Genomic DNA, 72,089 nt, shown 5'->3' with positions numbered 1-72,089 from the left:
AGTGAACCCATCACCCAACAAAGTAATGAACGTAGTACCCAATAAGTAGTTTTTTAATCCTCGCTCCCTCCCACTCTCCCCTGTTTTGGAGGCCCCAGTGCCTATCATTTCCATCTTTATAACCATATGTACCCACTGCTTAGCTCTCATTTGTATGAGAGAACATGTAGTGTTTGAATTTCTGAGTCATTTTACTTCAGATAATGGCTAAGTCCATCTACGTTGCTGTGAAACATATGATTTCATTCTTTATATGGCAGTGTAGCATTCCATGGTGTAAAAAAAAATCCCATGTTCATGGATAGGAAGAATCAATATTGGTAAAATGACCATACTGCCCAAAGCAATCTACATAGTCAACACAACTCCTATCAAATTACCAACATCATTCTTCACATAATTAGAAAAAACAATTCTAAAATTCATATGGAACCAAAAAGGAGGTTGAATAACCAAAGCAATTGTAAGCAAAAAGGACAAAGCTGGAGGAACCATATTACCCAACTTCAAATTATACTACAAGGCTATAGTAACCAAAACAGAATGATCCTGGGAGAAAAATAGACACACAGATAAATGGAATAGAGACCCAAGATATAAAACCACACACCTACAATCCGCTGATCTTTTGCAATGACAACAAAAGTAAACGGGGAAAGGACACCCTATTCAATAACTGGTGCTGACAAAACTGGCTAGTGATATACAGAAGAATGAAACCAGATCCCTATATATATATATATATTTTACCATATTCAGGAACTTTTAAAAAGTAACACAGAGACGTTTGAGAGGAAGAGACTGATGGAGGGACATCTCAGTTGCAAATGTCTATGAATGAGGCAAAGGAAAACTGTTCAAAGGCAGAAGCAGTAAGAATGTAGAAGAGAGGCTCAGTCTGTGAAACCCATGAAAGGAACTAAACAGTCTCCTAGGAATGCCAGATATCTTTCATTCAGGTGCAAAACCAAGACTGGAGTCTTAGGGGAGAGCCTGATCCTGCACAGAAGAATAGACATTGTAGAGCCAAGAGTAACTGTCTAAGCTGTCCCTTTGCTGAAATCTCTGCTTATTGATTCAACTCCTTCCCAACACAAAGCCACCTCCAACCTGTTAGACGCCAACAGGTGTCTAAATTTCAACATGCAGCTTCAGAAAAGCATAAACATGCCTGTCTCACTCCTTGTAAAGGCTGATGAAAATATTTGCAAGCTATCCAAAAATTGAGAGAAGCCAACTCAAAAAGCCAACTCTATTTTTCCCTCTATTATTACAAAATAGAGGAAAAACGTTTATGTGGACACTTGTGTTTTTTAAAATATATTTTTATTGGTATATGGTAGTTATATGTATTTTGGGGGTAAATGTGAGATTTTGATACCTGTATACAATGTGCAATGATCAAATCAGGGTGATCGGTGTTTCTATCACTTTAAATGCTTATTTTGTGTGTCAGGAACATTTTAATCCTTCTCTTCTAGCAATTTAAAAATATACAATAAATTTTTGTTAATTATACTTTCCCTATCTGGTATCAAATACTAGAACTTACTCCTTCCATCTAACTGTATTTTTGTATCCATTAACCGACTTCTGTTTGTTCCCTCCTCCCCACTACCTTTCCCAGCCTCTGGTATCTATCATTCTGTTCTCTACCTCCATGAGATCCACTTCCTCAGCTCTCACATGTGATTGTGAACATGCGATATTTGTCTTTCTGTGCCTGGCTTATTTCCCTTAACATAATGACCTCCAGTTCCATGTTGCTGCCAATGACAGGATTTCATTTTTTTATGGTAAAATAATATTTCATTTTATATATATCTATCTCACATTTTCTTTATCCATTCATTCATTGATGGACATTTAGGTTGATTTTACACATGGTCTATTGTGAACCCTGCTGCACAAAACATGGTAGTACAGATATTCCTTTAATACACTGATTTCCTTTCCTTAGGGTAAATACCTAACATTGGGATTGCTAGATCATATGGTAGTCCTAATTATAGCTTTTTGAGGAACCTCCATATGGTTCTCCATAGCAGCTGTACTATTTTACATTCCCACCAACAGAGCATAAGAGCTCCCTTTTCCACATCCTTTCTAGGATCTATTATTTCTTGTCTTTTTGATAATAGACATTTTAACTGGGGTGAGGTGATATCTCACTGTGGTTTTGATGACGCTTGTCTTATTGTCACAGACAAACTTCTCGAAAGTGTTGTCTTTAGTCAGTGTGCGAATTTCTCAAATTGCCAATCACATTCACAACCATGATCCTGTTCCCTGTCTTTAGCTCAACATTTTATTGAAAATGATTTCTAACTTGGCTTTAGCCACACTGGCTTTTTAATGTCTCAGAACACACTCACCTTTTCTGATGCACTGGGCTTTTGTTTGCCATCTTGGATCCCTCTCTTTTCCTTTTCCATCTGATATTCTCTGATCCCTCAAGGCCCACACCCAATGCACCACCTCTATGAAGGTACCAAGGCTCCCCTAGGAGAAGTAAATCCTTGTCCTGGCTTCCTAGAGGCTGGAGTTGCCCCATGATTAAATCGTACAGTATTGTAGTGTGTATGATGGGATTGTTTGTTTTCACTTGTGTTGAGTTAACTGGGCTATAGGTTGCCAAGGTTGAACGTTATTTCCGGGTGTGTCTGTGAGGGTGTATTAGTCAGGGTACTCCAAAGAAATAGAGCCAATAAGAGATAGATAAATAGATAGGTAGCTAGATAGACAGATAAATAAATAGATAGATGTAGAGATAGGTATATGTAGAGATAGATAGAAAGATACATATAAATAGATATAGAAATAGATACAGAGAGAGGCGTAGACAAATAGTGTATTAGTCCAATTCACTGAGAGCCTGAATAGAACAAAAGGAGGAGGAACTAGGAATCATCTCTTTTTTTCTGACTTACTGCTTCAGGTAGGACATCCCATCTCACCTTCTCTTGCTCTTGGGCTGCCATTGACTCCCCTGGTTCTCAGACCTTCAAACTCAGGCTGAATTACAAGACTAGCTTTCCTGAGTCTCCAGCTTGTAGATGGCAGGCCATGGGAATTCTCAGCCTTCATAATTGCATCAGCCAATTTATCATAAATCTAACATTTACCTATCCGTCTACATATCTATATCTATCTATCCATCTATCTATAGCTATCTCTATCTGTATCTCTATATATCTCTATGTGTATCTATGCCTCTATATCTATTTGGATTTATCTATCTCTATGTCTATGTCTTTATATCTATCTGATATGGTTTGACTCTGCGTCCCCACCCAAATCCCATCTTGAATTGTAATCCCCATGTGTTGAGGGAGGGTCCTGGTGGGAGGTGATTAGATTATGAGGGCACTTTCTCCCACGCTGTCCTTATGATTGTGAGTGAGTTCTCATGAGAGCTGATGGTTTTAAAGTGTAGCACTTCCCCGTTGCTTGCTCTCTCTCTCCTGTCACCATGTAAGACATGCCTTGCTTCCCCTTTGCCTTCTGCCATGATTGTAAGTTTCCTGAGGCCTCCCCCGCCATACAGAACTGTGAGCCAATTACACCTCTTTTCTCTATAAATTGCCCAGTCTCAGGTAGTATCTTTATAGCAGTGTGATACACAGACTAATACACTATCTATACTTATTTCTATATCTATTTATATTTATCTATCTCAACATCTACTTATCTCCACTTCTATCTATCTATCTATCTATCTATCTATCTATCTATCTATCTATCTATCTACCTTTTATTGGCTCTGTTTCTCCAGAATATCCTGACTAATACATGTGGTTACACATCTACGTTCTCTGCTGAACTTCAGTGTTGCATGAGCATTTTACTTTGCTTTTCATCCCCAGGCCCTATCATAGAATTGAAGCTCTTTAAAGGTTTATTCAAACAAAACAAATTAAAAACCCCAAAAATTTAAAAAAGTGAATTAATATGTGCAAGATGTGATGAACCTCCAATTCATATTAAACTTATTACAAGCATTATACTAGTTAAGGTTTTCAGGTTTTCATTAATTTTATTGTACTGTTTCCTCCACTGTGAGTCAGAATTGTCAAAACTGAAGTGCAGCAGAGTTTCTCAAGATCAACACTATTGACACTTGAGGTTTTGGAGGTCTGTTATGAGCATTGTAGGATGTTTAGCACCATCCCTGGCTTTTACCCAGTAGTTCCTTTTCTCCTCAGTTGTGACAATCAAAAATATTGTCTCCAGACATTGCTAAGCATCTCCGGGAGAAGTGGTACAAGATCACCCCCAAGTTGAGAACTACTAAGTACCACTAAGTATCTTGTAGCACTTATCCTTCTTCTCTTCCAGAGGAATGAGAAAGGAATAGAATTAAACAGAGACAAATATAATAAACACATTTCCAACCAACGGGCCTTGTTTGGGATTCAGGCCCAGAACATGGGCACATATCATACAAAAGCTTGGTTTGGGGTTAGCAACTGAGGAGTAGGATGGTTTAGGTGCTCTTTAGTCTTGACAGTATGGCCCATTGTGCACACATCTCCCTCCTGAATGGTCCTAAATGTTCTGGGGTCTGAATTCTGTCTTCTTCATATCTATATTTTAGTACATTTCATAGAACAATGCTTTGAACATGAATTGGATTAACAACCTTGTCAGTCTTAAAGGTCAGAGTTACTCTCATTTGAATTAGAGGTATTATTGGCAAGCAACAATAAAACATTTTTCTTAGAAATCACATAATTTCTTAGAAGTGGTACATCATATATTTACCATTCTTGATTTAATGGCCGATGAGAGAGATTTACTGTAAAGAATTGGTTTATAGGATTGTGGAGGCCGTGAAGTCCCAAGATCTGCAGTGGGAAAGCTGGAAAGCCAGGGGAGCCCATGATCTGAGTTCTGGTCTGAAGGCCTGAAACCCAGGAGAGCTAAGGGTATGAGTTCCAGTCTAAGTCTGAAGGCCTGAGACCCAGGAGAGTTGTTGGTGTGAGTTCTGGTCTGAGTCTGCAGGCTTGAGACCCAGAAGAGCTGAGAGTGTGAGTTCCTGTCTGACTCTAAAGGCCAAAGACCCAGGAGAGCCAAGGATGTGAGTTTCAGTCTGGGTTTGAAGGCCTGAGACCCAGGAGATCTGAGGGTGTTAGTTCCAGTCTATGTCTGAAGGTCTGAGACCCAGAAGAGCTGAGGGTGTGAGTGCCAGTCTGAAGGCCTCATACCCAAAAGAGTCAATGGTGTGAGTTCCAGCTGAGTCTGAAGGCCTGAGACCCAGGAGAGCAGAGGGTGTGAGTTTCAGTCTGAGTCTAAAGGCCTGAGGCTCAGGAAAGCCTATGGTATGAGTTCCAGCCTGAAGGCATGAGACTCAAGAGAGCCAATGGTGTGAATCCCAGTCTTTCGGCTAGAGACCCTGGAGAGCTGAGGGTGCAAGGTCCAGTGTGAATCCAAAGGTCTAAGGATCAGTAGAGTCAGCAATGTTATTTTTAGTCCAAGATCAAGTCTGAAGGCAGGAGAAAACCAGTGCCTTAGCTCTAAGACAGTCAGGCAGAGAGAAATAATTCTATCTTACTCAGTCTTTTACTGTATTCAGGTCTTCCATGGGTCAGATGATGTGCACCCACAGCAGGGAAGATAATATGCTTTACCCAATGTATCAGTTCAAGTGCTAATTTCAGCCAGAAACACCCTCGAAGACACACCCAGAATAATGTTTAATCAAATATCTGAACACTCTATGTCCTCGTCAAATTATTGTACAAAAGTAACCATTGCAGACATTATATACCCTTTTAATACTTCCACATTTTTATAGTGAGAAAACGTACATTATTTGTGCCAATAAAAGAGAAATCACTGGGGTATGAAATCTTTAAACAATTTTAAATCCTCAAATTATTCTCTTTGAAACTTGTTCCTTAAATTTGCAAAATGACAAATTCTGACTATGATTTTGCAGACATCTTGCTGTTGTTCTCATGCACATTTAAAGGTATTATTAATTAGAAGGATAAGCAAAGATCATAGTGTGGCTGTAGAAGCTGTACGACTATATACTGTAAAAGAAATCTCATCCCTCATCCCCCATCCTGTACCCATGAATATCTATATAATATGTACATAGATGCAGACATATATATCGTCATATAGACTTCACACAGGCAAACACATACATATATCTGAAAAATGGAATAATTGAAATTAAAAAGGTTTTGACCGGGTGCTCATGCCTGTAATCCTAGCACTTTGGGAGGCCGAGGTGGGCGGATCACTTGAGGTCAGAAGTTTGAGACCAGCCTGGCCAACATGGTGAAACCGCATGTCTGCTAAAAATACAAGGAATTAGCTGGGCATAGTGGTAGGCACTTGTAATCCCAGCTACTTAGGAAGCAGAGGCAGCAGAATTCCTTGAACCCAGGAGGTGGAGGTTGCAGTGAGCTGAGATCCCGCCACTGCACTCCAGCCTGGGTGACAGAGAGAAACTCCATCTCAAAAAAAAAAAAAAGCAAAAACAAAATTTAAAGAGTTTTATAGAAGTTCCTTGAAAATAAATGCAATGTGCTAACCCAATATAAATTTTTAAAATAAAAATATGATTAATGTAAATTTGCCTAACAAAATTCAAAAACCCTAATTATTTCCCATTTATGAGATGAGAAATGTTTGTTTCAAAAGTGTAACTCTCCTTTTCCTTGAACTCTTCAAACATATTTTCAATTAACAGAGGATTTTATGCCAGTTCCATTAAATATTGCAAATTTGTCAGATGAAATGATAGACTTGTCTTGATATTTTATTGTAATTTTACAAAACATTCAGACCAATTCACTTGACATCGTGAAACAAAACATAGGCACACATACCCATATATACACACATCTAGGTATTTGAAATATTCCTATTTGAGAACCATCAGTATATGTAGAAGTCAAAATTTGTTATAACTCAGTATTCCTATAAACTACCACTTTTATTCTTGGACTAGAAACAATTCTATTTTAATGGAGTCTTCAATATGTGATTTTTTTTTTCCTTTGGAGAAATCATTTCTACTGGTGATAAATACTGTGCTGTTATGTGGTACCTTAAATAACTTAGAACTATCAAGTTTGAAAACCTGACTTTTAAAAGATCATTTCAGGCCATCAGATAGCAATGAATATTCTATGAAAATGTTTGTTGGGAGACTATCAATCAGGCCAGTGTGCAGAGTGTATCAGGAATGGTGACGTGCTTTCTATTACTGGACTCCTCATTTGTGTGCATTCGTCCTTCACACTCTCCTTATTCTAAAAAGCCTTTTATAAGTCTTGAAGTTCTTCACCTTTTTCAGCCCAGAGCTGTTTCTCCAGATTTGCAGCACAAGTGATGCAGCAGAAGGTCAAGGGAGACACCCAGCGATGCTTGAGTAGATCTTCTGCCCTGAACTCTACCCTGTTACCACTTGGGTGAATTAAGTTACCTACAACGATGGTACCCCTAGAACTAGTGATTCAGGGATCTCAATCACAAGGAGTATAATTAGCTTCAGCTTGGATGGTGATTCTGACGTGCGGCCAAGCTAAGGGACCTACCACCATGGAGGAAGAGCCATTAAACAATGGCTAGTGGACCAAATCTGTCTGGCCATCTGTTCCTTTAGGGCCCACTGGCTAAGAATACATTTTCATGTTTTTTAAATGATTAGGAAAAGAATCAAAAGGAGGCTCATGTTTCATGATGATAAAAATTATACGATATCCAAATTTCTGTGTGCACAAATGGGAACACTACTATATTCATTCATTTTCATATTGCCTGTAGCTGCCTTCTCCATATGACAGCAAGGTTGAGTAGCTGCAGCAGAGACTGTGGGGTCCATAAAGCTGAACACATTATCTGGCTCTTTCCTCCAAACATCTGCCAACCCCTGTACTAGAGGAAACCTTAACTTAACCCTTTGACTCTTAACCCTTTGACTAAACACTTTGACTCTCTCCTTAATGCACAGAATAAACACAAAATTCCCAGCATCAAATGATAAAATAATAAACAGATGTGTTCTAGTCATAAGAGTTATTGAAATCCAAGCATACAGGAAACTGGAGATAGCATCCATACTCAAAAGTAAACTCCCCAAGCTTGAAGGTTCCAAGCTTTGCAAACAGCCCTATGGTGAGACTTCATCCATGCTCAAGGTCTTCTCACCTCTCACTCTCAAGGTTTTGTGCATAGTGTAGGGGGCATTTGCTCATGCCTTCTCCTGCTTTTCTAAACATTTTGGTTGCTACCTGGTTCTGAAGAAGATCACCGTGGCCCTGGATTTCCAGGTTAAGTATAGGCAACGTAGATTAATTGTATCATAACATTATCTCCCCCTGAGCTCTCTGATTGGCCGGGAATGTTGGGGTAAGTGAACTCATGCATCTTTTCTGGACATGTATCAAGAAGCAGTGAAATTGGAAGTGACCTTGGGCCATCAAGGGAGTCAGCTTTAAGACGAATGAGACAACAACAGGCAGGCCAGTGTGAGGAGAAAAACCAAGTGCTTGGTTCATAAAGGAGTTGCTGGATGAAGTTTCCCCGAAGTATACCCAAACTCTGAACTCTCCATTTAGAGTCGTCAGAACTAGTAAATGATACAGGATGACCAGTTATATTCAAATTTTAGATAAACAACAAAAAACTCTTTAGTATAAGTATTGTAAAAATAAGTAACTCAAAATTAAAGCTATTGGAACTTTAATTTTTTTCAGACGTAAAGGAATGTAATTATGAGGCCTGAGTCACCTGACAGACAGCTATAACCTACGCAGCTGCAACCTTGCTTCCGCTGATTATAAAATAGCCTTTGCTTTACCCACATTGTTTTGTAAAATGTTGTGAAAGACTAAAGGGCACCAGGGAAGGCCCCCTTCCCACTGCATGGTTGATTTTCATTATGGATTAACTTCTCTCTTACTTCTCATACACAAAGACCTCACAATTACCACATTGTCTAAGATGAAATATTAAATATATTTTTAATTAGAAAAGGAAAAGAAGACAGCCGTAATTAATCAAATTGCTGAAACTCATAAATCAGCCTTGTAGAAAAAATATTGTAATCCTGTTAAATTTTTTTTTTCTCGCCATATAAGCAAGACCTTAGCTTTCCCGTTTTGAAGCAATGATCCCATTTCTTCAGAATTTGTGTTACCTGAATGGCTGTTCTTAGCTTTCTAACTGAATAAACTCTTTTATACTGGATTCTGATCCTTTTGATGATTTTAGGTTGACAGTATGTTGTATGATAGTGTGTATGTACATGTGTATATATGTATATGCACATATATGTATGTATATGTGTGTGTGTACACTAAACTCTTTTTTTCCCTACTGCCAGTTCTCATTTATTTGGATAACATCTTGAACATCGTGTTACTATCTGTTATTACTGTTCAGAAGTTTGGCAGCAAAAGCAGATATTGAACCCAATTAAAAATTCTAAACTTGCATAAATGCTAAACTTGCATTAGATAAACTTACACTCATTCTGTATTTTTTAGAAAAAAAAAATCATATGCCAAAATGAGCTCCAAATACCTAGAGGTGTTAACTTCTCAGGGAAACCTCATCGGAATCACTTATCAAAGAAAATAGGTGGCACAACTCTCTGGACTTGCCATTTTAAAACGTATGCTCTTTATCTGTGAATTAAATGTAAGGTGTTTCAGTACTAGACTTTGTTTTCGACAGTGAACCACTCTTCTTGGTATCAAGGCATGTCCTGGAGCCTGACTTCCAGATCCCACCACTTTTGAATGGGTAATTGGTAATTGTGACTGATGGTAACTCACTGTGCTGTCTTCTGGAGGCTGTCGCTTTTTAAACATTTTATCCAATAAATATTTGCATTAGAAGAGTAGATAAAATACCCGCATTTTGCTTAAAAATGCATACAGAATTCAAGAGGTGAAGAGTCACAAGAATAAGAAGCCCACTTAATCTATGAAAATCAATAATTTGGTTGAAGGAAGAGGGGATGAGTGTATAAATGCAATCTAACTCTGTTTTGGGAATAATTCTCATACATAAATCAATAGTCGGGCCCAATTTCAGCCCAAGAACCATGGCTCTCTGAGCCACGCTTCAAAACCGCTTGCCATGAGGAATACATGCACTAAACATCTACTCTTTTCAGCTGCGTCTTCATCTATTTCCATTAGGGACTCTGCAATCTATTTCTTAAAATAATGGTGTCCATATGAAGTGGCTACGTTTCCTGGGGTGTATACCCTGAGATGTGTCATCGCATGCTGGGAAAATTTAGAACATGGACACACATGAGGAGTTTAGGATGGAGGTTTAACAGACAGAAGAGAAGAGAAAGAGAACCAGCTCTCTCTGTAGAGAAAGGGGTCTCCAAGCAGAAAGGACTGGCTGGCAGCGAATGTGCCAGATTTTATAGACAGGTTTGAGGAGGCAGTGTCTGATTTACATATGTCTTACAGATTGGTTCGATCAGGTATGACGTTTACTAGTGTGGGTTCGGGGGAAGACTGGTTGCCCCACCCTAATCTTGTTATGCAAATGGGCTTTCCAGTTGATCAGTGCCATCTTCTCTGCTCCTTACAGCACATGTGGCTGACAGAAAAGGGAAGATGGAACTGCCATCTTGAACATGTCTGTTCTTTAGTTCCTGCCAGCATTCACTCGTGCAAGCTCCCAGCTTGCTTGTCTATGTCTGCAGCTCGACTTTACAGCCTGCTGTTTCTTAGAAAGTGATTTGGGGCTGCTTTTCATTAAAAAGGAAAGCCTTACTGAGGACTCCCATAACCTTACTATCTGCCTAAGTGATTTCTTCTTAACTCCTGTGTCACATATAGCAATGAGGTAAGTCTCTGCAGAATATTGGGTATACACACACTTTAAAAAAATCACTTGTTGTTCATCAAAAATTCAAATTTCACTGGGAATCCTAAAATTTATCCCTCAACCCCAATTAAGTCAGGGGAGCCAATGCATCCATTCCCTTTTGTTCAGACCATGCTTCTATGATTCTTTCTTGTATGCAAGGAAAGAATTGGTTAAAAAAGTAAAAAGAAAAAATATGAAGGGGAGTATTTTTCCATGTTCCCTGCTCCTGCTTGGAAGAATCTTTTATCTGTGCTCATTAATTTTTCATCTTTCATAAATTTATTTAATGTCGATGGCTGTCTTAGTGTCCTATGGTTGCCACAACAAGTTACCACAAATCCAGTGCCTTAAAACAACATAAAAATATGTTGTTGTATTAGTCAGGGTTCTCTAGAGGGACAGAACTGATAGGATAGATGTGTATATAAAGGGAAGTTTATTAAGGAGTATTGACTCACATGATCACATAGTGAGGTCCCACAATGGGGCATCTGCAAGCTGAGGATCAAGGAAACCAGTTCAAGTCCCAAAGGTGAAGAACCTGAAGTCTGATGTTCAACGGCAGGAAGCATCCACACGGGAGAAAGATGGAGGCCAGAAGACTAAATGAGTCTGTCTTTCCATGTTCTTCTGCCTGCATTTATTCTGACCACGCTGATAGCTGATTAGATGGTGTCCACCCAGTTGAGGGTGGGTCTGCCTTTTCCAGTCCACAGACTGAAATGTTACTCACCTTTGGCAACATCCTCAGAGACACACCAGGAAAAATACTTTGCATCCTTCAATCAATCCAATCAAATTAACACTCAATATTAACAATCAGAGTTGTCTTACAGTCCTATAGGTCAGAAGTCCAAAATAGGTCAGCAGGGTTGCATTTGTTCTGGAGGCTCTAAAGGAAAGTCTGCTGCCTTGCCTATCCCATCTCCCACAGCCCGCCTGCATTCCTTGGCTCATGGCCCTGCATCACTCTGACATCTCTTTCTATCCTTATGTCTCTGTCTCTAAATCTGACCCTCCTACCTCTCTCTTATGAAGACCTACCTGGCTAGCCCAAGATGATCTCCCCATTTTAAGATCCTTACTCGTTTCCTTTTTTCCAGGTATAGTGACATTTTCACAGCTTCTGGGATTAGGATGTGAACAACTTTGGGGACTGTGATTCAACCTCCCACCATTACACAATAAGAATTTTGATTTTATCCTTTTTTTTTTTTCCATAGTGTGTCCTAAATATTGTGTGGACAGACTTCCTTGATCACATAAAAAGAAAGGTGAAGAATAGGGGTCATATATTTTGGTCCCATTTGTGATAGAACTGGAGAGATCTATCCAGCATTAATTATTGATGTATTCTTACTGAGAGGTTGTGTGGTGTCTTGGGAGAAAAATCATGGTTTCCAAGCCACACAACAAATATTTAATTCTTTTACTAACCTGTTAAGCAAAATTGCTTAATCACTGTGATCTTCCTTTTCCTCATATATACTGGAGGCATAATCAATACTTTACAGAATTGTTGTGAGCTGAATGAGATAATATATATGACGTTCAGCTCGAAGCACATTGAAAAACACCCTTACCAAACAGAGAGGCAACCTGATTTTGGGTGCATTGCAACTCTTTTGGCAGGTGACAGGGTGCTGAATGTGCAGAAGCTTCTGGATGAACAAGAAATCATCTTAGACTTCAAACAGGTGTCAGGTAAGTGAGGCAGATGTATGGCCTGGTCCCCAAATAAGGTAACAATTCAAATGTTGACTGAGAAATGCAGCTAATATTAAGGAAAATGTAGTTTCTTTCAAAGATATTTAATAGGGCTGGGCTGATTGTGGTTTAAAGAAAACAATGAGATGGAAGAAGTGAGAAACCAGAGAAAAATCAGGGAGGTGCAAATACAACAGGGTGGGCAAGTGCTTGATGAATGCAAGGAAAAATCAAGAGAAGAATTCAGAAGAGATGTTTGAAAGCTATAAATAACAGATTTTGACAACCAATTGTATTGGTGAGTGGGTGGATGGGAAGGAGACCATGATAAAACGAAGTGAAATGTTGAGTCTGCAGGCAAGGAAGGTGGTTTTTGTCTGTTTGTTTGTTTGTTTTCTTGAGACCGAGTTTCACTCTTATTGCCCAGGCTGGAGTGCAATGGCACAATCTTGGCTCACTGCAAACTCTGCTTCCCGGGTTCAAGCGATTCTCCTGCCTCAGCCTCCTGATTAGCTGGGATTATAGGCATGCGCCACCACGCCTGGCTACTTTTTGTATTTTTAGTAGAGATGGGGTTTCGCCATGTTGGCCAGGCTGGTCTTGAACTTCTGACCTCAGGTGATCTGCCCACCTCGGCTTCCCAACGTGCTGGGATTACAGGTGTGAGCCACCGCGCCCAGCCCTTTTTTTTTTTTTTTTTTTTTTTTTACATTTTTCAACTTTTATTTTAGATCCAGGTTTGTTACATGAGTATATTGCATCATCCTGAGGTTTTGTGTATGATTAAACCCGTCAGCCAGGTAGTAAGCAGAGTCCCCAGTAGGTAGTTTTTCAACACTTGCACCTCCCTCTCTCCCTGTTCTAGGAGTCCCCAGTATTTATTATTCTCTTCTTTGTGTTCATGAGTACCTTATGTTTAGCTCTTGTTTATAAGTATAAACTTGTATTTGGTTTTCTGTTTCTGCATTAGTTCACTTAGGACGATGGCCTCCAGCTGCATCCGTATTGCATCAAAGGACATGATTTCATTATTTTTTATGGCTGCATAGTATTCCATGGTTTTATTATTAAATTAGAGAACACAAATAAACAATCAAGACTGCAAGAAGAGAGTAGGCAATCATGAATTTAATTTTAGAAGTGCTGAGTTCCAGGTGTAGGTGTTTGGCATTTAGAAATGAGAGAAGAGAATCACAGATTAGGGACTTAGAAGCAGAGAACTCATGGTGGAAGCTATAGGGATGGTTAAGAGCCCATAGAAAGCAGAGTTTGGAGACACAGGCTGAACTCAGGCATAGCTTTGGGAAATTCTGACTTATAAGAAGTGTTGTTGAAACAGAAGTCAATGAAGAAGGCAAACAGACTCAAAACCACAGAGCTGTGCCTTGAAACTGAGATGTAGGTGAACAGAGTCAAATACTGTAATGTCAATAATGGGCTAAGAGGAGTTAACGGGATCTGACTGCATTTTCTGAAGTCATTGGTAACCTTGGAGAAAAAAAGTAGATTCAAAGGGGTGGTGTGGATGTGCACTGGGAGATTGGTGGGAAAATCAGACAGCAAGAGGTTACAGGTATCAATCAATAGGGACAAAGATGGATGCTGAGAGAGTCCTGGATGATCCCACCAGAATCTGGTGGAATTACTGTACAAAGCAGGAAAGAAATCCCAAATCAACAAAAACCTCAAGACAAGGCATGGGAACTGAGAGAATCCACAGATGACCGATGGAGCTCTGTGTCTGTAACGCTTTGGGGAAAGTCCTAAATCCCACTGAGTGCACTTTTGCTGTTCCTAGATCGATAGATGTATGGCTTGGAGAAAGGCTATGTCAAGCTTCTTCTGACCCCGAACCAGGGCTAGTCCACCCCAGAAGTCCCCTGAGCCCAACCGACCATTGCTCATTTGCTTAGGTCCAGGTGCAGTGTGTCACTCTGAACTTACCCTGGGAATTGCCTCAGTGTCTAAAGTCGTCGTTATTCTCTCTCTCCAGGCATTTTATCTCATTGTGCCTTGAAATCACATCCTGGGATAGGAATTCAGGCATTCTATTCTATTTATTGTGTTTCAATATGCATTCTAAAATGCTCCTTCACCTTTCACATTACACGGAGTTTTACGATTTTTAGTCTCACTGGGCATACTTTCATTCCAATTGCCTATTTGAAGAGTGTGTATGGATGCCTAAACGTAATTTATTTCCAAGTTATATCCTTTTTCACAATAAGAATGTCAAACACAGTCGAAATCACGTGTACCACATTGTAAATACCCGACTCAGAGCAATACTACCTGTTACCTATATCTATATCTATCTGTATCTGTCTATCTATCTATCTTAAATGGAGAGGTGTGTGTGAAAGAGAGAGAGAGAGAGAGAGACAGAAAGAGAGACAGAAAGAAACAGAGAGAGGCAGGCATAGAGAGAGAGAGACAAAGACAGAGCAAATGCTATTTCTATGTTATTTACAGATTTCTGGAAAATATTTTATTGCTTAAACTGATGTGAATATTCAAGATTTCTAAGATTCTCTTTATTTTGTCTTCTATCATAATTAAGTTAAAAAAAAAGGATTCACTTTTGCATTTCAATTACCTTGAAATATCCTGTTTCTATTATATCTTCCCTTCACTCTCACTTTACTCAGAAGACTAACTTTCACATCCACTTTCCTGCTGTTCTATGATTCTCCTGTGTCAAAGCACTCCCTAAACACACTCACACAAATATTCTATACGATTTTCACTTCTGCAAAATGGAGAGATGGCTCATCTCAATGTAGCCTTTTGGATATAACCAGATGAGAAAACAAATTTTATTCTCTGATTGCAATCCTGTCATTATCGAGGAGATAATTTAATTTCATGTTGCATTCTTTTTTAGGAAAGCTAGGACTGTCATCAGTAATAAACCCAACAGGCTTTATGCAACACATACGGCTGGGTCTGCGAAGCCGTTTCAAAATCTAAATAAGCATTGGAAAATGGGGACATGGAGCCTACTGGTCTCACTCTTTTCTGGAAATCAAGAGAGACGGGAGAGTAAACTTTTCAGTTTTTCTCTGGAGTTCACCCGCACCCCTTCTCCAGGTCACCTGTATATTCAACAGAGATGCATGTCTTTGCATCTTCCAGGGTGGGGCTCTTAATGAAGGTTGATGTCATCCTCTGGGAACGTATTAACTTTTCCTAGAGAGCAGCTTGGGCAGCCAATTTAAGGACGAGGCTGTTACCGACTGCTTCAGGAAGGGAAAACTCAGCACTGATTCCAGGTTTTTCCCTGGGGCGTGATCAGAAATGGGCTCTCCTGCAACCATTTTCCCCAGCCAGGTTTTGTCCAAATTTAATTTATTAGCTGAAAACCTACTATCACTAAGGTTTAATAATAAAATGCAGATTTCCCAATAGCCAGTCTCTTTAAGAAACCATTGGAAGGTTACAGGTTCTATTCTCCAAAGAAGTAAAAACTGTATTCTTTTTATACAATTGCCACATTCTCTGTGAAACTACTCACAGAGCTAGAAGAGTAAATGGTTTCATGTTAGTCATATTCTAGCAGAGGTTTTGCATCTGCATCTTTGGGAGGACTTGTTGAAATGCAGATTTCTGGTCCCCACTCTAGAGTGTTTGATTTAGCAAGTCTGCCTGGAGTAAGACCTGAGAATGTGCATTTATAAGCAGGTCCCAGATGAGCCTGTTTCTGCTAATGTGGACACCGCTTTGAGAACCTTTTCTCTAACACTTGTTTCTCATAATTTATCTAAAACAATGTGTAATCAAATGATTCTTTATTTTGGTCCACTGCTTCCTAATGATTAGCTCCGTTATAGATACTCACCTTCTCAAAACTTCATAGTTCAACTATCCTCATCTTGGCACTTTAAGATATTTTAATTCTAGCTTGTAAAACAATCAATTTACGCAAATCAATATAGGCATCTTCTGAGGTACCCATCACAGACATAATGTCTTCTTAGAATTACCATTAGAGGTTATTTCTCCCTTTATTAAAATTAATTTTTAAACTCTTTATCTGTTTGAAAATGAACTAGGAACATCTACCTACCCACCAATATCGGAGGCACCTATACAGCCTACTCATTCATGGAAGGCCTGTGTTAGCTGAGGCAAACCTATAGTTCACCTTTAACATATGCTTATTAACCCAGGGGTCTGGGAGAGCTGTCTGGGTGGCTTGTTACGTCACCTAAGCAGTGGAATTTCAAGTGGCTCACTCCTCTAAACAAAATCTCCCTCATCTGCAGAACAGTATCTGAATTTACATCTTTTATTTGATTACCAAGTCTTTTATTCAATAATTGGAACAAAAAGTCAAAATGTAAGTGTTCATTAAAGAGATGAGCTATTGAGTAAAATTCATAATTATACTATAGGACTGTATTCATTTTCTAGGGATGCCAGAACAATTTACCAAAGGTTGTGTGGTTTAAACAACAGACATTTATTCTCCCATTTCTGGAGGAAAAAAGTCAGAGATCAAGGTGTGGAGAAGGCCATGCTCCCTCTCGAGGCTCTAAGGAAAGAATCTTTCCTATGGATTCCAGCTCCTGGTGACTCCAGCTGTCCCTGGGCTTGTGGCCCCATCACTCCAGTCTCTGCCTTCATCACCACGTGGCCTTCCCCTCTGTGTGTCTTCTCTTCTCTTATAAACTCATGGCATTGAGGGCTCACCCTAATCCAGAGTGACCTCATCTCAAAGTCCTTAACTCAATTACATCTGTAAAGACCCCTTTTCCAAATAAGTTTCCACCCACAGGTTCTGGGTGGACATGTCTGCATGGGGATACTATTCAACCCATTACAAGGACAAATTACAGAAATGACTAGACTGTATGCCCTGCCTCGTGGGGGATATGGAACAGGCAGGCTTTACAAGCAGATATTCTGTGAATACAGGCTACACAGAGAGGAAATGGTGCTCCTGTTGGAAGGGAAAGTGGGACTTGAAGGTTGATTTTCTATCTCTGCTGTCTGTCATGATCTATAGAAGCCCAACAGACACACAGGATGCCAGAGATGTCATTTGTGAGTGACACTAAGAACACGGAACTGTATTAACTATATTATCTTTTGACTTATAGGTAAATGGAAGAGACGATGGCATATTGCTTTTGCATAGTTCATGCTAAAAGACTCATATGGATCTGTGTATTCAAAACAACCACCGAGGCTGGGTGTGGTGGCTCACACCTGTAATCCCAGCACTTTGGAAGGCTGAGGCAGGCAGATCACCTGAGGTCAGTAGTTCGAGACCAGCTTGGCCAACATGGTAAAATTCCATCTCTACTAAAAAATACAAAAATTATCCAGTCTAAATTAGCTGGAGTTTTAGCAGAAAAATGCCCAAGAAAGCTTCACCTGAGAGTCCTTCTCCACCACTTTAGTCCCAGCTACTTGGGAGGCTGAGGCAGGAGAATCACTTGAACCTGGGAGGCGGATGTTGCAGTGAGCTGAGATCGCACCACTGCACTCCAGCCTGGGCGACAGAGTGAAAATCCGTCTCAAAACAAAACAAAACAAAACAGCCACCGAAAATATAAAAATGAGAGATTGTGAGCAATGTTTGCATACCTAAGCCCTCCCTTTCCTGAATCATATCACGAACTACATTTGGAGACTGAGTTAAAAAGTAGAAGTGGTAAGTTAGCAGGACTTTATCAACAATTTCTTTTCGGGAACCCACATGGAGAAGCCGTGTGAGAAATTGTCTAGCTTGTCCTTCAGTCACTTATTTTGTGGTTATGAGGATGTCTTTTCTTAATTGCACCATCAGTGTGAAAGAGGATCTCTTCTTTGCTACTGTTTACTCACACAGGCAGCTTTTGAAGGTAGCAATGGGAAAAATAAACAAAAAACACTCTTCTGAATGAGACGTAGAAAAGAAAAATAGTTCTGGATGCTGGGTAATGGGGAGATTTGAGACTTGGCTAGAGGAAAACCAGAAGAGACAGCGCCTGAGAAATATTCCATGCCCAAGTCTGATCATATGCGAGACAAGGGCTGGACTTAGGCAAGAGATTTCTCTCTCCTGATGAAAGGTACAGCCAGGGAAAAGGCCTGGCTGTGGGAAATGGCTTATTCTTTTGAATGCATATAAAGAACTCCTCTGCAGTTAGAAATGAGGGGACTTCAAAAAGTTCATGGACAAATGGAATTAAAAGATAAAAATTAAAAAATATATAAACTATATTTCTCAACTTAATCTCCATCAAGTTCAAGTTCTGTAAGCGATAATACCAGTCATTTTAGTCCATCCCTAAATAACTGAGACTCCTGGGAATTTAACCATGTCAATACCAACTTTTCTACATTATTAACTAAAGAAAAATGGGTGCCCTTTAAGTAGGTTTAAAAAATAGAGGTGCCCTTTAATTTTTTTTTAAGATTAGGAAACAAAAAGAAGTCAAAAGGAGCCAAATCAGGACTTTAAGATGGATGCCTAATGATTTTCCATTGAAACTCTTGTAGAATGGCCCTTGTTTGAAGAGAGGAATGAGTAGAAGCATTGTAGTGGTGGAGAAGGACTCTCTGGTGAAGATTTCTTGGGCATTTTTCTGCTAAAGCTTTAGCTAATTTTCTCAAAACACTCTCATAATAAGCAGATGTTACTGTTCTTTGTCCCTCCAAAAAGTCAACAAGTAAAACGCCTTGATCATTCTGAAAAACTGTTGCCATGATCTTTGTTTTTGATCCATCCACTTTGGTTTTGACAGGACCCCTTTCACGTCTTAGTAGTCATTGCTCTGATTGTGCTTTGCCTTGAGGATGGTACTGGTAAAGCTATGTTTTCTCTCTTTTAATGGTTCTTCAGAGAAATGCTTCAGAATCTTAATGTCACTTGTTTAAAATTTCCATAGAAAGCTTCGCTCTTGTCTTCAGTGGATCCAGGTGCAACAATTTTGGCACCCATCTTCTGCAGTTTGCTCAACTTCAATTTTTCAGTCAGAATTGTGTAAGCTGAGCCAGTTGAGATGTTTACGGTGTTGGCTATTGTTTCTGCTTTTAATCATCAGTACTTTTCAATTAGGGCACAAACAAGATTAGTTTTCCCTTTAAAATTGATGTGGATGGTCTTCCGCTGCAAGCTTTATCTTCAACATTATCTTATCCCTTCTTAAAATGAGTTATCCATTTGTAAACTGCTGATTTCTTTGGGAGCATTGTCCTGATAAAACTTTCATAAAGCATCCATGATTTCACCCTTCTTCCACCCAAGCCTCATCATAAATTTGATGTTTGTTCTTGCTTCAATTGTGGTGAAATTCACATTGCTCTGATAGGGGCTCTTTTCACACTGATGTCTAATCCTTCTTAGTGCCTCAAACTCGACCCATGTTATAACAAGCTAGTAGGAGTTTATCTTGGTGGAACAAAAATTTGAAATCCATGCATAGTTTGTTCATAGCACAATATTTCCATGAACTTTCTGAAGTCTCCTTTTATAGTGGACAATGATGGTACAGAAGATAAGATGGAGTTGCATAAACCAGGGCCAAGTGTTCCCAGTGCATTTCAAATGCAGCTGTATATTGTTGCAGAGGTATGAAACTGCCATCATAGAATTTAAAAAGGCCACAAAATTAAAATTATGGTAGGGGCCTGAATTTCAGTAAGATATTTTCCTTTCTCTCTGATGTTTTCCTACTCCATGCATGATTGCTTGTGCATAGTCATTTCAATAAGTGGTAGTCACTAATAATTGATTATCTTCCTGTCCTGGCCCCTGGGCAGGCTGCCCACAAGATTAATGAACTTGTTTTTTCTTTTAAAAAACAGTGATCCTTAGATCATGTAGACCCCCTCAATAGCTTCCAGAAGTTGAGCTTGCCAAGGGGGTGCCAGGCAGCTTTGATTACTGGAAATATCAGTAATCAAAGTTTTGATTATATCAGTAATCAAATATCAGTAAAATAGTTTTAATATTTTAAATATCAGTAAAAAAAGTTTTATAGCAGAAAACTTTTCTGCTATGCTCCAGGCATAGTAAACGATAACCTACCACTGTTTCCCAGCTTGCTTTCCATAGTAACTGGCAGTCACAAAAGGTATTGTAAAACCTAAAACTGATCTTTGGGATATTTTTCAGACCTGGCTTGCAAGTGGGCCAACTGACACCAACCAGACTAGTGGCCTGTGACCCCAACCAATGAACTGACTTGTAGGGTGTTGTGACTCCCTCTCTTTCCAGGAACTGATTCAGTGCATGAAGACAGTTTCAACACCTCTATGATTTCATCCCAGATCAATCAGCAGCACCCGCCACTAGTGCCCCTGCTTGCCAAATCAACTTTAAAAACCCTAGCCTCTGAAGTTTTGAGGAGGTAGCTTTGAGAAATATCTCCTGTCCTCCTTGCTCGGTTGCCTTGCAACAATTAAACTCTTATTTTACTGCAACATCTCTGTCTCATTGCTCAACTTTACCCAGGCAGTGAGTGGGCAACAACCTGGTCAGAGATCAACAGGCTTAGCAGCAGAGAGCATGCTATGGTTTATGTTTTTAGAGAAATACCCTGGCCTCTGAGCTGAGCATTGACTGCAAGGGCAGGAATTGCAGAACTCAAAATGAGGGAGGCTTTATGACAGTCTAGGGCATGTCTGCATTACTCTCAGAAGCAAGTGGGAGTCATGCAGACATGCCCTAGACTGACATAGAGCCTCTGCCATGAACCTGCAGAAGGAAACATGTATTTCCATATATGAGTATCATAGAGAAAGAACTTTCCTCAGGAGTCCATAGCTATCCTAGATGCTCCTTAAACGTTTTAAGGCTCCTAGGACATCAGAGAGATTTAAGTAAAAACCTATGTCCTCATTTTTCAGAGTTAGGATATACAATTTTAGAACATTTTTCTCCTTTACAGCAAACACTTTCTTCTCTTTGGCTCTTCTGGCTCTAGGACATATCACCTATAATGTGTTCTAGTCTCTGTAGTCAGAGTTTAGAGAATTTTCTAAAACAAAAATTGGATCATGTCATTTTCCTGCATAAAACATTTAATGGTTCCCCATGGCTATTTGAAATTTTTTTTTTTTTTACCTGGCCTGTAGAGTCAGTGGGGCAGATTACATGAAGGGTGGCCGTTAATGTAATGCACAAGGATGCCCTCTCTCACCACTCTTATTCAGCACAGTATTGAAAGTTCTGGCTGGGGCAATCAGGCAAGAGAAAGAAAGAAAGGTATTCAAATAGGAAGAGAGGAAGTCAAGTTGCCTCTGTTTGAAGATGACATGATCCTATATCTAGAAAACTCCCTTGTCTCAGCCCCAAAGCTTCTTAAGTTGATTAGCAACTTCAGCAAAGTTTCAGGATATAAAATCCATGTGCAAAGTTCAGTAGCATTCCTATACACCAACCATAAACAGACAGAGAGCCAAATCATGAATGAACTTCCATTTGCAATTGCTATGAAGAGAATAAAATACCTGTAAATACAGCTAATGAGGGAAGGACCTCTTCAAGGAGAACTACAAGCCGCTGCTCAAGGAAATCAGAGAGGACACAATCATTTCATGCTCATGGATAGAAGGAATCAATATCATGAAAATGGTCATACAGCCCAAAGTAATTTATATATTCAAAGTTAGTCCCATTAAACTACCATTGACATTCTTCACAGAAGTAGAAAACACTACTTAAAAATTCATATGAAACCAAAAAAGAGCCCATACAGACAAGACAATGCTAAGCAAAAAGAACAAAGCTGGAGACATCACGCTACCCAACTTCAAACTATGCTACAAGGCTACAGTAACCAAAACAGCATGGTACTGGTACAAAAACAGACATGTAGACCAATGGAACAGAATAGAGATCTCAGAAATAAGACTGCACATCTACAATCAAGTGATCTTCAACCAATCTGACAAAAACAAGCAAATGGTGCTGGGAAAACTGGCCAGCCATATGTAGAAGATTGAAACCAGACCCCTTCCTTACACCTTATAGAAAAATTAACTCATGATGGATTAAAGACCTAAATGTAAAACCCAAAACTATAAAAACCTTAGAAGGAAATGTAGGCAATACCATTCAAGACATAGGCACAGGCAAGGATTTTATGATGAAAACCTCAAAAGCAATTGCAACAAAAGCAAAAATTGATAAATTGGATGTAATTAAACTAAAACACTTCTACACAGAAAAATAAATTATCACCAGAGTAAACAAGGAAACCTACAGAATGGGAGAAAAAATTTGCAATCTATTCGTCTGACAAAGGTCTAATATCCAGAATCTACAAGGAACTTAAACAAATTTACCAGAAAAAAAAAATCAAACAACCCCATTAAAATGTGGGCAAATGACATGAACAGACAGCTCTCAAAAGAAGACATTTATGCGGCCAACAAACATATGAAAAAAGCTCAACATCACTGATCATTAGATAAATGCGTATCAAAACCACAATGAGATACCATCTCATGCCAGTCAGATGGCAATTATTAAAAGGTCAAGGAATGACAGACGCTGGTGAGGCTATTTTGAGGCTGTGGAGAAACAGGAACTTTTTTACACCGTTGGTGGGAATGTAAATTAGTTCAACCATTGTGGAAGACAGTGTGGTGATTCCTCAAAGACCTACAACCAGAAATACCATTTGATCCAGCAATCCCATTACTGGGTATGTAACCAAAGGAATGTAAATAATTCTATTATAATGATGCATGCATGTGTATGTTCACTGCAGCCCTATTCACAATAGCAAAGACATGGATTCAACCCAAATGCTCATCAATGATAGACTGGATAAAGAAAATGTGGTACATATACACCATGGAATACTATGAACCATAAAAGGGAATGAGATCATGTCCTTTGCAGGACATGGATGGAGCTGGAAGCCATAATCCTCAGCCATCTAAGACAGGAACAGAAAACCAAACAAAGCCTGTTTTCAATTATAAGCAGGAGTTGAACAATGAGAACACATGGACATGTGGAGGGGAACAACACACACTTGGGCTTGTCAGGGAAACGGAGGGAGGGAGAACATCAGGATAAATAGCTAATGCATGTGGGGCTTAATACCTGAGTGACAGATTGATAGATGCAGCAAACCACCATGACACACATTTACCTATGTAACAAACCTGCACATTCTGCACATGTATCCCAGAACTTAAAATTGAATTTAGTTTAAAAAGAAAATAAAATAAAGGCACATTGCTTTTTTTAAGGCAGAAGTTTAGCCCATATGTCCATATATATATACACACACACGCATATATATACACACATATATATACACACGTATACACACACACACACACATATGTATATGGGCTGATGGAAACTTGTCCCCTACAGAGTGTATCTCAATGTATTTTACACTCTGTATTTTATTATTTCAAGACTGCTTAAACATTTTTTTATTACTTATATCTGGCATATATAAAATACATTAAAATAATTTAGAACAAATCAATTTGCTCAACCCTCTAATAATAGATCATCATGCTTTTACAGCAGACAGAGCATCTGCAAATAAATCTAATTATTCCTTGTCATTTCCAATATTTGGACCTTTCATTTCTACTCCAAGTCTTAGTTTATTGTGCAGAATTTCCAATAATCATATCTATACGGGGATCCTTGTTTTGTTCTTGGTTGAATGAGCCTATCTCGATTTTGTTCAGTATTAATTGACTTTGGGTATGAGGTCAATAATCATCATGTTTAAGATCTATTCAAAAGCAAAGCAGACCTTTAACTTCTCTCGGTAGAATTTAATGCAGAGAGAGAAGAGAGGCAGGGAAATTTGTGTAGTGCATGGTCAAGTTTTTCTGATTCAGCTTCTTGCTAGCTATAGAAACTGCTATTACATGTTCCTTCAATGCATGTGTTCAAACACTGTTGGACACATTTTAAGAAGTAAATATTATTAGTTTTTAGTGGGTCATGTAGCCAGTATCATTAGTTCAGCTGGTTCTAAGTGGATTAGGAATTATTTTAATTTGTATTTAGGTTATTGCTACCTCTGTCAATATCATACTTGTGCAAAGGCTCCCAAAACTTTTGGGTTGTTAGTTATCAAATTTCAACAAGCAAATGAGCAGCAAAGCTTTCTGACTATTTTTGGCCAACATTCAACCATCCATCTAGCACCTCATTTCCTGGCTATATAGAATTTCTCACAAGTCTAGCTTTCCCAGAATATTGCACTTCTGCTCCCAAAACATTACCTCATTCTGCATAGTTACAAGATCGTTCCCCAGACTGTATTTCATGACTTGTTATGCATTTGAGAAATTCTGCATTTATTTCTGCCGACCTTCTTAGAAGGTTGAGTGGACTGGTGTACATTTGGTTAGTCAAAGATGAGCATGCCCTCAGGAGCTCTCATCAAGAAAGTGGGACAGTCTTCAGGAAACATCAGCCCAATGGAAAAGGACCAAGTTCTCCAGCTATGTTTGCTTCACATCCTTGCCTTAAGAAAGAAGCCTCATTTACATTCTTCTCCTGTTAACCTCTGCAGTAACCCAGCTGGAAATCATCTCTCTATCTTCTAGGAACCTCTTCCAGTATTTTTGAAACTTTTGTTATTGCCCTAAGTTTTAACCACATGAAGAGGTTTCTTTTTCTGTTACTTGCACATAGTAGATGCTCTAAATCAGAGTTCTGCAACCTTTTCCTGTAAAGGACCAGATAGAAAGTATTTTAGGCTTTGAATACAATATAGTCTCTTTTACGACTACTCATCTCTGCCTTCGTAGCGAAAAAAACAGCCGTGGACAATATGTAAATTAATGAAAGTGGCAGAATTTCAATAAAACGTTATTTACAAGAACAGGCAGCTGTCAGTATTGCCTCATCGACCACAGATGGGTCTCCATGATCTTAAAATAATGAAGTCACTAAAGATGCATAGTTTTGTCAATTTGATGTTGTGATTATTTCCTATACACTACGTGTATATTGTCTTCTGGGATACCAATGCATATATGCATATTTGTCCTTCTTGTTTTGCTGTTATTCTTTGATGAAAAAATTAAATAAATGCTCTGCTAATATTTCTGCAAAAGGAGCATTTGTTATGAGGCAGGTTTTTGAGATGGAAAAGAGTGGGATACTGTTGGAATTATAACAATCTATTAATTTAAAGGAGTTTAAAGCTACCCATGGTTTTTTGACATAGCATTATTTATTATAGTAAACTTGGTTCAAAAGGAAATAATTTTTGTCTAATCTAGAAATGTCAGGGCAAGGCAAAAAGAGAAGATCAATCCTTTCAGAAATTCTGGGACTGACTGAACATGGTGGCTCATGCCTACAATATCAGCACTTTGGGAGGCTGAGGTGGGAGGACTGCTTGAGCCCAGGAGTTAGAGACCAGCCAGAGCAATTTCATTAGTCCATTTTCATACTGCTATAAAGAAATACCAGAGACTGGGTAATTTATCAAGAAAAGGAGGTTTAATGGACTCATAGTTTCACATGGCTGGAGAGGCCTCACAATCATGGCAGAAGGCAAAGGAAGAGCAAAGGCACATCTTACATGACAGCAGGCAAGAGAGCATGTGCAGGGGAACTCCCATTTATAAAACCATCAGATCTCATGAGACTTATTCGCTAACACAGGAACAGCATGGGAAAAACCTGCCCCCATCATTCAATTACCTCTCACTGGGTCCCTCCCATGACCCATAGGGATTATGGGAGCTATAAGTCAAGATGAGATTTGGGTGGAGACACAGACAAACCATATCAGCAATGTAGTTAGACCCTGTCTCTAATAAAAAAAGAAGAAATACTGTGACTGGTATGAACACATTAGTTAATTGACCATTTCCCAAATTGTGCGTATTGCCTGTCAATAAAAACAGGATTAGTTTAAATGAAGACATGAATGGACTTCACATTATTTGGCTATTTTTTCACTTAATATAATTAATCAAGAAATGATTGAAAATCTATAAAATGAACAAAAAAATATAGCATATATTAAAAAGAAGATAAGAATCACTCCAGATCTCACCACCTAACAGTAACTCGGTCTGCCTTTGGAAATCAATTGTGTCCAAGAGAAGGTGTATATTAGTCTCAGAGTCCAGTAACACATATGTATTTCTATTTAAATAATCATGTTATGTTTGAAACCGTTTTCTATTCAGCCTTTTCTACTTGGCATCATCCTCAGAGCTATTTGTATAATGTTATAAATTCCATCTTGGAAAATCCAGTAGATACTATGCTGCATCTTCTTTTAAGTCCATTTAAGCATCATTTGATGGGAGCTGAATGGGATCTCTTCCTAGAATGCTTCTCTCTTGGACTTGGTAATTTCACATTATTCTTGTTTTCCTTCTGCCTCTCAGTGTTCTCCTCATCCTCCTTTCTACTGGGTCCTCCTCTAATCAGTTTCTCAGTGCTGGACTTGCGGAGGATGTGTGGTGGATACTCTGAGCAATCTCCACAGAGTCTCCATGGATAATCTCAACTGTTCCTCATCACCTTGCTGATGATGTATGCATTGACTTCTTCTCAGATCCATTTTCTAAGCTCCCACTTCCTATTTGATTTCTGCGAGTGTCTCACAACTCATTATATCCAAATGTGAATCCTTTATTTTCATCTTATTATTATGTTTCGCCATTCCCAGTTTCCCTAGCTTGATAAGGAATCTACTACCTACCTGGCACCTCATGTTAAAAGTCTGGAGTCATCATGAAGACCACTTCAGTAGTTGAATTCCATTCCATTTTCCATTTTCATTTTCCATTCCACTTTCATTGCACATCTCTTCAAAGTGGTCTTGATTTCCAAATATCACAGAGACAAATGCGGGATATTTCAATGTACTGAGTTGTAAAACAATCCTCAGATCCCTGCAGCTGACAGAGTATATCAGACAGGATTTGACTCAGATTCAGATAACAGAAAAGCAACATTATTCCAGCTTCGGTGCTCAGCTGTGAGCTGGTGTGATGGCTCAATGATACCCTTAGGTAGCTAGGCCCATCCCTTCTTTTTCTAAGGATGAAACCACCACATCCCTAGGCTCCAGGCTTTCGTTCTCATGCCTTGTGTTTACAAGATAGTGCAACAACTCCATGCTTAAGATCCCTAGTCCAGAAAAAAGGAGAAAGAGCGAAAGAATGAAGGTTTTGCAAGTAAATCTTTGTCTTTTTATATCAAAGAGTTTTCAGTCTCAGCCACCCAAGGCAGCAAGGGAATCCAGGGGCATTGATGGGTTTAATCAGTTTCATTACTTTTCTGAGTAAGCTTGAGGTATGTTTATTTTTTAGAAGGGAGATACGGATAGTTGGTAGGCCCGAGACAGTGGTTGTCCTAGTGAGTCAGGCACTAATAAAATTATCCAATATCACTGCTGTCTCCGAAGGAAAAACCCTGATGCCCAAGTATTGAAACCAGCTGAGAAGTGCTCAATGCTCTGACAAACTCTGTCATCATCATCATCATCATCATCATCATCATCATCATATCATCAATAACATCTTCTATATTAACAGCCTACGTCACAGGAAAAGGATGAGGAAAATAATATCTGGAATTCAAGCTTGCCTCTTGATGGGAGCTGTATTAGGGGAGGTGAGATATTGGTCAGGTGAAAGCCTTGAGTAGTAGAGTCTTAACATCTTTGACAAATGTGCATATTTCATGGTGGCGGCCATGACCTATATCCCAAATTAATTTGGAATGCTGAATTGCCTGGATACTCCCAAAATTGTTTTCATTCTCAGTCTGAATAATTTTGTAACACAAATTCATTTTAGAAAACAGAATTATGAGGATTTTTTCATCAACTAGACACTGCCAAAGAGGTGAAGGATAATTCTGTCTCTCAACAGATGGTAAAACCATGAGCAAAACAAACAAAACATTCTCTCTTTCCCGGATGGAATTGCTGCAGCTAACCAAACATGGTGGGGTATGATCTTGGAATCATAACAATGTCAATAAGTTTACAAAGGATCATCCATGCTGTCTTCCAGTCAGGCTATGTGAGACAACGATGCATTATGAAGAGTGAAGAGTGTGGTTGGGAATGTCTGGATGCATCTCATTTTCTTGTCTGTTTGTTTGCAAACACTCTCTTCTTACTGTGTGGCTGAATAGATTCATTTTACTGGCCTCATGAATACTCAGCCTTGACCATATGCTTCAACACATAAACGAGTGTTAACCTCTAAATAATTTGTCATCTACAGTGGGATACCTCTTCACACCCACAAAGATGGCTAGAGTAATAAAAAATCAGATAATAACAAGTGATGGAGAGGATGTGGAGGAATCAGAATGCTCATACACTGCTGGTGGGTACGCAAAATGATATGGTGGCTTTGGAAAACATTCTCACAGTTCCTCAAATTATGTAAATTACTACAGCCACTACAGAGAAGAGTATGGAGTTCCTCAAAATCCTAAAAGTAGAACTACTATATAATCCAAGTATTCCACTGCTAGGGAAAGAAAGAGGTAAATAAATAAATAAATAAATAAATAAACAAACAAACCTGTACATCAAAGAGATATATCTGCATGCTCATGTGTACTGCAGCACTAGTCACAATAGCCAAAATATGTATTTAGCCTAAGTGCCCATTAATGGACAAATGGATAAGGAAAATGTGGTATATGTACACAATGGAATATTATCCAGCCATAAGAAGAATGACATCCTGTCATTTGCAGCCACATGGATGGAACTGGATGCCATTATGTTAAATGAAATAAGCCAGGCACAGCAAGACAAATATTGCATGTTTTCACTCATCTACGGGAAGTAAAAATGTGGTTCTCATGAAGATGGCGACTATAGTGATGGTTACCAGAGGCCCGAAGGGGAAGAGGGGGATGAAGGGGAAATAAAAGAATATAAATGTATTTATTACCACTGAACTGCACACTTACAAGTGGTAAAGAGGGTACATTACATATGTATATTTTACCTCAATAAAAATAAATTTCAAAAATAAAATCACTTTCTTCTTACCACTTACTGCTGAGTTATTGTTGGAATAACGAATTAGTACTACAGGTAAGTCATGTACCTAAGTAAGTAGTAAAATAGAGACAACAAGAATAGTTCAGTGGAATGTAGAACATAGGGAATCTAGTCTGGTCAAATATAATTTTGTTGGTGTTGAGTTAATATACAAATTCTACTTAACTGGGCTTTCCCATGAAAAGCATTACATAGAAACAGCTAACAATCATTACAATACCAAGTGAACCTGATCCTGAAACTCATGTTCTTTGCAAGTCTCAATTATTGATTTTAGTTGGGATAAGAACTTAGATGGATAGGTGCTGAGAGTTATCCAGGAAAAAAAGGTACAAAGGATAACTGGAGATAATTTGAATATCTATGCGATGCCAGGAAAAAGCAAAATCCTTCCTTATCATTCTACTGTTTTGTTGGAATAATAAATTACCACAGACATCTGGTGGTAAACATTTAATCACCAACCTAAAGAGCTAGAATTAACCAGACCAAGTAATTGATACCAGGAAGCTGAAGATAACTGGCCTATGCCAGGGAGTTGAATAACTATTTTCCTCAATGCAAAATTCCAACCGCATGTTAGAAATATTGCCTCATACAATAGATATCTACTTTGTCCAAGTGAGTAATTAACTAGAGATAACTAGATGAAGCCAGTACTTGAAATAAACAAATTCTTTTCAACACTACTTCTTATGTCTTAGTGACATAAAACTAGACATTTAGTGGTACCTAGGCAAACAGTTGAATAAACAACTAACAATTAGTAAGAAAACTGGTTGAACATAGAAAGTTTAGTAACCATTCTAGTCAACTCTGTGTTCTTATGTTTATAGGATTGTTGACTAGGTACTATGGATATGGTAACTAGAGTTACCTGGGTAAGAGTTAAACACAGACTCCTCCATAAAACAGAATAACTGGTTGAAGACAAAAAGTATAACATTGCATTCTCCTCAACATTTCTCATTTCTTGTTGGAATAATGAGTTAGCTCTGTCAATGGGTAGTAGTACCTAGGTTATTACAAAGCAAGAAATAAGAAGAGATGGCTAGAATAAATATTTGATACCAGAATGGTGAAAAAAACATTCTTTGCAAATAGAAACTCTAATTTCCTGTGTGATTAATGAGTTAGAATAAGTTAGTAGTGGAGATATCTCTGTGAGATGTGGATTTCACTTTGGGGATGTGATACATACTCAACAGATGAACTGCTGGGTCATATGGTAGATCTTTTTTGATTTTCCAAGGAACCATTATACTATTTTTCGTAACGGCTGTACCAATTACATGTCTGTCAACAGCGTGTAAAGGTCCCCTTTTCTGCACACCCTAAAAGGGTTTCATTTTCTCCACACCTTTGCTATCATTACCTTTTATCTCTTGACTTTTTGATAATAGTCGTCCTAACAGGTGTGAGAGGTGATAGTTCATTGCGGTTTTCATTTGCGTTCTCTGATTATTAATGACGTTGAGCACATTTTCATACACCTGTCAGCCAGTTGTGGGTTTTCTTTCAAGAAATGCCTGTTTAAGTCCTTTGCCTATTTGTTAACCAGACTATTTATTTATTTGTTATTGAGCTGTGTGAATTCTTTATATATTTTGGATATTAACTCATTATTAGATGTATGGTTCACAACAGTTTCTCCCAAACCATAGCCTGCCTTTTCATTTTGTTGACTGTGCAGAAGCTTTTAGTTTCCAGGCTGCTCACTTACCCTACATATTTCAGCTTCCTAGACCCCCACAGTGTGTGAATGTGTGAGCCAATTGTTTAACGCATATCATATATATAACATTATTTGTAAATAAATACCAAACAATAGTAAATAGATGTTTATGACATATATTACACACACACACACACACACACACACACACACACACATGCACACACACAAATATCCTATTGGCTTAGTTTCTCCTTCTCTGAGGAACCCAGCTTGATACAGACCCAGCTGAGCGAGTGTGTTTGCTGATCTTCACCGCCTGAAGCCAGTGCTTTAAACCATGAGAATGAAACATTGAGGGGCACTATGTGGACACTGGGAGAAGGAAGTGAGATGGAAAAGTTCTTTGATCGCATCCAAGAAGTGAATGGTCCTCAAGGTGCAGCAGAGGAATTTGTAGGAGAGAGGGATGATTGATGGACAGCTTTTTTTTTTTTTTCTTGAGGCAGAGTTTTGTTCTTGTTGCCCAGGCTATAGTGCAATGGTGCTATCTCGGCTCACTGCAACCTCCGCCTCCCGGGTTCAAGCGATTCTCCTGCCTCAGCCTCCAGAGTAGCTGGGATTATAGGCATGCACCACCACATCCGACTAATTTTGTGTTTTCAGTAGAGATGGGGTTTCTCCAGGTTGGTCAGGCTGGTCTCAAACTCCCGAACTCAGGTGATCCGCCCTCCTCGGTCTCCCAAAGTGCTGGGATTACAGGCCTGAGCCACTGTGCCTGGTCAATTGACGTCTTTATATAGCCCCAAACCCGTCCCAGTTAGCATGGAGGGATTTCAGGTAGGTGATACAGAAACTGGGTAATGATGGCAGGTGTGGAGAAATAGAATGTACCACTGAGTGGGGGGGTCCAGGGGAACCATGTGGCAGAAATATCCTCCCGTGCCACGTGATCTGCTAAAATTGAACATGGGGCGTTTAGGAGGGCTGCCATGTCAGTTTGGGAACTATCCTTAGGGCTGCTAACCCAAATCTCCCTTTCTCCAACCAGAGCACCCTGCCTTCCTCCTCAGATGTCACTCCCCCGCCACCTCCCTCAGTCAGGTCGCGCTGGTGCTTTGTGACGTCGAAGGCCTCCGTTCCCGCCCAGGGCTCCCATTGGCTGGGTAGTGGGGTGTTGACCAATCACAGCTCAGGGACGTGGTCGCCTCATTGTCCCGAGACCGCGGGAGGGGTATATACGGGGACCCCGGGCAGCCCGCGGTTGACCGTTGGGAGACGTTGAGCTGTGGAAGATGAGTCCGAAGCCCAGAGCCTCGGGATCCCCGGCCAAGACCAAGGAGAGCCGAAAGAGGAAGTCCTCTTCTCAGCAGAGCTCCAGTGGCCCGAAGAAGAAGGTGAGGGACCCCCCCAAGCTCCTCCTCGGCTTCCCCTCGCCTCCTTCCTCACCAGAATCCTCTCCCGGCCTCCCCTGGCACAGCCCCCACCCGGCCCGCCCGCCCGCCTCTGAGGAAACGTCCCTGTTCCCAGCCTCCTCCATCCTCTTCCCTCAACCAGAGCCCTTCTGGCATCTCCCTGTTGTCCTTCCAGGCTACCAGGGCGGCCAAGAAGGGAAAAGCAGCTCGTGGAGGGAGAGGCGGGAAGAAACGGGCCGCGAGCAAGATGGCGGCGGCAGCGGCGACGGCCCCTGAGGCGGGGAGCGGGCCAGCGGCCCCCGGCCCCAGTGACCAGCCCAGCCAGGAGCTCCCTCAGCACGAGCTGCCCCCCGAGGAGCCAGTGAGCGAGGGGACCCAGCACGACCCCCTGAGCCAGGAGACCCAGCTGGAGGAGCCACTGAGTGAGGGGGCGGCCACCGACTCCCCCATCTCCCTGAGCAGCGACTAAGTTCAGTTCCAGTCGCCAGACCTCAGAGATCTCACCAGCACGGTGGCCCCTGGGGAAGACAATAAAATGAATGTGTTGCAAATTGATCTCAGTGACTCCGTGTTCTCTGGTGGTGGGGAGGGAGGGGAAGGAGGGGGGAAGAGGTGGTGTGTGGGGAGGGAGGGAGGGAGGGAGGGGTGGTGTGAGGGGAGGGAGGGAGGGAGGGAGGAAGTGGTGGTGTGAGGGGAGGGAGGGAGGGAGGAAGTGGTGGTGTGAGGGGAGGGAGGGAGGGAGGAAGTGGTGGTGTGACGGGAGGGAGGGAGGAAGAGGTGGTGTGAGGGAAGGGAGGGAGGAAGGAAGTGGTGGTGTGAGGGGAGGGAGGGAGGAGGAAGAGGTGGGGTGTGGGGAGGGAGGGAGGGAGGAAGAGGTGGTGTGAGGGAAGGGAGGGAGGAAGGAAGTGGTGGTGTGAGGGGAGGGAGGGAGGGAGGAAGTGGTGGTGTGTGGGGAGGGAGGGAGGAAGTGGTGGTGTGAGGGGAGGGAGGGAGGAAGTGGTGGTGTGAGGGGAGGGAGGGAGGGAGGAAGAGGTGGTGTGAGGGGAGGGAGGGAGGGATGGAGGAAGTGGTGGTGTGAGGGGAGGGAGGGAGGAAGTGGTGGTGTGAGGGGAGGGAGGGAGGAAGTGGTGGTATGAGGGGAGGGAGGAAGAGGTGGTGTGTGGGGAGGGAGGGAGGAAGAGGTGGTGTGTGGGGAGGGAGGGAGGAAGGGAGGAAGTGGTGGTGTGAGGGGAGGGAGGGAGGAAGTGGTGGTGTGAGGGGAGGGAGGGAGGGAGGAAGTGGTGGTGTGAGGGGAGGGAGGGAGGAAGTGGTGGTGTGAGGGGAGGGAGGGAGGAAGAGGTGGTGTGAGGGGAGGGAGGGAGGGAGGAAGAGGTGGTGTGTGGGGAGGGAGGGAGGGAGGAAGTGGTGGTGTGACGGGAGGGAGGGAGGAAGTGGTGGTATGAGGGGAGGGAGGAAGAGGTGGTGTGTGGGGAGGGAGGGAGGAAGAGGTGGTGTGTGGGGAGGGAGGGAGGAAGGGAGGAAGTGGTGGTGTGAGGGGAGGGAGGGAGGAAGTGGTGGTGTGAGGGGAGGGAGGGAGGGGGGAAGAGGTGGTGTGAGGGGAGGGAGGGGAAGGAGGGGGGAAGAGGTGGTGTGTGGGGAGGGAGGGAGGGAGGAAGTGGTGGTGTGAGGGGAGGGAGGGAGGAAGTGGTGGTGTGAGGGGAGGGAGGGAGGAAGAGGTGGTGTGTGGGGAGGGAGGGAGGAAGTAGTGGTGTGACGGGAGGGAGGGAGGAAGTGGTGGTGTGAGGGGAGGGAGGGAGGGAGGAAGTGGTGGTGTGAGGGGAGGGAGGGAGGAAGTGGTGGTGTGAGGGGAGGGAGGGAGGAAGTGGTGGTGTGTGGGGAGGGAGGGAGGGAGGAAGTGGTGGTGTGAGGGGAGGGAGGGAGGGAGGAAGTGGTGGTGTGAGGGGAGGGAGGGAGGGAGGAAGAGGTGGTGTGAGGGGAGGGAGGGAGGAAGAGGTGGTGTGTGGGGAGGGAGGGAGGAAGTGGTGGTGTGAGGGGAGGGAGGGAGGGAGGAAGTGGTGGTGTGAGGGGAGGGAGGGAGGGAGGAAGTGGTGGTGTGAGGGGAGGGAGGGAGGAAGTGGTGGTGTGTGGGGAGGGAGGGAGGAAGTGGTGGTGTGTGGGGAGGGAGGGAGGAAGTGGTGGTGTGAAGGGAGGGAGGGAGGAAGAGGAGGTGTGTGGGGAGGGAGGGAGGAAAGAAGGAAGAAATGGGTGGCATGTGGGGAGGGAGGGAAGTGGGGTCCCGTGGGGTTGAGGTCAAAGGGACATGTCACAGTTAGCCAGACAAGAGGATAAGGATTGTGTCACGGCTGAGCATTGGAGAAAAGTTTCTCCTTCACGGGATGACTCCGCTTCTTGTAAGGTTTGTTTCTTCATGCAATCTTGCTAGCACATACACCAAGTACCAAGAACCGGATTCTACCTACTTAGGTTTCATTGTTAAAATACCTTTTCGTTTATAGAAACCGATGCAAGAATCGTCTCCATCCTCTTTCCTTTCAGCGCCCCCTCCCTACAATCTAATATGATTAAGAAGAAAAATTCAAAGTAGAGCAAAATCTGTCTACTTGAAAAAAGCCTTTTTATTTTTGCAACTGAGGAGACAAAAAGTACATTTCATATTTCTATACATCAGAAATACACAGGTCTTTTCTATATATAGTAGAATTTACTGTACAAAACATATTTAAATATATGTAAATAAAATATACAACTATATTTACTATATACAAACCTATATAGATTATATATATTTATATATAAAATATATAAATACAAATATAGAAATATGGATTATATATTTATATAATATATAAATGTATATAGATTATATATATACATGTTCAAAATACATAGGTCTTTTGTATATGTACTAGAACCTACTATACATATTTATATATTTATATGTATTTTTATGCTTTATGTAGAATACATATAGAGATATTTATATATAAATATTTTATGTATAAATACATATAAAAAACATATTTATATTTATATATTATATATAATCATTTGTTTTAGAAGGTAAGGCGTTAGTATTTTTCAAGCATGGTTCTCAGGCAAAAGGAGAAAGGAAATTCTCACTTTAAGAAGAAAAGAGTACAAAATTATCACAATTTAATTTCCAGTTGTTAATAATTACATAGACAGAATAACTCATGCCCTTTAATCTTATAATGAATAACATGTTAAACTTTTATGTGATTATGAAAATACGAATTTCCATATAATAAGCGTTTGAGATGTAAAGCACTAACTTTACAGGCAGTTTTCACTGGTTACACAGATTGTTCTTATATCTTTAAAGATGTTAAAATTAATGGTGGCTTAGAAGAGATGGTAGCATCATTTGAGAAACAACAGATGAATTCTGTTTCATCCCTTCCTTGGTGTGGTCAGGGCTTCACTTCATTAGCTTAGGAAGAGATTTCAGAGCTTTGCATGTTGAACTTGTAGCTGTCTCCTATGGAATCCTATGAAACCTAGGATGCAGAAATAGGGCATTGCCCCATGTCCTGAACGCCATCATTTTGTGGTGTATTTCTTTTGTATTTCTTATATGGAAATACCATATAAGGATGAGCATGCTTGGTATAACTCAAAGCCTGTTTATTTGCAAGGCTATATAGACCCTGACCAATAAATATTTGTATGTTATGGATGGGAAACAAGTCCGCATGAAAAGCTCCTGCTGTCTTTTAGGAAAGCCTGTTGGCTGTGGTTGTATATCTCCTTCCAAAGGGAAATTGGTGAACTTTCTGCTATAGTTTTTTCCATAATGACAGCATAAAAACTGAAGTAAACTGATCTTGTCAGTGGTCACTTTTGGGTTTGGTGTATATTAGGGAACAAGTTTGCAATGTGTTTCAAAATTACATTCAAGAATTAATTTTGTGCACCTTATTTTAATGCCATATTTCCATTCAAGCTCTGCAAGCCAAAACAGTCTGTGATGATTCTTTTGGCATTGAAAAAATTATCCATGGCACTTAAATCGTGTTTCTTTCATCATTTCATGGCAATAGGAGCTTCAACTGCTATTTGTTGGGAACCCATCCTGACTAGCTCTTTCACTGGGGCTTTATGTTTTATTGTGATGATTGGCAGACCTGTGTTTCAGGCATTTTCAGCTTTGGAAAGTTATTATGATTTTGAAATTATAAACCCAAAAATATCAGTGAATTTATTTTCACAAACTGTTTTAATTCATTATAGATAGTAAGTGATTTAATCAGAAATCAATAATTTAAATAATCTTTTAATTTGTTGGAACATTCACAAATACTACATCTTCCTTTAAGTCTTTCTTGATTCTACATGTTAAATACACAGTTAAATTAGTTAATAAGAGTGTTAAATATTTTCCCTCCTTCTCCAACTACCCACAAGCTGAGGCTTAAAGTAAACAGTGGAATGAGTAAAGACCCGAAGTAATATAACAGCAAAGCTGTAGTTGGCTTTTATAATAAAATAATAGATATCAAAGCTTTCTGATGTTTTTAGGCAAATCTTCCTGTGTTCCTAAAGGGAGGATCCCCTTGACAACAGTCATGAACAACAGGTGATCTGCAGATTCTCAGCTGTCAAAGACAGTTGGTGAGAAAATTTGAAAACACCTTGTACATACTAAAGAGCTCTGCATGAGATGATGTCTACATACATATGTCTCTGTCTCAGACCACAGGAAATAGGACACATGGCAGGAAGGCTCACGTCGATTCCCCTTGACCATGCAGCTTCCTCTGCTCCTGACTCCTAAGAACTTTCTGACCCATTGGTCATTCCCAGCTTCAGATCCCCACGCGTACGGATTGTTTTTGGCCCCACGTCAGTGATACATGGGACATAGAATTGCTCTCAAAAACACTCTGGAATTGAAAAATGACAGGAGAAGCTCAATGCGATGGCTGGGTACCAGAGGGAAGGCCTTCTGCTGTTTTGAACACTGATGCTAAGTTCTAGAATAACTGCAGCTGCAGCCCATTGGACCTGGGCATGTGTCAGGCAGGGTGGGAAATGCTCCCCATGCACGTCCTCATTTCTCCCTCACATTACCCCTGTGGATTAATCGGGGCTCTAGAGAGACACCACCAACAGGTGATCAGCAAAGATAGATGAGAGGGGATTTATTAGGGGAATTAGGGGGTGAAAAGTCTCAGGGCAGGCTGTCTGCAAGCTGGAGCCCCTGGGATGCCAGGAGTGTGACTCAGTCCACCGCCAAAAACCTCAGAACCAGGGAAGTGGATGGTGTAATTCTCAGTATAAAAAGAGCCTGAAGTTCTGATGTCCAAGGGCAGGAAAAGAAGAGTCTCAGCTCCAGGAAAGAAAGGGAGGAAAGTGCCTTTCCTTTGCCCTGTTTCCTCTATCTGGGCCCTCAGATAATTGGATGGGGCCTGTCTCTATTGAGGGCATCTTCCCCACTCTGTCCACCAGCCCACGCCAATCTTCCCGGGAATACATGTGCAGGCTCACCCAGAAACAATGCTTTACCAGTTCCTGATGTATTCCTTAAGGCAGTCAGTCACCCAGAAACAATGCTTTACCAGTTCCTGACGTATTCCTTAAGGCAGTCAGTCACCCAGAAACAATGCTTTACCAGTTCCTGACGTATTCCTTAAGGCAGTCAGTCACGTTGACACCTGAAATTAACCATCACACCCTGTAAAATGGGTAGTGTCCCCACTGGACAAATGAGACAGACAGTTTGGGTACCTTTCTTATACTGCTTATAGGTTATAGAGTCAGGATTAAAACTCAAGTCTGCAAAGATCAAATTCTACACTCTACCACCCTCTTAAGGACTGCTGCTCAACGCTGTGGAAGCAGCACTGTATTACACACTGTACGAGGACTGAAGAGGCATTCGAGACACATCCCCTGCTTTAGGGACCACTTCCTACCTTGCATTCGTGACAGGAGTCATGTTTCTGTGACTTTACTATAGACCCCAGAACCAAGTGTGAATTGGCACACTTTAGGTGTGCATAAGCTCTGCAGAAATCCTAAGAAAGAGCAAGATAATTATAGGCTCAATTCACATAGGGAAGTTTTTATGAAAACAGCTTTTAGCCAATTCCTGAAAGAAAATATTTTCACTGGCAGAAAAATGTTCTGCTGGAGAATAACTAGTTGAAGGACTTTGGCGGCAAGGGGCCCTGGACACATGTCCACAGAAGAGGGAAAAAAAGACACACAGAATAGAAACAGAATTGGGGACCCTTCAGGGAGAGGAGTAAGGAAAAGTGCTAGCCCAGCAAGCTGATATGTAATTTTGAATCTTAACTAGATTGAGAATTTGGATACAACTCAAAACTAGATAAGAGTAATTGCACTAAAAAAATGCAAGGAGCAGGGTAAAATAAAATAAAAATTCATTAATAATGAATTAAATTATTCATTCAACAAACATTTATTGGGCACCTACCATGGTCCAGGGAGAGGGCTAGATGCTAATCAAAAAATAATAATCACTGCCATGACTGAGCAATGCCTATGAGTCATCCTTAGAATGGTGCTGGAAGATAGATGGGGCTGTCTTATTCCATCCTGAGTTTACAAAAGATGACCCTGAGGACCAGCCAGGCTAAGTAACCTGTTCCAGATCACCTAGTACTTGAACCGAAGCTTGTCTGACTCCAAAGCCCACACTTTCTCTGATACGCCATGTAGCCAGAAAAGGGCAGTGAAGTACTAAGGTTTGCTAAGGTGTTGAGTATATGGAATAAGATAATCAGGAGTGTTTTTAAACTTGTGATAAAACACACACGACACGACATATACATTCTTAACAAATGTTGAGGTGCATGGTACAGTATTGTGAACTATATGCCCATTGTGCTACAGTGGATGCTTACAACTTTCTGGGATGGTTAATATTGCCAACTTGACTGGATTGAAGGATATAAAGTATTGTTCCTGGGTGTGTCTGTGAGCGTGTTGCCAACGGAGATTAACATTTGAATCAGTGCATTGGGAGAGGCAGATCCACCCTCGCTCTGGGTGGGTAACATCAAAACAGTTGCCATTGCGGCTAGAATAAAGCAGGCAGAAGAAATTGGGAGGAACAGACTGGCTGAGTGTTCCAGCCTTAATCTTTCCCCTGTGCTAGATGCTTCCTGCCCTCAAACATCAGACTCCAAGTTCTTCGGCCTTTGGACTCTTGGACTTACACCAGAGGTTTGCCAGGGGCTCTTGGGTCTTTGGCCACAGACTGAGGGGTGCACTGTCGGCTTCCCTACTTTTGAGATTTTGGTACTTGAACTGATCCACCACTGACTTCTTTGCTCCTCAACTTGCGGACAGCCTATTATGGGACTTTACCTTGTGATCATGTGAGTCGATTCTCCTTAATAAACTTCCTTTCACATAAGCATCTATCTTATTAGTTCTATCTCTCCAGAGAACCTTAACACAGCTTGGTACACCAAGGTTGCTGTGCAGTTCTGGGCATGACATGGGGAGAAATATGTGATGTGGAAGCAGAGAGACCGTCTCCTCTTGTGTATATCTACTAGTTACAAAGACACATCTCACAAGAACTTTGCAGAAGACATCCTTCCTCATCTTATTAGCAACAATAAGTTTACTTGCCCGATTCCTGAGCTGGTCACCAGCAGGGGTACAGGGATTGCCTGTGGTTTCATCAGGTATCCCATGGAGATGCACATAGCATCAGCTATTTCACAGATGCTGCACTGGCTACATAGGGATAAAATTGGAGGATAAGAACATGAACAGAATCACACATCAAAGTGGATGTATCAATGGGGAAATATATCCTGGAAGGCAACTGCTGATGTTCCAATGCATATATCTACAAGGGATTGTTGTTTTTTGTTTTTGTTGCCAACAGAATACACTTTCTAATGGTATAAGACTATGAATGCCTGCTTTTGTTAACATCAAATTGAGCAAAAGTTTAAAAGGGTTAGGAAAAAATAGCATGATAATGTTTATGTGTTCTTTGAATTTCATTTTCACTCTACTGAACATGACAGAACTCAGTAACAACAGTCCTCTTCATATAGCAAAGTTCTTGCGAGAGGAGGAATGAAAGTAACCAAGCTGAAATATTAGCTGAAGACTTCCCATCACTAACATGCATTGGACTTTGTAATTTTCTCATAAAAGAAACTGACTCCATTTGAAAAGTCTTTACACAAAATCCTCCTTGTTGCAGCCCTTGTCACCAGTGGTCCATTTGAAGAAAGACAAAGAAAATAAAGTATCATGAATTCAACTTAATTAGTCTCAGGGCATTTTCTTGGTTTTCTCCATGTAACTTACTAGTACCTCAGAATGTGAACTGGGAGGATCTTTTCTTTCTTCTTTTCTTTTTCCTTCCTTCCTTCCTTCCTTCCTTCCTTCCTTCCTTCCTTTCTTCCTTCCTTCCTTTCTTCTTTCCTTCCTTCTTTCCTTCCTTCCTTCCTTCCTTCCTTCCTTCCTTCCTTCCTTCCTTCCTTCCTTCCTTCCTTCCTTCCTTCCTTCTTTCTTTCTTCTTTGTTTTTTGAGATAGATTCTTGCTCGGTCACCTAGGTTGGAGTGCAGTGGCACGATCCTGGCTCACTGCAAGTTCTTCTCTTTTCTTTTCTTCTTCCTTCCTTCCTTTCTTCCTTTCCTTTCCTTTCCTTTCCTTTCCTTTCCTTTCCTTTCCTTTCCTTCTCTCTCCTTTCCTTCTTTTTTTCTTTTTTTCTTCCTTTCCTCTTTGAGTTGGAATCTTGCTCTGTCACCCAGGCTAGAGGGCAGTAGTATGATCCTAGTTCACTGCAGCCTAGAACTCCTAGGCTCAAGTGATCCTCCTACCTCAGCCTCCCAAGTAGCTGGGGCTTCAGGTGCACACCATCATGCCTGGCTAATTTTTGCATATTTTTGTACAGAACAAGACCTCGCTGTATTACCCAGCTCATCTTAAACTGAACTCCGGGCCTCAAGAGATCCTCAAAACTCAGCCTCCCAAAGTGCTGGAATTACAGGTGTGAGCCACTTCACCTGTCCCTGAACTGAGAGTTTTTGTACCCGTTTGCTCTGAAGGATTGAGAAGAAACTTTGTGCATTTCCATACACAAATCAACAAAATGAAATGTGTCAGATTGTAGCACAATGATGAATGTTTCCGGTAAGCCCCAGTAGTATTTTTGGATATATAGCAACTTAAATGGGCTATTCTGAACTAATTAGCAAAGTACCTATAATTTTAGTTTTCAATAAACATAGATTTTCACTAAATTCTTTTCTTTGACTTTACCTACTCATAGACAAAGATGTTTATTCCTGCAAAATAGCTGATTAGACCTCCATGATTCAATAGGAGTAGCAATACTTGAGAGGGAAGCTTCACTCACAATTTTGATAGAATGACCAAGAGAAGTTTCATTTTTATTCCTGTATGTGTAAATTCCTGTTTGTATTACAATTTATTTAAATTTTTATTTATGTATTTATCCAATTCCCATTAGGAACTGCTGTTTACTCAATGCCTCCTCAATCCTTTTGCTTCTGTTTCTTCAGTTCCCATCTGGTCTCAATAGGAGCACTACCTGAATTCACTCTGGAGTCATGGCCTGTCCTGTAATTTCTGTGTCCTGTAAACAAGGTGTCTTGTGACTGGGTGTAGTGACTCATGCCTGTAATTCCAGCACTTTGGGAGGTTGAGGTGGGCGGATCCCTTGAGGTCAGGAGTTCAAGACCAGCCTGGCCAATGTGGTAAAACCCCGTCTCCACCAAAAATACAAAAATTAGCCAGGTGTGGTGGTGCATGTCTGTAATTCCAGCTACTCTGAAGGTTGAGGCACAAGAATTGCTTGAGCCCAGGAGGCAGAGGTTGTAGTGAGCTGAGATCACACTGCTCTCTAGCCTGGGTGACAGAGTAAGACTCTGTCTCAGAAAACAAACAAACAAAAAAAGTGCCTTGTGTTGCTTTGGGAATTCTCAATAATCAAATAGCCACTGCTTTTCCTTGTATCTAAGAGACCTTCAATGATAAGATGCACCCCTATTCTTGGCCTCTGAAAGAGATGAAGTAAACATCGCCATTTAAACAGATGATACAATATTTTCTTATCACTTATAGTTTGTATTTTATACTTATTCAAACAGCACTTTTTTGTTTATTTAGTTACACCAATTTTGTGTATATATAAAAGAGAAATGATATTTAAAAATAAATGAGATAAGGGATCCCTAAAACTTTTAAAAAATTCAAAGCAATCAGAGATTACTCTGAGTTATTGAAGTTTACGTTCTTGGGCACTGTGGCATAATTTTCCACGTCATTAAATGTACTACTAACATGCCATTTTTTTTGCTGTGTTTACCATTGATGTGGAACTATAGCATACATACAGACAAGTGCACAAATAATTCATATGCAGCTTGATGAATTATCACAAGAGAACACACCTGTGCATGTACCTCCATCTTTGAAAAATGGTCAAGAATCTGGCAAGCAGATCCTCTCACCACTAACTCCTCTGCTTCCTCTCCACCAGCCTCCCAATTATGACTGCACCACAGACCAGTTCAGTATCTTTTTGATATTAAATACATTAAATTGTAGAATAATTATTATTTTGCATCTGGCTTATTTTGCTTAGTGTTATGTTTGTGAGATTCATCAGTGTTGTGTGTAGTGGTGGTTAGCTCATTTTTATTGCTATGTGGTATTCTATTGCATGAAAATACTAATTTATTGATTGATATTACTACAAATGAACCCTTAGTGTGTTTCCCACTTGGGGCTATTGTAAATAAATGTCTTTGGATATATACCTAAAAGTGAAATTGATGTGTCTTGGGGTATGTGTACATTCAACTTTAGTAAATAATGACATAAGCTCTTCATAGAGTTTGTATTAATTTACACTTCCACCAACAGTGGAATTCCCGTGGAATGCTCTATCCCATTTGGTAGCCACCAGTCACATATAGTTGTTTAGATTTAATTATAATAAAATAAAATAAAATATTAAATATTTAGCTCCTTAGTCCGAGTAGCCAAATTTCAAGGTCTACATGGCCTCATGCAGCTAGTGGCTTCTATATTTAACAGCACAGAAAGAACACTTTTATCATCACAAAAAGTTCTATGGGACAGCACTGTTCTAAGTCCTTGCAACACTCAGTATTGTGAATCTCTTTAAATTTGGAAATCCAGGTGAGTGTGTGATGGTATCACTTTATGGCTTCATTTGCATTTACCTGACTGCTAATAAGTTTGAACAACTTTTCATGTTTCCTGCCTGTTTAGGAATTCTCTTTTATACAATGCCCATGAAAGTCTCTTTCTTTTATTTGTATTTGGTTGTCTTTATTTCTCTCTGATAGATTTGAAGCCACCCATTATATATTCTACTATCTCAAGCTCTTTTGAGGGCTATATTTGTTGCAAATATCTCCTTTCACTTACAACTTTCCTTTTCATTCACTTAACAGTGACTGTTTTTATTCAGAGCTTGTTTGTTAACAGGCAGCAACAATTTATAATCTTTAACTGTAAGGTTAGTGTTTTTGTGCACTGTTTATAAAAACTTGTCTACCCCAAGGACATGAGCTCTTTGTTGATTGAAATGGATACATTAATGAGTGCTGTAGAAAAAAGAAAACTGTTAGATATTCAGGATGAATAAGAAAAGTAGAAATAAATGGATTTCTGCCAAAAGGAGCTTTCATAATATAGTGCCATGTCCAAAACCACAGTTACTTTTGCACCAGCCTAATAGACCACTGTGAAGAAGGCAGAATCCTTCCATGAAGATTCTAGAAAGAGTGCAATGGTACAAGTGATCTTTTAAAAAATATCTTATTTTTATTTCAGTCATATCTTTAATATGAGTACTCATGACATCTATTAAAGACCTGATATGATTTTATGATACACTTTTGCATTTTTATGACTAAAATTACATGCATTATTTCTGCATATAAGTTAATTCTAATTTCATTGACATTATTTTATAGGCACGTGAGACCAGCATATTTACCAGAATTTAATATATGATGAAGCTATCTTTTAATATTAACAGGGCTAGCTAACCACTTGATGGGAAAAAGCAACATCAGCAAAACAGTAATTAGATAACTAGATCCCTGCCTCACAACCTATAGCAAGTACATGTCAAGATGGAAATGCAGTTTAAAAAATAATAAATAAAGTTTTAAAAATAATAAATACATTATAAGATATAGATAAACATTGATAGAATTTGGGGATGTAGAAAGATTTTCTAAGCTGGACCCTAAATATAGAAATCAGGAGGAAACCACCTACTTCGGCTACCAGCATACACCTGGTTCTGCCATCCACCTTGCCTTCCTCCCACCCCAAACCCCTAATCCCCTCCACACACATAATGGACACTAAGTCATCCTTCAGACAGTAGCTCCAACATCATTTCTTGCCCATATACACCAACTCTATAGATTATAGAATCTCCCTGGGGAACATTTTGATACCTCTTTATAACATTTATAAAAATTATTAGCTGTATATTTATTTCTGTAATTTTAAACATTAGCCTTCTTATCTCCTCATGAGAAAGACAAGGTGTATTTTTCTTACCATTAATACTCTGGTAATAGTGTCTCTTGCCCATAGACAGAGCTCAACAATATATTTTTTAATGAAAAAGAAAATACTTACAAGTTTTACTATACAAATAAATGCTTATCTGTAACATAAAGGACATGTACAAATATGCAGAGACTAGCTTTTTAAACATGTGGCTTACATGTATTGAACAATTATTATATAAAGAGTTCTTAACATCAATAGAAAAATATTAATAAAATAAAATGTTAGATAAGGCTATAAAAAACTATTTACAAATGCATTTATAAGACCCATAAACATATAAAAATGTTTAAAGTCACTGGTAAACAAAACTTGCTAGCATTTAAACACTGCATAAGTTTCCCATGAAGAAACTGAAATATAATGGTAAATCATAGACAATGTGGGCCAAGATATAGGGGAAAAGAGACTCTTGGACACTTTTGATAAATGTGTTTAACATTTATTAATGGTGAGCCATTAGGAAATATATAATAAAGACCTTAAAATGTCTTAAATGTGTTTCTGTAAACATAATTTTAGGAACTTAACCAGAGAAAAATAGCAGAAGTGGGAAATTCAATAATACCGAGGAATTTTGCAACACCAAAATATCAGAATGAATTTACTCTCCTATGATAGCTATTGATTAGTTAGTTATGACACATTTATGTAAGAAAACACTGATAATGAACACAGATATAATCATTATATGTTGTTTAGTGGCTGGAATAAAAATAGAGCCTTAAATAAGGCAGACAGTTTTTGTCTCTAGTGTGGTAGAATAGTGGGTGATTATTTTGAAAATTGGTTAACCATATTCTCATTTTTCTCCAATGAAATTATATATATGCATATATACACATACACACACACACACACATATATATATGATTAACAAAATGTGGCACATATATACCATGGAATACTATGCAGCTGTAAAACGGATGAGTTCATGTCCTTTGCAGTAACATAGATGAAGCTGGAAACCATCATTCTCAGCAAACTATCACAAGATCAGAAAACCAAACACCGCATGTTCTCGCTCATAAGTGGGAGTTGATCAATGAGAACACATGGATACAGGGAGGGGAACATCACACACTGGGGTGTGTCGGGGGGTGGGGAGCTAGGGGAGGGATAACAGGAGAAATACCTAATGTAGGTGACGGGTTGATGGTTGCAGCAAACCACCATGGCATGTGTAAACCTATGTAACAAAACTGCATGTTCTGCACATGTAACCCAGAACTTAAAGTATAATAAAAATAAATAAATAAAAAACAGCTTTGTTGAGATATAACTCACAGTTTACAATGCACCCATTTAAATTGCACAGTCCAACAGCTTTTATTCACAGGGCTGTACATCCATCACCATGATCCATTTTACAACTTTTTATTACCCCAGAGAGAAACCCCACATCTCTTAACCATCGTCCCCTCAACTCCCCCGCCATCTCTCCAAGGCCTAGACAGTCAATGGTCTACTTTCTGTCACTATGGATTGATCCATTAAGGATATTTCAGAAAAATGAAATGATATCATATGTGATCTTCTGCATCTGCCTTCTTCTGCTTAATATAACATTTTCAGGTTCATCCATGTTATAATATGTATCATATATAATAAATATATACAATACATTCATGTTGTATATGAATATAATATGTTCATTTCTTTTTAATTTCCAAGTAATATTTGCACGGATATACCATGTTTTATTCATTTTTACTGTTTAGGTTTATATCTTTGAAACTTTTGAATATCTGCCTTATACACTCAACATTATGTAACTAAAGTTTCTGTAGATTACTAAATATTCCACATTTGTATTGAGTGCTTTGTAATATTTTATTATGTGGTTATGCCCAATATGTAAACATTGGGCATATACATTATTTCATAGTATCATTTTTATTAATTGTCACACTTTTATAAACTATACTAACATCCCATCACAATAAGTTCCTTCCTTCCATTCTTCTTCCTTTAATTTGTAAAATATTTTGCCCTTTTCTGATAAAATTAGAAATATGTTGTCAAGGTCCAATAAAAATCAATATTATGCCTTTTCATATAATTTTTTTAACAAACGGCAGTAACATGTAAAATTTTGCTGTGAGAAGCAAAGGCAATATGGATTGGTCTATTTGGGATATTTCAGATAGAGTACAGCAGGATGTTTATAGCAGCTTTATTCATCGTTGCCAAAACTTGGAAGCCACCTAGATGTCCTTCAGTAGGTGAATGGATAAATGTACTGTTGTGCATCCAGACAATGGAATATTACTCAGCACTATAAATAAGTGAGAATCAAGCCTCAAAAAGACATGCATATTACCAAGTGAAAGAAGCCAGTCTAAAAAGGCTATATGCTGTATAATTCCAACTATATGACATTCTGGAAAAGACAAAACTGTGGAGACAGTGAAAAGGTAGTCAGGGGTTGACAGGAGTATGCAGGAGGGACGCTTTAATAGGTGGAGCATAGAGGATTTTTAAGGCAAGGAAACTATTCTGTGTGATACTATTAGGTTGGTGCAAAAGTATTGCACCAAAGTATTGGCAAAACCCATAATTACTTTTGCACCAACCTAATATAATGATGGATGCATGTCATTATACATTTGTTCAAGCCTCTAGAATGAACAACACCAAGAGTGAACCCAAATGTGAACTATGGATTTCAGGTGACAATGATGTGTCAATGTAGGTTCATCAGTTGTCACAAATGTACCACTCTAAAAGGGGATGTTAAGAGTGGGGGAGGCTGTGCGTGTGTGGGGGCAGAGGCACATGGATACTCTGTACCTTTTGCTCAATTTTGCTGTGACCCTAAAATTGCTTTAAAAAATAAAATATATTTAAAATGTTGAGCCAAACAAGGAAAGGTGCCATAGTTAATCCAAAATAATAACTGACAATCATGACTGCTTACATTTTAGAAAGGTGTGGTGGAGGCTGTATGTTCTCAAAGAGGTGGTTTGTTGGTGGAGACAGAGGTTACTTGTGAATTGTCTGTATTTTCCCTTCAATTTTACTGTGAAACCAAAACTTCCTTAAAATATAAGTTCATTAAATAAAAACTTTTTACATAGGAAAATAAATTGTTCTACCAAAAAATGACTATACTTGTATATTGATTGTAGCACTATTTACAATAGCAAAATCATGGAATTCACCAAGGTCCCCATCAACAGTGGATTGGATAAGAAAATGTGCATATACACTGTGGAATAATACACAGCTGTGAAAAAGAATAAATTCATGTCATTTGCAGCAACATGGATGCAGCTGGAGACTATTATCCCAACTGAATTAACACAAGAACAAAACCCCCAAATACCTGGGTTTTTTGTTGTTGTTGTTGTTGTTGTTGTTGTTCACTAAATTCACTTAGGATAAGTGAAAACCCAAATACCACATGTTCTCACTTCTAAGTGAGAGCTAAACATTGGGAATAGATGTACCTACAGATGGGAACAATAGATACCGGGGATTACTAGAGGAGGGAGGGCACAAGGGAGGCAAGGACTATCGGGTACTATGTTCAGTACCTGGGTGACAGCATCGACTGTATCTCAAACTTCAGCATCACGTGATACATATCCAGTCATAAAATCTGAATATGTACCCCCTGAATCTAAAATAAAAGTTGAAAAAAAAGTCTTCATGTAAATCAGGCAACATTTTAGATAATCTTTCGAGGCGATTTCATTTACTGTTACCATGTTAATAAAATAACTTTTAAAAATATTTTTGTTTCTTTTGTGTGCAGAGATTATTTGTGTGCATCTTGAAATCCAAAACTAAAATATAACGTGAAAATCCTGCTTTGAAATATAGGATTATGAAGAATTAATCTTGCATGCTTTTTTCTTTCCTGAGGGTAAAATGTAGTCATTTAAAATATATGTAAATTGTTTATACTTCTACCCTTTGTGTTCACTGATAAGGAGGAATAAACAAAAATAACAGATTTGACCAAATCATAGCATTAACTGTATTTTCAGTTAATTTTCTCAGTGAATTGAATCTCATAATGAGATGATGCTTGTGAAATGGTTTTGAGAATTGGAAAACAATGGAAAAACCTAAGAGTATTTATTTAGAATGATCCTGCCCCAGCAAATACATTCATGGTACTCTCTGTGCGTCTACACAATCCACTTCACCAGAAATCATTCCAAATAATTTCGAAATTGAAACAGTTCTTCTCTTACTGCAAGAGGAGAAAATAGAACGAGGGAAATTATTTCCCTGAGGGCACATACTTAGTGCCGGAACTGATTAAAAATGGAGCCCAGAACCAGGGAAATGAGCAGTCCTGTGGGAAGAGAGAATGTGGCAGCTTACCAGTATTAAACATTTGATTAAAGGAACTACTTTGAGGCCACTGAGCAAACGCGAACTTTCTTTTTATTTCTAATAGCAGTTTTTTAGAATGGGTTCTTCAATACTTTTATTTTTCATGAAAGTCGGTAGACCCTCGTGTACACTGTGGAGTAGGAAATTATTGAGTGAGTTTTTGTAAATTCGGAATTAATTTTTTTTTAAATCTGAACTTACTTGTCAGTAAAAGGAAACACCTGAAGGCAGTATGAATTGCATCATGGGTCATTTTAAGTAAAAAGAATTAATTAGCCATGGTGATTAGAATACCCTTCCCCTTTTTCCCCTATGAACATCTCAGAAATCATAAATATCTATAGCATCTATAGCAAATTTAATTCATGAGAATGCACAGGTAAGTAAACAAACCTAGGAATCTCTCCAACTCTCCATGAATTGAAGCCTTGAAAAACAACCAAACTAGTATCCATGATAAAAAGCCTTAATAATTAATAAGTAGCTCATTTTAATTCAACAATATTTTGTAATGTTTTCTTAATAGAAGAAAGTCAGTGTGTACACTGAAATCCTTCTGGAATAATCTATCATCTTGTTGGATCATTCCTTGTTAGATGGGTTAACTGATCCCCATAATCCATAAGTGGGAGTCTGTGTACAGGAATTGCCTGTGAAACACACTGAAAAATGGTGCACCATTGTTAAGACTCTGTTCGATACACTCTCTTATTCTTCCCATGTGCCCTAATCATAGTCTTCATTTCTGCTGAACTGGACTGTGCAGCACAGCTTCCCATTTAGGCCTGCAGCCTTAGGCAGACAAATTGGACCCAGTCTTTCTCCTCTGGTTGTGTCCTGAGCTCTGTAGTATCATAAGCTAAGACTGTTTTCCAAAGAGAAGGCATGGTGCATCCCAAGTAAACTGAGAACAAAAACTCTCTCCAGTTGAGACTATATATGTGTGTGTGTTTGTGTGTGTGTATATATGTGTGTGTGTGTATATGTGTGTGTGTTTGTGTGTGTGTATATGTGTGTGTGTATATATATATATAAAATATATATATTCAAAACACCCTCCACATTCTAAAAAAAAAAAAAAATGGTTCAGTGAAAACATCTCTGAAAAACCTAGTAATCCTACGTCTTTTACATAGTCTCATTTCCTACTAAATGGCCTAGCCCCACCTAATGATATCCACAATTTAGACCAGGATGATGTGGGATAGCAAGAGGGTGGAAAAATGTGAAGAAATAGAAATGTCTGTCCTACTTGCTATGTTAAGAAGGGGCTTCACTCTAAAATCTCCCTTTTTGTCATTTTGTAATGATTTACCCTTTAACCATTGTGTACACTGTTTGATACTTTTTCTAATGTGTATGGACTTTCTTCTCCGTATCTTCTTCCTTTAAATTCATCAATGATCACAAGCTCCTCTGAGAAGAGTTCTGGTCCTCTGAGTGCACCCCACCTGGAGCGAGAGGTAGACAAACTAAAAGATGGTAACAGAAAATTCAAGTAGTGCCAGGTTAGAGAATGTAACCCTAAACTGATGGTTTCAATGCACAAGTCAGAGGTGCACAAGTCAGAGTTGCACAAGTCAGAGGTGACTTGTCAAAGAGTGGAATAAAGAACTTTTGAGCCAGATGGAACAGGGTGCACAGAAATACAGTGAAGTAAACTGCACGGTGCACTTGGGGTAATTAGGAACAGTATGAAAAATACTGGAACATATACTGGGCAGCTGTGACATGAGTGGGTCAGGTAGGCGCATTAGGAAGTATGGAGTCAGGCATGATGGCCTGCACCTATATATCCAGCTACTCAGGAGGCTGAGGCAGGAGGATCCCTTGAGCCCAGGAGTTCAAGGCTGCAGTAAGTCATGATCACACCACTGCACTCCAGCCTGGACCACAGAGCAAACTTCTGTCTCTAAAATAAAAATAAAAAGTGTGAACTTTATCCTGAAGACACTATAGAGACAACAGAGCACTTTAGCTGTGATACTAGGGAAATACATATAGCAAATCATTTTACTAATCTGCTCAAAATAACAGTAGGCTTTTCATCTTTCTCAGTCTCTGTTATAGTTTGGATCTGTGTCCCCACCCAAATCTCTTGTCAAATTGCAATCCCTAGTGCTGGAAGTGGGACCTGGTGGGAAGTGATTGGATCATGGGGGCAGATTTTCCCGTTGGTGCTGTTCTTGTGATGGTAAGTTATTGTGAGATCTGGTTGTTCAAAAGTGTGTGGCATCTCCCCGCCTCTTCTCTCCTGCTCTAGCCATGTAATATGGGCATGCTTCCCCTTCTGATTGCAAGTTTCCTGAGGCTTCCCCAGAAGTGGAGCAAATGCCAGCATCATGCTTCCTGTACAGTCTGCAGAACTTTGAGCCAATTAAAACTCTTTTCTTTATAAATTACCCAGTCTCAGGTATGTCTTTATGGTAATGCAAGAATGGACTAATATAGTCTCCATACTTATATTGGACAGTAGATGCACTCCTTCCTTGGGACCTTTCGTGTGTTTTCTGCTTTTCACAATTACCTTTTGGAATTTTACTCAAAAGATATTTTCTGGGCAAATCTTCCATGTGGACTCCTTCTATAACCACCTCTCACATTCAATACACATACTCACGTTCTTGGTTATGTGTTTCATTTCCCTTTAGGACTATTCTCTTTCTAACAAACTCTAAGTACTCTGCATTGTATATATACACATACCTTTTCTCTCTTTTGGTCTACCTCCCTTAATAAGGTAGATGAGGGGAGATGCGATCTATGCAGAAGTGGAAGTGCTAGCATGAGTGAGGATCTCCGGTCAACAGTGTTTAAAAAATCTGCTCTCTCAGACAAGAGGAAATAGCATTGCATTTATTTTATAAAATGCATTGGTTTTGTTTTTCATTTATTAGGTTGGTGCAAAAGTGACTGCAATTTTTGCCATGAAGAGCAATGACAAAAAACCACAGTTACTTTTGCACTAAACTAATAAAAAGTCATAGTTTTATTGCAAACATTTTGAAAAATGTGGACAAGCAAAAAGGAATAATTTAAACTCTGATATTTTTGCTTGTCAAAGATGAGCACTTTGTCATATGTTTAAATTGTTTATATGATGTGCATTTTATGCATGATAGCTGATATGTACATTAGATGAAAATGTTTTAAAAAGTAGGTTCATACTGCATGTATAATTTTGCATTCTAGTTTACAAAATAATGCTATACTTTCAAAAAATTCCATCATGATACATATTTTAATCTGCATTTTAATGGCTGAATATTACCACTAAATTTATTCAACTAATTTTATATTGTTGAGCATTGGGACTTGTTACTGATTATCACTATTATCAGTACATCTGTAAATTCTTCAGATATAAATTCTTCAGATATAAGATCTGTAAACATCTTCAGATATAAACCTTTCTGTAAATCTGATTATTTCTTTAGGGTAAATTTCAAATTGTGGAGTTGTGATAGATTTTAAATTGTACTGTTTCCTTTTCCCGAATCTATGCCAGGTTCAAGAATAACTCAGCCCCAATAACCACATGCTATTTTATTTTCTCTGTATTTTTAGATATATCTGAGGAATTGAGAGAGTGGTCATTGTCTTTAGTTAGAATGTTTTCTTTCAGTTTAATAATTCAAACTCAACATTTATTCAATTTGCCCAACAATGCAATGTGTTTATTTCTGTATTATTTAAGCATTATTTCTCAGTAGACAAGATTCCAGTTTAAGTGGCTAAGTACATAGATGAAAAATTGAGAGCTCTTCCCTTTGGAAATATTCATTTATATTGTCATCCATAATGATCAATAGTTATCTTAATTACTTAATTTTCTAACAGAAAACATTGGTGCTTACATGACTATTAAGTAACTCAAATTAATTTTAATTACTTATTCCAGAGTAATCATGTCAGTTGCTAAGACTTTAAATTGGGGAAAAAAATGTCTGGAAGGTGAGTCGCTCCTTCTCCCAAACTGAACATCAATACTTCACTAAAATGGTATAGTGCCCACTGACGTTTACTGAGCTTAGTACTAATGTCAAGCATATGCATGCTAACATACATCCTAAATATTTATGAAAAACTTAGGAAAATCATAAATGAAGAACTCCATTCAATAGAACCAACTATGTAAAGAAATGATTTCAAAGTGATGATGCATATCAGATCTAAAATGAGAGAGGACAGTAACTTGAAAATTACTCTGAAATGGAGAGAAGAAGAGAGAAGGGCATTGAATGAAGTTGGTTTTCACTCTTCAAATAGGGATTGGCTTATTCAGTTTCAAGGAGGAATCAACGCTGTTTCAAATGAAGGATATATTTTATGCCTACAATGGCAAATTGGCTTACAAATCTAATTCTGCTAGAAATAGGGATATTGGAATTTGAGAGGGAAATGCCATTCAAATTAAGATTTAATGAATTAACTCAACAGACATCTTGTTCATGAATCTTCCATGGCAACCCCTCCCCAGACACCGTCCTCTCCTACTTAGCACATAGACCCACATACTTTGCTCTATTTTTGTTTATCTCGGGGACTATTCTCTTTCTAACATATGGGTAGCTATGTTCATTTATTCATTGATACATATTCAGGACTTAGCTCAATCACAGTCTTGTAGCTGATGCTTGAGAATATTTCTTGTATAAATGTTTGAAAAATTTTAAAATGATCCCTAGGTGCAAAAAGTCAAGCTTTTACAGAAATTTCTTCTAAGATGAGTAACCTAAATTAAAACTACCCTGTATTTCTGTTAAAGTAGTAAGGCCATTTTAAACTTCAATCTCTTTCTCAGTAAAATAAGTGGAAGAAAACTTCATCTTCAATGAGAGCAAGAAACGATAACAAGTTCAGACCACTCAACAAGCCACTTTCTGGTTAACTCTGAAGTCTTCTCAAGAAGAGGGAGATATTGACAGCCTGTCTTCCATCAGAATAAACAGTTCCTAAAAAAAAGTGTCAGAGATCTGAAAGGCATACCCAGTAATTAGATAGAAATGCAAATGGATGCGTGTAAATCCTTTCTCTTGACAAAGCCTGTCTATCAAGATGATATTGCTTGCTAAAAAATCTTATTTTGAATGTTGAAAGCTGACTGTAAACTGCCGCCCCACTTCACCCTCCCAGGGATGCTTATGGGATAGGCATAAAGTCAGAATAAAAGCGGGAAAAGCACCTGAAATTTTTGAAAAACTGTCACCCCCATTATTTTCATAAGACTTAGATACCAAACTCTACAAGGCTGCTTTAGTTGAAGCAAGTTAAATACATTTGAGGAGGAAGTCACTGCAAGATTACAAATACACCCACAGAGAAACGATGGGATAAGGGATGATATGGTTTGGCTGTGTTCCCACCCAAATCTCATCTTGAATTGTAGCTCCCATAATTCCTATGGTGGGAGGGACCCGGTGGGAAATAATTAAATCACGGGGGCCGTTTTCCCTGCACTGTTCTCATGGAAGTGAATTAGTCTCATGAGATCTGATGGTTTTATAAAGGGAAACCCCTTTCACTTGGCTCCCATTCTGTCTAGCCACTGCCATGTAAGGCATGCCTTTCACCTTCTGCCATGATTGTGAGGCCTCCCCAGCCATGTGGGACTGTGAGTCCATTAAACCTCTTTTTCTTTATAAATTACTCAGTCTCTATTATGTCTTTATCAGCAGTGTGAAAACAGACTAATACAAGGGGTTTTCATATCATCTATACCAACTCTAAACTCTTGAATCTGAGAAGAGACATGCACCCAGGACAAAGAATAACGGATTTCACAAGAGGAAGTCTAAAGTAACAAACTAAATGAGAGCTGTAGAACAGAGCCCTTCAATTTTAGCCTTTGTGCATTGCCGATGATCTGTTCTAAGACAAGTAAAAGTCGAAATACCCACCAGAAAACTGTTGCTTAAAAACTGCAAAGAAGGTAGGTGGGGTGGGGTGGCAAGAGAAACAGTCAAAAAGAAAATGGAAAATATTCTTCACATAAGCAAATAGTGATTTCAGAAAATTCTTCAAGTATCGTTTTTCATATTCCACAATACATTTTCAACACATTATTTTTCTTTCAACATGAGTTGAAAGAAATACATGTCTTTAAGAAAAAAAGAGAGATTACAAAATAACAGAAGCAACAGATCACTTGATTTAAATTAAGTTGGGAAAGCTCATAACAGAGGAAAAATAAGAACAAAAAGATTGACAATGCTATTTAGATTACAATAAAATAGAATTTAAAAGACTGAAATACTGCCAGAAACACAGTGGATAGATTTTAGGAAATCACTCCAAATGATACAAAGAAAGATAAGCAGGCGGGGCGTGGTTGCTCAACCCTGTAATCCCAGCACTTTGGGAGGCCGAGACGGGCGGATCACGAGGTCAGGAGATCGAGACCATCCTGGCTAACACGGTGAAACCCCGTCTCTACTAAAAAATACAAAAAACTAGCCAGGCGAGGTGGCGGGCGCCTGTAGTCCCAGCTACTCGGGAGGCTGAGGCAGGAGAATGGCGTGAACCCGGGAGGCGGAGCTTGCAGTGAGCTGAGATCCGGCCACTGCACTACAGCCTGGGAGACAGAGCGAGACTCCGTCTCAAAAAAAAAAGAAAAAAAAAGAAAGAAAGAAAAGAAAGATAAGCATGTTTAGCATTGGATTTGATAGCAATGAAAGACAAAGAGGATACACTGATGTTTGCATAATTGACATTCCCTTTTATAAACTTTTATTTTAGGCTCAAGGGTACATGTTCAGGTTTGTCACATTGGGAAACTCATGTTATGGGGGTTTGTTGTACAGATTATTTCATCACTCAGGTATTAAGCCTAGTACCCATTGGTTGTTTTTCCATATTCTCTCCCTCCTCCCACCCTCTACCCTCCAACATGCCCCAGTGTGTGTTGTTTCCCTCTATGTATCCATGTGTTCTCATCATTTAGCTCCCACTTATAAGTAAGAACATGCGGTATTTGATTTTCTGTTCCTATATTAGTTTGCTAAAGATAATGGCCTCCTCCTCCATCCTTGTTCCTGCAATGGACATGATCTCATTCTTTTTTATGGTTGCATAGTATTCCATGGTGTATATGTGTCATGTTTTCTTTATCCAGTTCACACTGATAGGCATTTAGGTGGATTCCATGTCTTTGCTATTGTGAATAATGCTGCAAAGAACATACACATACATGCATCTTTATGGTAGGGCTTATATTCCTTTGGGTATATACCCAGCAATGGGATTCCTGGGTCAAATGGTAGTTCTGTGTTTAGCTCTTTGAGGAATAACCATACTGCTTTCCACAACGGCTGAACTAATTTACGCTCCCACCAACAGTGTACAATATTTCCTTTTCTCTGCAACCTTGCCAGCATCTGTTATTTTTTGACATTTAATAACAGTCATTCTGACTGGTATGAGATGGTATCTTATTGTGGTTTTGATTTGCATTTCTCTAATAATCAATGATGTTCAACTATTTTCCAGATGCTTGTTGGACATTCCTGAAGACAAGAACAGAAGGACAAAATAAAGATATAACAGAAGAGGAATTTAAAAAAATAAATCAGACTTCACTCTAGTGGTTCAAAGTTGATTTTCAGAAAAAGTGCTACACAATAAATTTCTCACCAAAACATCACTTAGGGATGTTACCAAACACTGAAAATAAAGACGAGGGCATTAGGGAAGAAAAGGAAGTCCAGTAGAACATGGAGAAAAAGCAGACTGGCCTTAGATGCTCTATGTCAGAATGGAATGGGGCAACAGCTGTAAAGCTTGAAACAAATATGCTCTTCACAATTGTCCTTGAAGTATGAAGACATATGATAGCAACCAGGGTTTCTTTTTGAAGAAGGGCTACTTAAGGGTGAAACCCATTCAAACAGATGATGGGAAAGTTACTCTGAAATTGAGAAGGCTTGATCTCATGAGTGCTAATGTGAAACAAATCCATCCCAATTTAGTTCTAAGATAAAATTATGAAAGGAATTTTGGAAACTGAATTTAACTGTTACAAAATTTGGCCTTTTGAAAAATGACAATATAAGCAAAACAAAAAACAAAAAACAAAAAAAACCCACGAAAAACAAAAAACTGGTAAGTTCGAGAGAGTGTGGGTACCAGGAAGGTATCTGTAGAAAGTGTTTTGTCTTTCATGGCAGATAGTCAATGGATGCCCTTAAAGCTAAAACATGCCATTCACAAAATCATAATGTCTCCAACTTTTTTACAGACTTTTTAATTAGAAGACTCTTTTTTTCTCACGAGACATTTTACTATTTACTTTCATGTTAATACCTACAGATTCTAGTTCATTTATTTTAATTGCCTGATGCAGTTCTATATTATGAGGATGTAACATTTAATCAATTCTTTGCATCTCTATGGAGAAATACTAATGTGCCTTCCACTCACTAGCTATGACAAGTAGCATGAGAACTTCTATGCACACATTTTCTTTTTTAAATAAAAATAACTTTTATTTTAATTTCAGTGGTAAATGTGCGGTTTGTTACATAGGTAATCTTGTATCTTGGGAGTTTGTTGTGTAGATTATTTTAGCACCCAGATACTAAGCCTATTACCAATTAGTTATTTTTCCTGACCCTCTCCCTCTTCCTACCTGCCCCCCTTTAATAATCCCCAGTATGTGTTGCTCTCCCATGTGTGTTCATGTGTCTTCATTATTCAGTTCCTACTTTTAAGCAAGAACCTGCGATAGTTGGTTTTCTGTTCCTGAAGTAGTTTGCTAAAGATAATGGCCTCCTCCTCCACCCTTGTTCCTGCAAAGGACATGATCTTATTCTTTTTTATGGCTGAATAGTATTCTCTTGTGTCTGTATACCATATTTTCTTTATCCAATCTGTCATTAATAAGCATTTAGTTTGATTCTATGTCTTTGTTTTTGTGAATAGTGCTGCCATGAACATTCATGTGCATGTGTCTTTATGGTAAAATGATTTATATTCCCCTGGACATATATACCCAGTAATAGGATACCTGGGTCAAATGGTAGTTCTGCTTTTAGTTTTTTGAGGAATCGCCACACTGCTTTCCACAATGGTTGAACTAACTAACACTCCCACCAGCAGCATGTAAGTGTCCTCTTTTCTTTGCAACCTCGCCAGTATCTGTTATTTTTTGACTTTTAAATAACAACCATTCTGACTGGTGTGAGATGGTGTCTCGTTGTGGTTTTGATTTGCATTCATCTAATGATAAGTGATATCGAACTTTTTTTCACATGCTTTTTGGCCGTGTATATGTCCTTTATAAAAAAGTGCCTGTTCTTGTCCTTTGCCTACTTTTTAATGGGGTTGTTTGCTTTTTGGCATGCAAATTTGTTTAAGTTCCCTGTAGATGCTTTAGTTTTTAAAAATCCCTAAGTTATAGCATGTTTACTGTAGACAGCAAAGGTGTTTTACTTTATTTCATCAACATTTGCCTACTCTTCTTTGTCTTTCTGTGGGGTCAATGTCATCCATTTGACATTATACTGGTATCTGTCTACATTAAGTAAGAAACAAAACAGGCCTTGTTAGTTGTCTTTCTGTTGTATACAGAACTGTGGCCTAACTCCTAGAAAACAACGACAAAACAGCTTTTGATACTATACGGCTAGTGGGAGTTGAATTGAACCTCTGAGACCATTCTGCTCAAGGGCCTTATTAAATAAGGACAAAATCCAATGTCCATAAAGTTTGGAGTCTTACCCAATCAGCACACCTGGGGACAAAACTCAAACCTTTCTGCCAGCCTACTTTTGAGAATCCAATGATTTTGTATACCTATTGTTACTGCCCATCTCTGAAAGCGAGACCAAATCAGGCCCGTTCTCTTTGTGCACAGTAATCCAATCACTGTGATGATGGGTTTTGCAAGAGAGAAACAGTTTATTCTCATGAGGCCTCCAAACAAGAAGGTGGCAAAACAGGTCTCAGATCTACCTTTCTGAAGATGAGGTTTTAGGGATGTTTACAGGAGAAAGAGGACAACAGTCTGCGGCATGTGGAAAGGTGTTTGGAGGTAAGAAAAAGTGAGGGAGTCCACAGTCTGCACATGAGTAGTCAAGCTTCATGGCTATTCGTGGGACACATGTGAAGAAAATGAGGGCATTTGTATGATTTGAGGGGGAGTTTTTGGCCCGTTGACATCAAATGATCACTTCTCATGCATGCACACAGGCCCAGATGAAGGGTCATGGTCTCAATTTGGCTTGAATTGGACAAGACCTGACCTCAAGTTCCTGATAAACAACATGAAGCAACTGTTAGCATGGTGACCTATGCATCAGAGATATTATCTATAGGAAAGCTAGGGGATTGATTAACTATGTGACTTTCAGCTCTATAAGTTTTAAGACTAACTAGACATAGGCAGTTAAAAGCAAGCAAGGCATGTGGTTAGCCTTCAGTTTCAGAGGGTAGCATTATAGCATAACGGAAAGAAAATGATCCATTCCAAACCAAGCCAACTTGAGTAGAAACCACTTTCCCTTTCCAATAACCCATTTCCCTCTTTGTAGACTTTTCTTGAAACCAAATCTGGTAAAATATTTAAAATGTCTCACACATTGCTTAACACAAGTGCTTAAGTCTATTCAGTTGTTTTATTCTCACTCCTTTTCCCACTTTCCTTTTCCCACCCCCATCCCAGGATTGAAAGAAAACATCACCTATCTTTAATAGGTGGGTGATGATATTTTTCTTTATTTCTCTTGGCTTTACTTTTCATGGACAGAGAAAATTGGAACTGCAATTTATGTATACTCATAAGTATTCAGTCCACATAGAGGGGTGTTCATTAAGGTAAAATGAATGCTGCATAAATTAATTAAATTCAAGCTGAAGCTGTATATTTTCATTTGACATGGGTGTTTTAAGGAGCTGTGATTGATACATCATTAAAAGAATTAGGTTTGAGGTTAAATTAGTTATTGAACCACCTCCAGGCTGACGCTCTCTATTATGTGTGTGAGACTGGACAGGCCACTAACTGCCCAGCATAAATCAGTGAATCACACCAGGCCTGCTCTACTTACTTCTATCATGCAGAGAATAAAAGAGATTTGACACCTTAGTGGATGAAATAGTCATTGAAAAAAATTGCAAGCAAGTTAATTTCCACCACAAAGGAATCCCTGTAATAGCTTAAGCAAATGTATGGCCCCAATAACTGCACACCCAGGGAGTACAATCCTATGTCTTTCACCCTTTTGAACATTGGATGCCCGTGTGATGAAGCTATCTAGTATCAATTTTAATGATGGAAGTTCAAACAACACCTTAACAGTAAAAAGTTTTATTTTAATGAAATCTTATGCACAATTTTTAAAAAACTAATCTTGAAATACAATCTAACTTGGAAGGGGAAAATGATGACTGACTGCAACTTAGATTGGGTCACTTATTAATCATTGTAGCTCCACCATGATTTAGGCTACAACATGAGAATGGTTTACATGAAGAGACTAACCACTTAATGAGTGTCTAGGGCTCCGCAAACAATACCCCTACACGCAGGCCTCAGGAATAGCCTCAGAAGCAAAAGTTTTTCTCTGATCTTCTCCTGCCCTCCTGTCTTTCAGTTCCATTCTCCCCTGAGGTGCCATAGAAACTAGAATCCCTCTTCCCCAAGGCATGCCCTAGAAACCAGAGTCCCTTTTCCCCAAAGCCAGTCATAAAACTGGCCATGAAGATATGACCTGATGTACTTTGTTTGACTGTAGGTCCTAAGACCCTGTTCCAGAGAGGGTCCTGCCCCACACCTGAAAGAAAGGCAGCGCTGCTCAGAGACCCCAAGAAGAATCCAGATGGACAGGCCTGACTAGGTTTCCTCCCTCAGTCCATTAGCATAAGATCAGGCCCTTTTTATTCAATCCTATTTCTACATAGCAGTCCATACTTTGTTGAACCTAAGTATAAAAATGGACAGTTTCCATGTATCTTTGGGTTTTCATTCTTAATGATCTCATGTACATGTTAATAAAATTTGTATACCTTTCCTCCAATTAATCTGCCTTTTGAGAGCTGATTATTCAGCAAAACTTCAGAGGAGAAGGGGAAGTTTTGCCTTAGCCCTTGCATGAGGAAACCCTGAAGAATCAAACAGCATTCGTCTACATTCCCTAGACATTGGTGATGTCTCAATACCATTCAACTGATTTATCAGAGTAATACCATGTTTCATATGTGTATTCAGATAAATGCTTCATGCACCCAAATGGGAACAATGACAATTAAACGGAGTCCATGGTAAAGTAAATAATTATTTCAATGATTATTCACTGCATGTCCCCACCTAAGCTCCAAGCATCCTTCTAGGTAATGGTATACAATGATGAGAAAACAGAGGACGTCTCCAGTTTCACAGATCTTATGTTTTACTGAATGTGGAGTTATCTAGCAAGAGATGAACAGACAAGTACGTGATCAAGCCTCTTTGGCTGAATGTATTTAAAGAAAATAAACCGGCCAGGCGCGGTGGCTCACACCTGTAATCCCAGCACTTTGGGAGGCCAAGGCTGGTGGATCACAAGGTCAGGAGATCCAGACCATCCTAGCCAACAGGGTGAAACCTCATCTCTACTAAAAACACAAAAATTAGCTGGGCGTGGTGGCGCATGCCTGTAATCCCAGTTACTCCAGAGGCTGAGGCAGGAGAATTACTTGAACCAGGGAGTTGGAGGTTGCAGTGAGCCAAGATTGTGCCACTGCACTCCAGCCTGATTGCAGAGCAAGGTTCCTTCTCAAAAAAAAAAAAAAAAAAAAAAAAAAAAAGAAAGGAAAAAGAAAAGAAACCCAGGTAAGTAGAGAGGTAAGGAGAGAGAAGGCGAAATTTCCTAGGGGAAATTTAGGTCAAGAAGTCATTGAAGATGGTACCTGAAACCCAGTGGTAAGGAGATGCCGTCCCAGGAGGATCTGAGGGCTGTGATGTCCAGCCAGTGGCTGGAGTAATCAAAGGCCCTGAGATATCCATGAGCTTTGTGGTTCCAGGAAAGAGGGAGAGAAGATCGGTGTTGCAGGATCACGGTGAAGAAGGAGGCATGGTTAGACTTAGGGTGAAAGGTGAGAAGAAAGCCAGTCACACAGTCCTCATAGACTCCAAAGTGGAGCTTAACTTACATCCTACATGCTATGGTGAGCCTCGTTAAGCAGGGGATTCATATTCATAACAGTTTAATGCTGATAACTCCTGGAACTGCTTGGAAATAGCCCTGCTATGGCCACCTAGGACTCCCTGTAGGACATAATGGCAGCTTGGATGAAAATGGCAGCATCTAGGCATGTGAGTCTGTCGTGGGTGTTTTGGGGATTTCAGGCTGATACAATGAATCACTTCCAGGTTTTTTGCTTTGTGTCAAGCACATGAATGTGTTATTTACTGAGTGGGAAAGACTGATAAAATACCTAATTTGTTTGCACTGCAAAAGTGAGTCTAACTGAGTCATGTGTTAAATTTAGCCTGGCCAGGAGTGGTAGCTCAGTAATACCAGCACTTTGGGAGGTCAAGGCTGGCAGATCACTTCAACCCAGGAGTTCAAGACCAGCCTGAGCAACATGGTAAGACCAGGTCTGTACAAAAAATACAAAATCAGTAAGATGTGGTGATGCACACCTGTATTCCCAGCTACTTGGGAGGCTGAGGCAGGAGGATAGCTTGAGCCCTGGAGGCCGAGCCTGCAGTGAGCTGCGATCATGCCACTGCACTCCAGTCTGGGTGACAAAGTGAGACCTTGTCTCAAAAAAGAAAAAAATGTTAAGAAATTATGTCCCAGTTTTCTCTTTTTTCTTTTTTCTCCTTCCTTCCTTCCTTCCTTCCTTCCTTCCTTCCTTCCTTCCTTCCTTCCTTCCTTCCTTCCTTCCTTCCTTCCTTCCTTCCATATGTTTGGTTCACTCTAGGAAAAAAAGACAAAGAAAAGAAAGAAAAAGAAAATAAACACTGCAAGTTAGCCATTCATTGTTTCCCCTTAATTACAGTATCTTTAACGACTAGAGATCACATAAAGCTCCAAAGAATGGAAAAACAATTAACAAATTCATTAACTGTTTGCTTATGCTTTTAGTCTTAAGGATAATTGGTTGTCTTAGAGGAAGACTTCTGCTCTTATTAATGCCTTTTGCATGAAAGCAGCCTATATTTCACAAGTATTTTGCAAAATATATCAAGAGCGGCCAGCCTTGTAAATGGGATAATGTGATGGCATCGTGAGTCAAGCAAAGACCATATTGACGCAGCTAAATTTGAGTACCGGGGTGGAAATAGAAACACATCTCATGAATTTGCTAATGTTTGAGTTTCTGCAGGGTTGATCTGAAGTACATAATTTCATCATTGAGGGGAGAGGCCTTGCATAATGATAGCAGGAACTCTTTGTGATGTAGATTTCTTCAATTATTCATATGGCCTGATAATATTTGAGAAACTTGGTAATAATTACTGGTTGCTCCAAATTTATATTTGAAGATCCATTGAGGCAAATTTTTAATTCATTAAGCAGATATTTGTCTTTGTACCTATTGCATGCAGTACTCTATCCTGGGAGTTCTAGAGTGAAAAATGGAATATGACAGTGTAATTAAGGTTAAAAACCAAAAACACAAATAGACGTAATACAAGGTAAAATATGAAGCATGCAATTTAGAAAAAATAGCAGTATGTTAGCTTTTAAAGAAAAAATATTACTTTTTAAAAGTATCTTTAACTTTTATTTTGAATTCAGGGCATACATGTGCAGATTTGTTACCTGACTATACTACATGATGCTGAGGTTGAGGGTATGATTGATCTCGCCACCCAGGTATTGAGCAGAGTACCCAACAGTTAGTTTTTTTACTATTGCCCCCCTCCATCCCTTCCTGCTTTAGTAGCTACCAGAGTCTACTGTTCCCATTTTTACGCCCATGAGTGTCCAATGTTTAGCTTCCACCTATCAATGAAAACCTGTGGCATTTGATTTTCCATTCCCACATTAATTCACTTAGGATAATAACCTCTAGTTACAACCACGTTGCTTAAAAGGACACGATGTTGTTCTTTTTTATGACTGTGTAGTATTTCATGGCCCATATGCACCACATTTTCTTTATCTAATCCACCAGTGATGGAAACCTGACTCCATGTGTTTGCTATTGTGAATAGCACCATGATAAACATGCAAGTGCATGTATCTAAAATAGATTACTTCTAAAAGAAAATCAGGGCATCTTGTTGAATGAAGTGACATTTGGCTTGAACACAGTAAAACAGGGAGATATTTGGAAACAGCAAAATTTGAATTTGGGGGTGAGCAGACATCAATGATATGGTTTGGCTGTGTCCCTACCCAAATCTAATCTTGAATTGTCCCTACCCAAATCTCATTTACCATATTCCCACATGTTGTGGGAGGAACCTGGTGGGAGATAACTGAATCATGTGGGCAGTTTCCCCTATACTGCTCTCATGGTAGTGAATAAGTCTCACAAGATCTGATGGTTTTCTAAGGGGAAAACCCTTTTGCTTGGTTCTCATTCTCTCTTGCCTGCTGCCATGTAAGACGTGACTTTGCTCCTCATTCACCTTCTGCCATAATTGTAAGGCCTCCCCAGCCATGTGGAACTTTGAGTCCATTAAACCTCTTTTTCTTTATAATTTACCCAGTCTTGGGTATGTCTTTAACAGCAGCATGAAAATGGACTACTACAATCTATCTAATTGACTCTTAAAATGAAGCTATTTATAAAGCAGCCCATGATGAAGAAAGGAAACAGGGACATTCCCCTTATTGACAAGTTGTTCTAATATCCTTTGACCAGGTGATACCAATTTTATCATCCCAGGCACAGTTCCTTTGGAAATAGTTATTTTTCTGCACAAAGTCTCTTCTCTGCATTTCAATTTATACATTGTCTCAAAGCTATCAGATTTAGTCTCAAATAATATCATTTAGCAATTGCAAGTGACTATGACCCACTGACTCCTGATACACTTCCCAGAATTTAAATCTTAGGAGCAAAAGTACAATTTTGATATTTGAATGATTTAAGAAATAAGTCTTTGGGACCAAAATTGCTAAACAGCATTGTTCCAGGAAGAATTGAGGGCTGATGACCTTGCCATGAATTCCTGTAAAATCTAGGATGAAGACACAATTTTTCAAATCTAAACCCAGATCATTTGCTTCAGAAGCTGACTTTAAAATACCATCAGGATGGAGGAGGGACTAGGGTCATGGATAGCAAAGTCTGCTTAATCTATATGCAACTGTGAACAAGGTGAGTTATAAATTGGGAGCTTTCTAAATTTTACGCAATGGTGTTGCTTCATAGGAAGCAGGCTCTTTGCCTCTGATCTTGAGGAACCATTGTGTTAAATGCAAAGAATAAGTGACCCTCCTTGACCCAGCCTTCCCATTACTGGGGATATACCCAAAGGATTATAAGTCATGCTGCTATAAAGACACATGCACACGTGTGTTTATTGTGGCACTATTCACAATAGCAAAGACTTGGAATCAACCCAAATGTCCATCAGTGACAGACTGGATTAAGAAAATCTGGCACATATACACCATGGAATACTATGCAGCCATAAAAAAAGATGAGTTCATGTCGTTTGTAGGGACATTGATGCAGCTGGAAACCTTCTCAGCAAACTATCACAAGAACAGAAAACCAAATACCACATGTTCTCACTCATAGGTGGGAATGGAACAATGAGATCACTTGGACACAGGAAGGGGAACATCACACACCGGGTCCTATTGTGGTGCGGGGGGAGGGATAGCATTAGGAGATATACCTAATGTAAATGATGAGTTAAGGGGGGCAGCACACCAACATGGCACATGTATACATATGAAACAAACCTGCCCATTGTGCACATGTACCCTAGAACTTAAAGTATAATAATAATAATAATAAAAGAAGAAGTGACCCTCTTTAAATAACCCGCATTACAGTCACAGCTGATTCTGTAATGAGATACCATTGTTTTAACTTCCAGGATAGGACAGAATTATCCAAAGTCTGAATCTCTTGGAACATGGTATATTTATATATCCAATATCCAGTGCTGGGTGTCTCCTAGGAACACAGTTTTATTATATTGTACAAGTTTAAATGGAGCAATAGGACTGTCCTCATGATTTGTTACTGATAGTCTTTGAGGCAAAGGACAACAGATAAAATGCAAGGTTTCATTAGACCAAAGGGCAGTGTCTCTAGGAGAGATTGACAGTGTACCACAAAATACAATAAGCATTTACTTTTAAAAAAGTCTCTTTTATAGACTGAGTCTCCCTAGTTGAGGTAGTAGACAGGGATTCCTGTGATTTTCATATAACTAAATGCTGCTTCTTCAGTGATCACCCCTATGATACATTCATTACAATGAAGGTAGCTATTACAGTATGATAGACCTTGGTGAATTTCAAACGCAAACTCATCTTTCATTTCCTTGTTACTTATTGCTTCCTGACCCTAAGATGGGCAACAATAGAATTCAAGAACAAAAAATGTGCATTTGAAGGCCAATGAGTGAAAGGGAATGCATAGAAATATACAATTTATGTAGCAAACCTTATTTAGATAGGTGGATATTTCTGTGAAGGGTTCCTAAGTTCAGGAGGTTTTTTTTAGCACGTTTCAGGAAAATATTCAAAAGTGATCTTTTTTTCATATTGTATTATATTTAAGGAAACACTACTTTCCAAAGAAGGTAATTTTCTTATGGTCTCTGGTTTAGGAAGCAGTTTGATATTTCTGGAATCAAGAGTGGATTGCCACTCTTCTGTTATCTGATGATAGAAACTCTACTTACCATGTTTACCTTTCACCTTCTGTAAAATGATGTACAACAAATCTGTGTCCTACTCATGAACTTTTTGTACAAGAAAAGATTAAAAATAGTAAAACTATAAAATTACCAGCCACCTAATTAATGTAGAAAGTTCACTTATAAAATATCATTCACTTGGCAACCAACCACCTAGCCTGAAATTTCTTGAATAGTGAGCCAAGGGTGTTTGCCAATCATCAATCAACTCTACAATGTGAAATTTTTAACTGCAAACATGAATTTAGGTGGGAGAAATATTAAAGACGCTTTTTTTCCTATTTGTATGTGAAAATAACACTAGAAACAATCCAATCCTTGGGCACTCGTGTGACATACAGCTTATCATACCCATTGGCATGCTTTTGAGAATAAAAAAACAGTTTTGTTTTAAGGTGTGTCAGAAAGACCGGTTTAAATTTAGAAATGTAGTTTTGTATACACACCCATTGTAACCCGAGAAAACTCTGGTCCAAAGAATTAATTGACTTTGCTAAGAGAAACAAGAACTCTTCAGAATCTATCCCCCAAGTTAAAACTGTTGGGGCCAACTGTGAAACTCCAACATAGCTTCCTCACGGTCAACAGCAACATAGCATGCAAGATTGAACTGAAAATGTGATATTATGTATAGGATGTATTTCTTCCACCTATAATGCACCTCAGACATTCCATTATTGTTTCCTCTCTTCACATCTCATAATGTTCTGTAGATATAGGCAATTATTTGCCTACTTTGGTAACTGTGACCAGGGACTGCATTGTGATGAATTAGCAGTCAAACATATGCTCTGTCCCTTCAAAAAAGCACCATGTCTGGTCAGTTTTATGGGTGAATCTTAGTAAAATTTCATTAAAGAGAATACCTTAACTTTACAAACTTTTTCAAAAATATAAAGTGTGTGAAACCTTATTTGGCACATTTTATAATTCTGGTGACCCTTTGATATAAAAATTGTCTATGTATAATTTGCATGTATAAAATATTTCTTCCTATTTCAAATAAACAAAGAAGATAATGCCCCAATGCAACCATAAAATAATACACATTAATATTATCTAATCTTATGTTTAGAATAAACTTTCTTAGCCATAAAACCATAGCAAGAACCTATCATTGTGAAGACTTATAGGTTAATAAACTATAAAAAATATTTTATAAATTTATAGACTTATAAACTATATAAAATTTACCAATATACTACATGCAATGTAATCCGTAAGCAAACCTAAATGCAAAATGAGAACCAGCACAAATACTTGCAACATACAATTCTGCCTTAGTGTTTTCTGACACTATACTTATCTCTTCCCTTTCTCATCTAGACAAGAGATTGGCAAACTTTTTCTATAAAGGGCCAGGTAGTAGATAATTTTAACTTTGTGTATGATAGAGTCTCTGGTGCACCTACTCACATCTGTCATTGCAGTGGAAAAACAGCTACCCACAGTCTCTAAGGGAGTGGGAATGACTGTGTTCCAATAACATTTTAATTACAAAACAGGCTGTGTCCATGGAATATAGTATGCTGACGATTAGTCTGGATCTTACATGTTTTTTTTTAAATTTTCTAAAGACAGACTGGTCAAATATTGTATTTGCCCTGTATCTGTTGTTACTCACCAACAAAATATATGTGCTTTTAACCTTCCCTCTGAAGATGAGAAACTTTAATTATCTGAAGGGTCTCCAATCCTTCCAATAGTATGGCTCACTGAATATTGATGACTGTGCAAATGACAAACAGGCTGACACTGGCCTTCCACCAAGACCCTCCAGAGAATACGAGGGTGACTCTTCCAAAAGCAATGTGAATCTTTTCATAGCTTTTGCTGGGCAAGTGAGTGCCAGCTCATTTTATGTGAAATGCATTTAGGCCTTTCCTCAGGCAAGTAACATTCCAAATTTCCAAATAAATGTTGGGAGTCACTTATAGCAAAAGGACCTCAAATAGCTGGCTTGCTTATTATTCAGGCAATGCAAATATGGTCACACATTTTTGCTAGTCTTGTGTCTCATAAGTCAGACAAACCATTACATAACAGTGACCAGGTTCTTTGGCTCCATAACAATTCCCCACTTTGACTGATAGAAAGAGGGTTCTACATTGGCCAGGCTCAATCTACTTTGATTAAGTCTATGAACCCAGTACTTTGGGAGGTCAAGCAGGAGGATTTCTTGAGGTCATGAGTTTGAGAACAACCTGGGCAACATAGTGAGACCTTGTCTCTACAAAAATAAAAAATAAAAAAAGTAAAAAAAAAATAAAGAAAGAAAGAAAAGAAAGAAGGAAGGCTTTACAAATTCCACAGCAAAAAAAAAAAAAAAAAAAACAAAAAAACAAAAAAAAAAACTTAACAAAATTGGGATCAAAAAGTAAGAAAAGTCCAAATAAATCTATCAGCTGTTCATTATCTCAATTATTAAAGAAAAGGAAAACCAAAACAATAAGATGTCATCTCTTTAAAATTTTTTTCATAATTGGAATAAAATGAAATAAAGGTAATGGACAATATGGGTAAATGTTGGGTGACAAGGTCAATGCCATACGCTGTAAGTGGGCATTTAGGTCTTTCTGTAGGCCAAAGTGAAGAGGAAACAAGAGAATTGCAATTTGCATGCCCTTTTGGGAAGAGGATATTGGGAAACAAGACTGGAAGTATGGGATACTAGAGGTGGAAAGAGTAAAGCGATGACCGTCTTAAATCTTCAGCTGCCAACGATGGGTGTTGGCAAAGCTTGGGCATCCTTTTGTGACACAATTTCCTTAAGTCTAGCAGGCTTCAAGTCACCCAAAAGGCTGAAAAGAGAAGAGAACTCATCATGATTGTTGAGTCTGAGAATCTCCCTCTCCTAGATGCAGTTCTCTGTGGGTGTGCATAGACTACCCAATGCTCCAACGTTTCTGTTGAATGATGGCCAATTTTAATATTGGCTCCTGACTCTGGACAATTTGAAGTGATATTCTCAGGTGGAATACTCTTCCCTGACCCCAGTTCTTTATCCAGCCTCCTACGTCACAAAGAACTTGGTCATATTCCTTGGCAGGCAGAGAACATTTTGCAGTGGTTCTCAACCTCAGCTGCTATTCACATCACCTACAGAGCTTTAAACATCCCCACTCCCATGTTATAACCTGTACTAAGTTGAGCATGCACTGGTATATTGGGACAGATTTGTCTTTTGTGCCAACATTTTCTGTACTAAAGGTGTCAACACCTGCTTCTGCTCCTGATGACTAACATGAGTGACAGGCATAATTCTCAATCTTTGGGGCATATTCAGCCATTTTAGGGCATGTCTGGGAAAAACACAAGCCACAGACACACCTGTGGCTGTTTTTCCAAAGAAGTTTTCAAGAGGTTTAGTATTTATGTATTTCCTTAAAGGTGGGGAAGCATGGAGGAAAAGGGGCAGGTAGGTGGTTAGACAAATACTACATTTTGCATATGATATGGTGAATGTCTGAAGAGAAAAGGTTGTAAAGGAAGAGTCAATTATGCAGATGTCTCTGCCTAGGTAGAGGAAAACGTCTTGACTTTGCACCTCGGAGGATAAGCTTGTAGTGGACATTATCAGTGTGGAGTCTTAGGAGCTAGACTTTGATGGATTGTAGACTGAAGTTATGATTGGCATGTCCTTGTTTCTGGGAGGCATGCAAACAATTTACTTGTGAATGACCTGTGGAGGCTGTCCTTCCCAAGTGCCTGAGGACTTTCACCCCTCAACAGGATCTGGTTGGTACCCAACGTAAAAGCTATTCATTTGGAAGAGGGTGCTGCAATGGCCTTCCCTTTCATGTAAGATGTTTGAGAGAGTGGGTCCTGAGATTTATAAAATTTTTCTTTACATTATTTTTATTAAAAAAATTTTTTTAAATGCCAACTATACCGAAAGCACTATTCTATGTGCTGGAGAAATAGGAGAGAATAAAATACAGTCCTTGTCATAAGGTCACTCATTCCACCGGGAAAAATCAGACATTTGAAAACAAATGAATAGATGTATTAGTCAGTTCTCACACTGCTATAAGGAAATACCCAAGCCTGGGTAATTTATAATGGAAAGAGGTTTAATTGACTCACAGTTCTGCAGGAATGGGGAAGCCCCAGGAAAATTACAATCATGGCAGAAGGGGAAACAAACACATCCTTCTTCACATGGCGGCAGCAAGGAGAAGTGCCAATCAAAAGGGGGAAAAGCCCCTTATAAAACCTTCAGATCTTGTGAGAACTCACTGTCATGAGAACAGCATGGAGTTTTCTGTACCCAAGATTCAATTACCTCCCACAGGGTCCCTCCCATGACATGTGAGGATTATGGGAACTACAATTCAAGAAAAGATTTAGGAGGGGACACAGCCAAACCATATCAACAGATATACTGTCTATCTGGAGATGACAGAAAAATGACATAGGGTAAAATGACATAGTTAGACAGTGATGGGGAATAAGTTGCTATTTTAGAAAAAGGACCCAAGAAAGATCTTTTGAATTAGATGACATTTAAATAGAGACCTAAAACAAATCGGGACACAATTTATCACTCATGTCCAATGGGGGAACCATGCAGATATCTGGGAAATGGCACCCCAGGTAGAATTAGAAAGTGCAAATGCATAAAACAGGAGCCTATATATAGTTAATGACTTTACAAAAGACCATGGGA

At 39.2% G+C, this 72,089-nt stretch overlaps 1 protein-coding gene across 1 annotated transcript; it reads left to right on the top strand.

Moving 5' to 3' along the window:
* The first annotated feature begins 32,281 nt into the window (after positions 1-32,281).
* On the top strand, positions 32,282-33,196 carry LOC102122524 (testis-specific basic protein Y 1-like). The gene is made up of 2 exons (XM_065537762.2): positions 32,282-32,627; positions 32,821-33,196. The coding sequence occupies exons 1-2, from the start codon at positions 32,526-32,528 to the stop codon at positions 33,112-33,114; spliced, it is 396 nt and encodes a 131-aa protein (XP_065393834.1). The 5' UTR covers positions 32,282-32,525; the 3' UTR covers positions 33,115-33,196.
* Positions 33,197-72,089: the final 38,893 nt, after the last annotated feature.

The sequence above is a fragment of the Macaca fascicularis genome, chromosome X, assembly GCF_037993035.2.
Source record: "Macaca fascicularis isolate 582-1 chromosome X, T2T-MFA8v1.1".
NCBI lineage: Eukaryota > Metazoa > Chordata > Mammalia > Primates > Cercopithecidae > Macaca > Macaca fascicularis.
Note: the sequence above shows the minus strand (reverse complement) of the source record. Positions and strands in the feature narration are given on the sequence as shown.

What these genes read in the sequence shown, in the direction of transcription:
- LOC102122524 (XM_065537762.2), top strand. Translation starts at nt 32,526, where the DNA reads ATGAGTCCGAAGCCCAGAGCCTCGGGATCCCCGGCCAAGACCAAGGAG. An exon ending in CCAGTGGCCCGAAGAAGAAG is followed by an intron (nt 32,628 to 32,820) that starts GTGAGGGACCCC and finishes TTGTCCTTCCAG; the next exon opens with GCTACCAGGGCGGCCAAGAA.